The following is a 72,089-nucleotide window of genomic DNA, read 5'->3' as shown; positions in this document are numbered from 1 at the left end:
TGAGAATAATCTATATAATATTAGGTATTATTTCATATTTTAGTGAGATCATACTTTAGTTGCACCATAGCAAACACAAATCTTCCTTGACTCGGCCCTAAATCTTGTGAGATTGTGTGTGTGTATATATATATATTTGTGTGTATACATATACACATATATATATATTTAATGTCTGAGATCATCTTGACTTGTAAAATACTCATAGTGGCAAAGATAGAAAGAAAAAAGAGGAGAGTTGGATGTAAAATGAAAGTGGAAAAGATAAAGCCTAAAAATCCAAAAGCTGAGTTTTCTCTCAAATTTCTCAATGAAATTGTTTTCTCTTGCACAGGCCACTTTCAGTTTCCCTCCTACAAGTGTGAGGAATATGAGAAAAATAATGTCAGTTACTTCAAATTCATGTACCTGGATTTCATGACAAAAGGGTGTTTGATTCCACCAGTAATTCAGACATACACCTTTCAAGCCCTAGAGAATCCTTGGATCACAATGAAACAAGCATTTTATCAAGTGTCTAAGAGCCCCTAATAATAGGTCATTTCCTTCTCTTTCAAACATAATGATTTTCAAATATAAGCTCTACATGTTTTGCAATCCATAAAAGGACATGTAGTGGTATGATTTATGGATACATCATAAATATTTGAGAAGTTAATTTCACATATCATCTTTGATCTAATTCTAAATTCTTATTAATTTTAAGATACTCTTAGCACCTGTCAAAGAGAATAAGAGACAACACACTCAACCACTATCTCTTACTACTGTTAAAATTGGCATTGATCAATTAAGCCTTCTAAACAGATTCTTTCTTTGGAGTAAACTGGGCTATAAGGTAATCCTAAATATACAGTATTGAAACAGAGACAGCCAGTGTACCTAATGTCTTCATATCCCTTTAACATCCTTTTTAGCTTATACACAGGGCTGAATTTCTCTCCCTCCTAATCCTCACTCCTGCCATTTCCTAGGATATGACACATACAAAATTACAATAACTAAAAGCATTTGACAATGTGACTCAAGGCATGTTAATTTTTTTAAATTAATTTTTATTGGAGTATATTTGCTTTACAGTGTTGTGTTAGTTTCTGCTGTACAGAAGGCATGTTCAATTTGAAACCATGGATTAAAGTGGTCTCTCCTTTTCATGAATAAACTAAAACCTAAAATGTAACTTTAACAAGCTCTAGACCTAAGGAGAATACAGACATATCATATCCTCCCTACTAAGAATAGCACAAAACAACCAGCTGACTTTGCAATTGACAGAATTTGCAGTATTTCTATTTTCCCCATAGTACAGAAGCCCCCACTTCTGGTAATATTATTAGGCTCCACATGTGAGGATCAAGAAGCCAGGTGAAGACAATGATGAACAGAGTTGAGACAGGGAGAAATAAACTCAGAGAAGGAGAGAGACAATGAATTTATAAACAAAAATTCTAAAACACGTGAAGGAATCAAATACCAAATACAGCTACAACCAAATCAAGAATTGGCACATTCCCTTCAAACTAATGGGATAATCCACTAAAGTTTTTAAATATCTACATTTAAGATACTCAAAGTGATAAATGGAGGAATAACTTTTATTTTTTAAATGGGAAGGAATTTTTTTTTATTGAAGTATACTTGATTTACAATATTGTGTTAGTTTCAGGTGTATGGAATTATTTTTTTAAAGAAGAAAAAAAATGGCTAGGTATGAAAAAGAACAAATTCTATATATTTAAATAAAAGTCATGGTTATTGAAATGAAAAATAATTCTATATTAGACAAAGTAGAAGAGAGAACTAGTAAATTGGAAAGGTAATTCAAGAAATTAAGAATGAAGGACAGAGAACAAGGAGGGAAAAATATAAAATAGAAACTCAAAATAACATGGTAAAAATAAGTCCAAATGTATTAGCTTATCGAAATACCATGAATGGCTCAAACTCCTCTATTAAAGGACAGACTATAGGTTGAATTTTTTTAAATATAGCTATAAGTTTCTGACAAGAGATATGATAAAGTTATGAGGAAAGCTATGTTATGTCAATATTAATCATAAGAAAACTAGTGCAGCAATATTAATATCTGATGGCATATAATTTAAGGTGAGTATTAATAAGAATATCATGTACAGTAATAAAGGACAAATTCACTAAGAAATGGTAACAATGAGCTTATTTGCAACTAAGAATTAAGAATCTTAAATATTTAAAGCAAAACTTGACACAATTACAAGAAGAAATGGATACTTTCATAATATTAGGAGATTTCAAGTAATGGTAGTCAAAGCACACTAAATATTAGTTAGAATACAGGTTTTTTATTAATTAATTTTTATTGGAGTATAGTTGATTTACAGTGTTGTGTTAGTTTCTGCTGAACAGCAAAGTGAATCTGTTATACATATACATATATCCACTCTTTTTTAGATTCTATTCCCATTTAGATCATTACAGAGTATTGAGTAGAATTCCCTGTGCTATAAAGTAGGCTCTTATTAGTTATCTATTTTATATATATAGTAGTGTGTATATGTCAATCCCAATCTCCCAATTTATCCCTCCCCACCTTTTCCCCCTTGGTAACCATAAGTTTGTTTTCTACATCTGTGACTCGATTTCTGTTTTGTAAATAGGTTAAATGAACGTATTTTTATAGATTCCACAGGTAAGCAATATCATATGATATTTGTCTCTCTCTGTCTAACTTACTTCACTCAGTATGACCATTTCTAGGTTCATCCATGTCACTGCAAATGGAATTATTTCGTTCTTTTTATGGCTGAGTAATATTCCATCATATATATGTACCACATCTTCTTTATCCATTCCTCTGTCAATGGACATTTAGTTTGCTTCCACGTCCTGGCTATTGTAAATAATGCTACAATGAACATTGGGGTACATGTATCTTTTCAAATTATGGTTTTCTCTGGATATATGCCCAGGAGTGGGATTGTTGGATCATATGGTAGCTCTATTTTTAGGTTTTTGTAGAAACTCCATACTGTTCTCCATAGTGGCTGTACCAATTTACATTCCCACTAACAGTGCAGGAGGGTTCCCTTTCTCCACACCCTCTCCAGCATTTATTGTTTGTAGATATTTTGATGATGGCCATTCTGACTGATGTGAGGTGATACCTCATTGTAGTTTTGATTTGCATTTCTTTAATAATTAGTGATGTTGAGTAGCTTTTCATGTGCCTGTTGTCCATCTATATGTCCTTTTTGGAGAAATGTCTATTTAGGTCTTCCGCCCATTTTTGGATTGGGTTGTTTGTGTTTTTGATATTGAGCTGCATGAGCTGTTTGTATATTTTGGAGATTAATCCCTTGTCGGTTGCTTCTTTTGCAAATATTTTCTCCCATTCTGTGGGTTGTCTTTTCATTCTGTTTATGGTTTCCTTTGCTGTGCAAAAGCTTTTACTTTTTGTTAGGTCCCATTTGTTTATTTCTGTTTTTATTTCCATTTCTCTAGGAGGTGGGTCAAAAAGGATCTTGCTGTGATTTATGTCAAAGAGTGTTCTTCCTTCGTTTTCCTCTAAGAGTTTTACAGTGTCCAGTCTTATATTTAGGTCTTTAATCCATTTTGAGTTTATTTTTGTGTATGGTGTTAGGGAGTGTTCTAATTTCATTCTTTTACATGTAGCTGTCTAGTTTTCCCAGCACCACTTATTGAAGAGACTGTCTTTCCTCCATTGTATATTCTTGCCTCCTTTGCCATAGAGTAGGTGACCACAGGTGCGTGGGATTATCTCTGGACTTAGAATATAGTTTTGAACAACAGACTTATGAAGCATGACCTAATAAATATATAAAGAACTCTGTACCCCCCAAAAGAATGAATACATAGAATAATAATTACATTGACAGTGCAGTAGATCACAAAGGAAGTATTATCACATTTCAAATAATTGGCCGTCAGCCACATTCTATGACAATAGTCTAATGTAATTTGTACCAATTATTAAAGATCATAAAAAATTAAATGTCCTGTTAAATAACTCGTGTTAAATTACAGTGGGAATTATAGAGGGAAACAGGAAATAAAAGGGAATAAAAATGTTTAAAATGTTATATATATGTATTCACACATATATTTTTGAGTTACAGGTAATTATCTCAAAATCAGTTCAATGCAGTTAAAAATATTTGGTTTATTTTATAGTATTATATGAACTTTTTTAAGGGAAAGGATTAAAAATAAATAAGACATACATTTACCTCAAGAAGACAAGAAAAAGAAAATAGAAGCAAGTGAATTAAAAATAATACCAACTAGTTGTATTAATGATAGAATTTGGCAAGATGCATAAAAGAACATACAAAAATCAATACTGTTCTTATACATTATTGGCATAATGACCAAAATATCAAACTAATAACTAGTAGGACTAATGAGAAACTTTGGCAAAATAGTTGAATAAGTGACAAATAAAAATCAAGTGTTATGAAATATCAATAATTTCCCTAAAGAAAATATAATAGGAAAAAGTGATTCATTCAAAATAGTAACAAAATCCTTGAGGTACTTAGGAGTATATCTGATAGTAAATATGCAATGTATTCATGGAGAATATTATAGATCATAATTGAAGGAACAAAAAATGAATAAGAAATATACTATTCTCATGGGTGGAAAGACTCAATATTTTTAAATGTCAATTCTCCTCAAATTAATGTACACATTCAGTAAAATTCCATTAAAAATCAAGTTTTTCATGAAACTTGGTAAGCTGATCCTACAATTCATATGGAACAGCAAGGGGCCAAGAGTTACAGAGTTTTAAAGAAAAATGTATAGGAACTTGCCTCACCTAATATCAAGATCTACTCTAAATCTACAGAAATTTGGGCCATGTAGATCTACAAAAGGATAAAGAGAAGCATAAATATATGACAATTGGCACGTTAGAGATACACATTACAAATTCCATATTCCCACCTACCCTTCGAGAACCTACAAACATTTCCGTTACAGTGAGTCCCTCTATCACCCTGTGCCTCCAGTTACGGGGAAACAATGGATTGCATGTAGAACGAACAACTGAATAAATTTCTGTCTTCTAGGAGTTTAGAACTGAGATCCAGGTATCTCTAAGCAGTTAACCTTTGGACATATATAATCAGGATGCAAGATTGCCATTGGAAAATTCTACTTTAGGGACCATGCATCTTGAAGAGTAAGTTGAAAGAGAAAATCCACTGGCAAAAAACAGAAAAATAAAGTAGACTCAGAAAAGGGAAAAAAAGATGGGAAAACAGGAAAGTCGGGAGAGATTCCATTTCTGATGGCTTTTCATGACCCGGCTTCTGTCCCTACTGATGCCTGTTTTCACATCTAGCCCTGGTGTAGTGGTCTTGTTTCCTTAAGATATGTTTTTTTCTGTGTGTTTTGTTTTGTTTTGCTTAAACTACTTTGAAAGGTTTTGGTTATTTCCAACCAAAGGGCTTTGAGTAATGCACATTGACTATTATCAAAATTCCCTTGTCTCTAACAATTAAAAATGATAATATGCAACTTCATAAAATATCATGAGCTCTACACCTTCAGTGATAGGACAGCTTTATAGGTACATAAAAGTGACCCCAGTGACATTTTTTAAATGAACAAAGAGTACATAAAGAAAGACCACTATTTAAAAACTGTTCTTCTACACCCTGTAAGTGTAAGGCTGGATTGAAGTCACCAGAGGCACAACACTTTTAGGGCAACAATGCTAGCCTTTTGCCATTCATTCAGTATGAACATATTTTGTGGTCTTAAATTATGGTAGTAGTTCTTTGGATAAGGTTCCAGTGCACATATCCCTTAAGCAGAAGTGAAAGGAATGCTGATCCATTGTCATTCACAGTGTCAGCACAGCACACCTGTGTGAAGTGAGGCCAAAAGTAATGGTTATTGCAAAGGCCAAAACTAGATGGAGTGACACTGGTTCTGCCTTAAAATGTCCTTGTCTCTTATTGAAATCTTGGGTCATTTGTTTATATTTTAATTTATTTTTGCTACTGAAATACTATTAGCTTGTCTCATGATTGTAAAATGCCAGTAATATGTAGCTTAATTTCCAAAAATATTTGTTTCTCTTACAAATGATGAGCAGCATGTACACTCATAATACAGCTTCCAGAAACATAACGCCATTATAATTTTGAGTAACACACAGTGGCTTCCACAACTTTTGCTAAAGTTTCTTCCATCTTGTTCCACTTTGACTATCCTGGATGGTGGAAGTATCATGTCCTGTGCCCTCTGAATAGGCTATAGGCTATAGTATCAGGTTCCACAAAGTTACGGTTATCCAGTGTCAGTAATGTAAATGACTTCTTTCTAATGGATTTTGACCAGCACATTCTTTACAAAATGTCCCTACTTTTTTAAAAAAATCATTGCCCTCTGCAATACTGAATCTGCAAAAATGTTGCTCTTCTTTACTTAGGCTGACCAGGGACTGGTACATCTGAGCTATATTCTACAACCCTGAGGACAAGAATTCTGCCGGTAGGTTATAGATGGATTCATATTGGAAGTTTCCCCTTTTATTCTTGTGACACAGAGTGATATACACCTGCTGGCTAAGATATTTTCTTGGACTTTTAGGCTGACCTTAGCATTTTTCATCCAAATCATTTTACTTTTGAAAGTGAAAGGAGTGCTATTAATAATTACACTGGGACATCAGGCATAAATAAATACTATACCAGTCACATCAAGATGTATTCTCATTGTAGTTATTATGTCTGTAAAACACCAGTTGTAATGAGGCATTTGGAGGGTTTTATTCTGATTTCCTTGATACCTAAAATTATTGTGCTAAAAAGATGGCACATTTATGAAATATAAGAAGCAAAGTGTTTACAGGACCAAACATTCCTTTCTTTGTGCCACTTCTGTGCTTAGATCTTACCTCTATTGTTGAACTGGTCACAAGATATTGCAATTACTGGTCTCTAACTCCTTCGCTATACTCAAGCTAGGCAAGATTTGGGACTAGTGCAATGTTTGTTTCCTGGAAGGAAGTCAAAGTGTATTTTTTGAGGTCATTTGAATAAATTGAAAAGAACAGAATACTTTTAGGAGCTTTCTTTTTTTAGGAGCACTAATAAAAATAGGATTATCTGTGCAAGATATAGTGGTATACTCATATCTCATAGTATGTAATGTACTTATATATTAGTATAGCACCATGCAGCATGCTAACATATAACTGCAATTTGTAAGATAACTTAGTATATCTGAACTGAAGGAACAACATGGTACAGAGTTTAAGAGGATCAGCTCTGGGGAAAGACTGGTGGAGTCTGAATCTAGACTAGCATGTGACCTTGGGAAAACCAGCCTTTGTGCATCTATCTGTAAAATGGGAAAGTAATAACACTTCTCTCATGAAGTCATAAAACATAAATGAGTTTTTCACATAAAGAGTTTAAAACAGTGCCCAATTATTGTAAACACTCAAAAGTTGGCAATTGTGTTTTTATAACAATAATAATTATTACAACTACTATTATTATTATTAAAGGTTGAACCTCACATGCATAGATCAGTAAAGATACAGATGTAGCTGTTATACTCAAAGATTCAGGCTGCAACTGGTTTCCTTACTTATTCACATAATGAAAAATCAACATGTTGCACTTAAGTATTAATTTAAGCATGGGAGTAAGATCATGTAGGCCAAAGAATTTATATGGGAGAAGACAACTGACTTAAATTGAAGTCTATATGCCTGATCCCAAATATTAAAGACTATGAAATAAATATGAAGGACATTTATAATCTCTTATGTCATTTTCCTTTCCAACTTTCAAAGTGTAGAAATGTATTTAAAATATACCCACTCATATCTGTGAAGGTAGGAAATAAATTATCCTTTCTTTAACCTTTATTCTCTTTCTTAGGCAGGACTGAGAAGTGAGAAACACAGGGAAAGTTTATGTGCATAATAAAAAATGACAATTGAATTTTCCCAAAGATTTATGGATTAACTGGGAAGAGTCACTTAATGTGTAGTAACAAAATATCAATATCGTTTGTAGAATGTATGTGTAAAAATGATTTACATGTGTGATATATTCATAAATACCCCACACTAAAAAATTTTATAAACTGTACATTAAAACCTACATAGAATTAATTATTAAAAGTAGGTTATGGGTTATTTAAGTGTTTACAAAGAGAATCTCTAACCTCGTATAGTGATTTTTAAACTCTCTCTCTGCTATTATGTTTTATAGAGTGTGTCTTTAGGAAATTTTAAATGTTTCCACTCAGAACCAACTCAACCGATGCACGATACTGATGAATTCTACAATAGACTAGACGTGTATCTGGCTTTTCTTTAAGTCTTAAGAGACTAATTGCTAATGGTCTTAAGCTGTTATATGGCATGCTACTACATCTCTAGGCCATATACTGCTTTTGTTTAGACTCTGCCCCCCAAACAGGCATATCTTTGTGTTATCATTTTAATTTCATATCTAAATATGATAGAATGAATCTCTTCAAAGAAAGGATAGACCCTTTATATATTACATTATATATATTCACTATGCATAGTATTAGTAGACTGTTTACTGCCATATTGTCATTTATCAGATCTTGGAATACATGTATGTATGTGTGTGCCTTTGTGTGTATGTGTGCATGTATATGTGTGTGTGTTTCAGTATATATAGGCTAATCAGGCAAATGTTTCCTTTTTAAAAATCCACTTACTATTTTTGCTAGTTGTTCTGTTTGCTTATCCTAAAAGTTGACATGCAGAACAGGTGTGAAATTCAGAGATCAGCCATTTTCAAAGGGCATGGCAGCAGTTGGGAAGATTGAGTTTCTTACACTTTATATCTTGTGATGTTTGTTGGTTTTTAATCTACTAAGCTTCTTTATCTGAAGACATGCCTTGTTCTCTTAATTTTCACATTAGCCAGCAAATTAAGTTATGCGTTATTATTCTTTTAATATATAATCTGTATAGTATTTCCCATGAAATAGAATGAAGGGAATGTTGCCTGTGCTAGGAAGAATTAATATATATAGAAAGCTAATTTAATTGTTAAGAAGAATGGAGAGGAAGGATTTTTTTCTTTCTTTCCCACATCCCAGATCCACTGCACCACTCTGTCTTGTAGCTACATTCTCTTTGCCTTTTTCTACATTGTCTTTGGTAGTTTATGAAAACATTCCAGCTTTGCTTTGATTAAGTTTATTCATTTTAAAATCAGACCTCAAAGTATCCTGTCCACGTTTCAGGGACAGCATAGGAAGGAGACATCGCTGCAATTCAATTCTATCCACAAGTATTGACTGAGGATTCCTATAAACTAGACCTTGTGAGGTGATTGGAGGGAAGAAGCCACATTCCTGTCTTGAAGAAGCAGATGGTCCAGTTAGTATAATCAGTCAAATACCTAGCACATGCAAGATGGTTAGTGTCATAAGAGACCTGAAAACGAAGAGATCCCACCAACAAATATTAGGAGACTTCAAAAGGATGGGGACTAAAACAGTACATAGAAAAATGTACAGAGTTGGGTAGGAAGAGAGGAGGAAAGATAACTGAAAGTGATTTCTAGACAGAGGGGCATACACGAGCAGTCACAGAGGAATGGATGAGCATGGCATGTTCTAAGGACAGCGTGACTTGCTTGACTGACAGAGGACTTGAAACAAAGAGCAGTGGGAATTAGGGCTGCGTGGTTCAGATGGGGTGATAAGAAGGACGATGCACTGATTCCAACCAAGACCAGTAACTTAATTAGGCATTGAAATATGCTGCAAAATCAGATCTTTGCATCGTCTCAGACAAATAAAAGTGATTTCTTGGTGATCCACTGTTGATTTACCCATGATACTCTTTACTTTACTATTATGAATACAAAGAGCTGAATATATTAAGAAAAGACTTAGAGAATTTTTCCTTAAATTTTCACATACTACATTGCTTCATTATTTGATGAATGAAGGTAGTATGCATGCATCTAACAAATATAGAAATGACACAAAATAAAAATGCTGAACTTTTTAAAGAGTTGTTTGTTTAATAAGGTTTTAACACACTGTAATAATATTTCTTATAAAACATGTTCAAACTAGGCTGAAGTTCTAGTGAAAATTTGATTAGCTATTTAAAGAGGTTTGGGTAAAATTATGGAACTGTATTAATGACTGAATCTATTTTTAAAAGATGAAAAGTAACTTATGTTGCCATGAGTTTTATTATGAATTATTTCTGAAAGTAGAAAAAAATTAAGTAGAAAAAAATTAAGCAAATTAATTTAATCCAATAAGTAAAAGTAACTTTTTTAGTTGTTCTCTTTATGTAGGAGTACAACTGTGGAGATGCTGGAGGAGCATGGCCTGTCATAGTCCTTTCATACCTTGTTTCAGAATCAGAGTCAGTCCTATTCCTCAGTTCCACGGAATTGGCTAAGACAGGACTTAAATTAACAAACCACGATCTTTATTGCATCGTTCAACTTCTGTATTCACTCAGTGAAATTTTAAAAAGTTAGAGATCATGACATCAGAAATCAGTAGATGTACTGGCTCTGGGGATGACAGCTTTCCTGCCTGCATCTTTACTAGTTTTCCTGCTAGTTTTTTGTTTTGCTTTTTTGCAAAAATTTATATGTAGAAATTGAGACTAATAAAGAAGACAACAGGTCTAGTGAGATAAAATAATATTCATGACTGAAAACATTATTAAGAAAGTATCATGAATGCTATTTGGGAAAAATACTTATTTCCCCAAATTTGGTCTGGATATTTTTAAGTTTTCCATTTAACCAGAAGACTGGTTTACGATGACAAAAGATGATCCTGTTTCTCTCACAAAATGGTGCAGAATATATATATATTCTTTGAAAAAATTCACTATCAAAATATTGGAACTCAGCAGGGAAACACAATTGCATTAAGCCAATGTTCTTGAATATTGAGAGGTGAATGTCATCTCATTGACCTATTTACTCTTACATTGAAAAATCTGTTGAGATATTGGTGGCTTATACAGGTGTGATTTTTTGAGATAGTTGATTTTACTACCTACACTTGCTTGACTCATCAATTAATTTTTAGAACTTTGTTTCTAATAGTCAGAAGCCCAGCAAGATAAAAAGGTGATGGTTATTACATCACATTTCTTACCCACTATAGAAGCGGATGTACAATACACTTCTTTTTGTTGATTCTTATGCCACACCCTTTTGGCCCTTAACCAATACTTGAGGGGACACGACGAAGGCAGCTTTGCTTATAAAGTTGACCCTTGTCATGATGATTCACAGTCAAATCTTTATTAACCAGGGGCTGCCAGTTCTTCCTGAGATCCACTTTTCTTGTCCAACATAGTGATGTGACCAAAACAGGTTGCAAAAATCTACCTCTCCACCTGGCAATAGTTTCATAGCTCTTATGACTCTATTTCTAATTCTTCATAAGTAATGTTTGGAAAGTCAGTTAAATCACCAATTATTTCTTCTTTGCCTGCAGAAAAGTACGCAATGGAGTATTTTAAATCCTTTGAAACTTCTATTGTCACATTACAAATATGCATGAGAAGGTATAGTAAGTTAATGTTACCAAAAGTCAAATAAAAGAGATAAAAAAAAGTTACATTCTTTTATGTATAAGGGAACAGTTACAGTTTGGGCACCTGTGTTCATAAAGTAATATAGTGTTCTTTGCATTAATAAGATATGGCATATTGACTGAAACTCTTAAAGGTAGAATGCAAAAACCAAGCCATTAGGAACTGAAGAAATGCTAACCCTAACTTCGTTGTAATCTAGACCTGTCAACAAAATTATCAAGATAGCAATTTTAGAGATAATATTCTAGGTACAGCCTACAGTATCCCACTTGTATTTAATGAAAATATGCTCTCTCAAACAATCAAATATTTGCCCTAAGTTCTACTTCAGGATGTTTGTATTTGTTCAACTAAAAAGTTAAAGTCAAGCATTCAGTTTCAATGGGACTTAAGACAAGCATGCAATTAGGGGATTTGGAAATAGTTGTGTACCTAATGAAAATTAAGGAAATCATTTACTACCACATGAAAGTCAGTTTAAATGCTTCATTCTCATGTTGTCTTCCCATGTATGCATGTTTCTTAGGAGTGTAGGATAATATATACAAGTGTTAGTCATTGAATTTACCTTTACAGGTTAATAAATAGATTACTTTTTCTCTCTGAAGATCAATGTTATATTCTCCATAAAAGAAGTTCCTGTTAAAAAGAAATCACCCAAGTGGGCTCCCTCAATGTGACTTTCTCCCATATTTCTGGCCAAGTCAAAAGCATCAAAATACATATCGATGCCTCCTCCCTGAGGACTAGCCATTCAGGGTATCAAAGGAAGTGCTCTGCCATAGAACAGAGCACAAGGTTTTGCATATATTAGTCATTCAATAAATAGTTGTTGAAATCAATTGTGTAAGATTATTTGCATTACCACTATGTGGCTAAAATGATTAGTTCCATTATTTCATATACTTAGCCATAGATAATAACAGTAACTGAAGTCACTGCTATACTGGATATTCATTTCTCTCTCAGTAGATCTCCATGTCTACCTATTTGTCTCCTTAAAAATTTGAGTTATCATTTAACAACCTGATAACTATATAATAAATATCACCAATGATTAGTTGTTTGTTCTCTAAATGCACCTTGGGGAATAATTTATTGTTTTATAATGAGAAAAGTTAAAAATTTGTTTGAAGACAAAAAATACTACCAAGTAAAATAGTTCATTAGGAAATCTTTTTTTAATTATTGTTATCATTTAATGCTTTATGCTTTATAGGTACAAATTCATTCTGAAGCAATGCTTCTGGAACTTTTAATTTAAATTTCCAACTGAATAATAGTTGGCATCAAAATTGTTCAGCTGTGTTATACAGTCTCCCTGTAAAGGAGAAAAATATTGCTTAAAGACAGGCCATCCCCCAAATTTTGTAGAACTGAAAGATCATCTCTTGATTGTTTCAGTCTTTGTCAAATTTGGGTTACGAATGCCCTGACTTTGTAGGTATGCAGGATATAAAACATGTGTATGTGTATTAAGTGTTATTCCAGTACACAATGTGTTTCTTCAGGTTAAATCTACACATTTCAATATGCATGGGTGTTGTTCTTAAAAATATGTAATCAAAGTTGAAAGGTTCGATTTATCAAAATGTGCTGATAAATGATACAGTGGTAAATGCAAATTTCATGGTCAGTATTAAAAGACAAAAAAAAAGTCCTCTGCCATTGTCCATGTTTTATCTATTTTTAGAAACAGTAGAGGGAAAAATACACTCAGGAAAAAAAAAAATGAAGCTTTACTGCAGAAGAAATGAATGCAAGAAATGGCACTTTAAGTAGTGAAGAGACATGAAGCATTGAAACTTCATAGCCTGCTAAGGAGCAACAGCTGTACCTAATTTCAACTTGACGTGCTTCAGATCTCATATTCATATAGGTATTTAATGATCCAAACATAATGGTCCTATATAGAATAATTACTTATATGAAGGAGCAAACTTCATACGCATTCCTTTCTAAATGATCCTTCAAGAGAAAAACTGCGCTGGCTCTTTGAACAACGAATAGTCTCTTCACCAATCCAAATGTTTGGGGCTAAATAGCTTATCTTTTAAGAGAGAATAATAATAGTGCTGAGGTTACTTCTTTTTGACAGACTCTTTCTGTCTTCCCCCTTCCCAGCACAGCCAGTACAATGAAAAAACGTAGAATGCCAAGCCGGTCATTAAGTCATACTGATAGATGGTTACAAGAAATATCAGAAACAAAAGGAAATAAGGTATTTTAGAGTTGGTGTATTTCGAAAGCAGAGATTCCCTTTGAGCTTGACTTTCCTGGGCAGGGAGATTGTCAGAATCAGGGCTCTCAGATTCCTTGTCTCCTGAAGAGCACAGTGATTGTCCAGAGTTTATTAATCCTTCTTTTTCATTCCTTGCCTCGTCCATGTTCTCAAAAGCTTCACTGATTAAAATTGTTGGCCCTAGAGATTTCTCCACACTGCATTCTCCTTGTTGGACAATCTGGCCTATACATCTTTCCCTCCTACTACCTGATGTCACTATTCTTGAACTTTTGGAAACTTCTTCAGGTGTAGACGCAGGACGATGGTGATTCTCAGCACCCTGGATTTCACTTGTTGGATTACAATTATATTTTGATTTAGAAGAAATAGATTGGAGAGTCATGGTAGTAATTGCATTCTCTATAGCAGTGGCCTGTTCATGAGATGGCAGTGAGGTTTTAACATGGTGATTAGAAATGTGAGAGCCATTCTGAGAAGCTCTATTAGTGTCCGAGTTTAAAGCAGAATGAATAACGGCATCTATATTCGTTTTCTTCGATAATTCTTGGATCTGCCCATGATCTCTATTTTCTGGAAATAATTTTTTGTCTGTTGGTAACATTCCCAAATGTAAATCTAGTTTTGAGGCTGCCTTTTGATAGTCTGTAATGACCTGTGAGGATTCTTCTACAGATGCTGTATTTCCAATGACACATTTCTTCCTGTCATGTGTCTCCCCAGGATTGTAAATAGATATGGTTTCTTCCTTCTCCATTTCATCTACATGTACATTACAAATACCTAAACATGATTCGTTTTCAAAATCATTGTCATAGATTACACCTACTGTATCTCGTTGACAAAGGGTATCATGTGAATCATCATTTCTCCCTTCATGTGGATCAAACGCTGTTTCCTTTACCTCGATGGGCCTGTCACTTCGTGCTGTCTCTTGAGGTAGCTTAGTAATTATTGCTTTTTCTCTAGCAGACATGCTTTCTAGAGTACTTTCTGATGTTGTCTTAATTATATAAGCTGTACCTGCTTCTGCTTTCTCAGTAATACCATGATCAGCTAGAGAAGACAGTTCACAGCTCGCTGTTTCTTGGCAGGTAAACAATTCTTCTGTAGGATTAGCTTTCAAATTCCTTGTATTATCTCTTTTTTCCCACATGTCTCCACAATCTGCTTGTTCTTTGGTCTGCTCTGTTACATTTGTCTTACTCTCTCTTGCTCTTCCCTGACTTTCCAGAACATTCCAACTTTGTTTATGCTGGGTGTTCTTATTTTGATCTTCGGGATTAATCCAAGCTGATTTTTCTTCTTCAACTTGGAAAAGATACTCATTCCTCAAAACATTTCTATTTCTTGGTAAACAAGCTTGACCAGGCATCCCTCCTAAAATAGTGCCTTCACTAGTTGAGAGATCAAGGTCTGAGGTTGTTAACACAGCTTCCTCCCAGCTTAGATTTGTCCTCGGTGAATGAAATATATCTGCTCTGATTGACTGGTCATGAATTGGGGTATCCTTACTCGGCAGAGCAGTTAGGTCTCTGTTACTGGCTCCCATCCCTTCCACACTTATTTCAGAGTGGCTTATCTTCCTTTCTTGGTCATGTAAGATTGACTGTAAATCTTTGCTGTGTTTTTCATTAACACCTAAACATATTCTTTGCCCCTCCTCATTCTTACCATTGCCATAAGCTTTCTTGGAAGATCCTTTTTCTATAGACTCTTCTGAATGGAAATCCAAACGGAAATCACTTCTTAAACATTCCCAATCTTTTACTTCAGTTTGTTTAGCTTCTCCTTCAAGTTTTCGATTAAGGCTGTCTGCCATTAGTTGATCTGCAGAGGGACAAGATATTTGCACTCTGCCTCTCCCTTGGGCTGGATTAGCATTATTATCCAGTACTTCTTTGCTACCAATATGTACTTGCACTAATTCATCACTACTAGTATTTCCCAATGATGGCTTGACTTCTCCCATATCTGAAGTAATTTCCTCTGAAGGTTGATAACTACACTTATTTCCTGAGGAATATTTTTCATTGTGGTAAAACTCTCCCTTTAAGGATCTTTCTGCTGATGAACTTGAAGACAAAGGCCTTTTAAACAAGTCAGTGTATACTTCATCATGGATTTGCTTCTTCTGTAACCCCTCAGCTTTATTTGGAAAATTGACTGTATTCTTTTCATCTCTGGAAGCAGTACTTCTTATTAAATGTTGATTTATCTTAAGGGATAAAAACACAAAAAATAATGATCAAATGATTTTAAATATACAAAGCAAATTAGATAGGTTTCATTAACTTGGCTAGTAATTATCTGGTATATATCCTTGATTCATTTCATTTGTGGATTTTGCACAAATTGTGGAAGCTGGATGTTTTGGGGGGATCCATGTAGGCTATGACTTGGGAATGAGATTAATCAGAAAAGGGGCCAAAATTAATCACTCTCTTTCCTAGCTTCCAAATATCACATTGTATTATTCAACTATTCTTGCTTGTCATTGCACTTTCTCCTCACTTAGGATATACACATTGATAGCTCCATGCTAATCAATTAGAGAGCAGCTTCCTAGATGCCCCTTTCTGCATTTACACTTGCTGTAGGTGCCCCTATTACAGTTTCTCTTATTAATATGTTTTCTGCAAAGCCTCTGCAAACTATTAATAGCAAAACGTCACTCAAAGAAAAGTGAGGGAGTTAATGTCTCTGCAAATTCTGTTTTAATGACCCTCTGCCAACTGGTGCTCAAATGTATTTGAGCTCTTCAGTGATGCCAACTGTCAGGATTTAACAGTGAGATGCCTGTGTTTTTTTTTTTTCCTCATAACTGACATTTGCATGATCTCAATAATTATATGCAAATCTTACGTTTTCCCCTTCTTCTCACATAAGGCTCATGTTACTTGTCAACTGCACAGCTGTCTTGTAAGCCAATGCCTGTGGGTTCCACAGATTTGGTTGTATTTCCATCTATTATAGAGCTTCATTGTTTTATGCATTAACATCAGCATGGAGCAAATTAGCATCTAAATTACAGCTCCCTATTCATTTATTGGATGTACAATCTCAGTAACTTCTAAACAAACTTTTATATTTGAGCCTGCTGATTGTAATGAGGTATATTGGTGAAGTATGTGATTTTTCAGGGCCCTTTCATTATATTCTGTGGTTTGAAAAAGATGGCGATGTTAACTTTCAGCTGGTGAGAATTCTCACAATGGATGACAACTTTGTAGTTTCTTAAAGTTGGAGCAAAGTAAATTGCATACTTTAGTGATGCAGCTTCCATATCACTATAGAAAGGGTGGAATGTGTGGGGAAAGAGGTGAGCTCCATTTCTTTTCTGTTTCAGCACTGACACTTGAAGAGGCAAGTGTCATTTTAATCTTAGATGATTATGAATCCATGTATCCTAATGATATGAGCTCCAACCAAATACAGTAAAGGATAAATTGCATTATGTGACTCATTTACTCCTATTTCTTCCTTTGTGATAAAAATGCTATCTAAACCATCCCCCTAAAAATCCCAAATAGATTGAATGTTCACCAAGTGTGAAATTTATGATAACAAATTTAATACTAAATTGTACAGTTCTGAATTTGTTTCCTGTTTGAAAAATACGGCACAGGCTATTTTATCCTCATTTGGTAATTTAATACTTTCCAATGATATAGAGCTTAGAGATTCTCACAGATGTAAGTAAGTAAAAAAAAACAAAAAAATGCTGCTAAATGCAAGAATCAGACTTGTAGAGCTGTACAGAACCCTAACAATCATCTAGTCCAGCCCTCTCATTTTATAGACGAGTTTATGATAAGTGTACACTTGTCACAAAGATTAGAAATGCACATCAGGATAGTACTACCTCTTCTGTAATTCCTACAAACTATTACTCAGAGCCACTGGTAAATAGGTAAGAAATGAATGTCATTAATTTACCATTGCAGAGACCGGAAGCAACATACTGAAATCAAAGTGCCTTGTTGATCAAGCTAGAGATGCAAGGACAGAATAGGCTGCACTTTCACATTTGCAAATTATTTATTAGTTGAAGCTATTGAAAGGCAGGCATTGCAGCATCTTTGAAGCATAAATGGATTCATCTTCTCTAATACCGAGGCAAACAGAACACTTACCATCAAATCTAATTCTTTTTCATTATGTTCATCATGTTCCGTGTTTACATCTTTTACATTCTGATTACTGGTTTCCAAGTCTTGCTTGTCCTCATGAGAAAAAACAATTGTTGGGATATAGGTGTCTGAAAAGTTAAGATAATTGCACCTATGTAAGATTGTTATAATTGTAGGCTTTAACAAAATAAATATATTCTGTTTAAAAATTAAAGAAATATTACCTGTAATCTTTGAATTCTCAGAGTTATTCTCATCTGATGTTACCAATGATTCTTCTTTACTGTTAAGTTTAAAACAAAATGTTATACTTTTTTCTGGGACTATATTTCTAAGTATTTTTATAGAGGAGGAAATTCAAACCAATTACAAGCCAAACAAATATATAACCTTTCACATTTTCTTACATTACTTTGTATATTTTTAAATTAAATTGATCTCTTAGAATGATGTAATAATATATATTAGTTGTAGAAAAATGTAAAAATTATTTACACAATTCCATAATTCTAAATAAAATTATTTTACTCATATTAAAACACATAACCAAAGGAAAAATATATGTAAGTGTAGATTATTCCATCATTCATGAATTTAATCTTTGCAAGTGAAAAAATTTTTCTCTTCTTTTAAATTATGAAGTTTTATGAACTGACAGTCCATTTGTGGTCATTGAAATTACTTTCTAACGTTCCAGTTATTTTTTTGTGTTCCATTTTACTCAAAATTCTTCCAGTTGAACTGACATATTATTAACTCTCTCTCTCTAGAAAAGGAGAAAAAAAACAAACTTACTAGAAACTGAAAGGCAGCTAAATTTATATCCAGTTTAAAGACTTCATGTATCGCCAAAGGCCAATTTTACAACCAAGGCTTTAGATCATTCATATGGAAGCATACATTTTCTTTCTTTAAAATAATTCAGGTTATACTAGCTTTTCTCTCATATTCTGCATGCTTATTGAGAAAGATAAATACTTTTTCCTTTCAAATGTAATCTGTTTGTAGGTGTATTTGTGGAATTATAAGAATTTAGATTTGTCCATGACACTCAGCAAGAAAAGAGTTAGTGAAGAGCTCACTTTGTGTATAGTTATGTCACAAGTCAGTCTATCAGAAATGATTGGCCCAGTCTCCCCATTTTCTTGTACTGTCTCAGCTGAATTTTCTCCTAGTGACTTTTCTCAATGACTTTTTTCTGCAATAAAAGAAATACAGAGAGTTCACAATGGCTGATAAATTTGTGTAATAGAGCCTAGTTTTCGTTGCATGGACAATGTTGATTCAAATCCCCGGAAGGCTAATCTTGTTTCAGCAAATCACAAGAAATTTGCAAATTCTTCCATCTTGACCATGTAAGAAGTAATTCAGCTTTGTGTACATTTTATGATGCTTAATTTTAGCTTTACTAAGGTACTATTTGATACCTTGAAGTGGGCCCAGAAATGAAAATAATGTTTTTACCTAAGTATAATTTTATTAGAAAAATATTGTACTTCCAATAAGTGATACTGCTTTAATCTATAAATCTATATTGTTTATGAGGCCTATAATTATGCAAAGATTCAATTTTTGTGGAATCCAACTGCAAGCTGACACATTTTTCTTTCATAGAGTACATAGAAAATCTGTGTACTCTTAAAAATATATAAACCATTAAACAGCATTTAATTATCCCTTCTTTATCTTTAGTCCCATAGCAATGCTGAAAATCTCATTTGTAGAGGGAAAGATCATAACCATTTAAAGCTTTTTGTTTTTGCCTAAGCAAAATGCTATTAATCATTTTTCTTATTAAATTCTCTAAAATGCTTTAATTTTTAAAGTGATTGCATCAAAAGGAAAGAAACCTGCTTTTAGCTCACTTTGGGGATAAATAATTAGGTATCAAACCATGTATTATTATATTGACTTCTTACAAAAACATATAAATACAGAAATATAGGAAGGAAATCTTAGCTTCAGGGGTAAATACAAGAAAGAGAACCTGAAATAGATGATATTTAAATGTTATATCAAATATATATTAAAAAATGAATAGAAAATGTGTAAGACTTCTACAGGGAAAAGAATAAAATTGTATCAATAAATATTAAAGACCTAGAAATTATTGAGAGATATACCATGTTCATAGATAGGAAGAAGATTGTGAAGATATTATCTCCCAATTTGATCTACAGATTCAATTCAATTCTAATCAAAATTTCAAAACATGTTTTCACAAAATTTGAAAATATGATTCTAAAGAGAAGAATAAAGGACTGAAAATAGCTAGACTACTGAGAAATAGAAGGGTAGAGGAAACTGCTCTACCTAGTTTCAATAGTTCTTATGAGGATATAGTTATTAGGACAGTTGTATTGGTACAGAGACAGGCAAGTATTGAGAGCTTAGTAACAGATCCCTACTTATATAGAACTTTGGTATATGACAAATATAGCATGTCACCAAGCAGGGAAATAAGGGACTTTTCAGTAAATGGAGATGGGGAAAGTGGCTACCCTCATGGAAAAAATGTGAAATAGGTAAAACATATATTTGATAATCAATTCCACATGAATTAAGATCTTAAATGTCAAAAACCTTGAAATTCTTAGTAGAATATGTAAATATCTTTCAGACCTCAGAGTAGAAAATGTTTTCTTAAAAAAGAAAAAAAAAGTGACTATAAAAAAGATTGTCAGTTTAGCTCTATTAAAATTAAAATTTTTGTTCATTGAAAGACATCTTTATAATAGAAAAATATAAATAAACTGGGAGAAGATGCTTATGTTATACAAAATCAACACAAAGTAAATATCAAGAATATATAAAGAACTTCTACAAATCAGTAAGAAAGCACAAACATTTCAATAGAATCAGGGGAGAGGAGCAGACATTTCACAGAAGAGAAAATACATATGGCCCATAAGCACATAAAGGATGGTCAGCATTATTAGAAAACAGAGAAATGCAAATCAAGATCACAAGGAGGTGCTATCTTATACTTATTTAATTGGTAAAAATTGCTGTCAACTGCATAAATTGAACCAATCCAAATGCCTATCAACAGAAGAGTAGATACAAAACTTGGAATACCACAAAAGAAATATTATAAAGCACTAAAAATTAATAAACTACAGAAACATACAACAATATGGATAAATCTTAGCAACATAATATTGAATGAACAGTGCTAAAACATTACATCAGAGGAGGTTCTTTTTTATTGAGCTAAAACCTACTAAAATAATTTAAATATATTTATCAAGGAATACATATAATATAATATATAGAATATAACAAGAAAGGTTGATTTTCAAGATTATGGTTACATCAAGTGGGGTGAGTCAGAGGAAAGGAATGAGCAAAGGAAATGGTGAGAAATCGATTGTTTTGAGTGGTAGTTTTGCAGGTGTTTATTATTTAAAATATCTAAATGGTTAAATTCTAGTTTTAGATAATTTATTAAGACAGATGGGTTGCTGTCAGGCCAAAATTACATAATGTTTATAGATAAAATCCCACTCCAAAATCCAAAGTGTCTGTTATATGACCAATTACATTTAAAGGGTTTAATTAAAACCACTTCAGAAAATTTGAGGAAAAAGGCAAAGAACTTGATGGTTGATGAAGATAGGACCCACAACTATATACAATTGTGGTATAAGTGAAATATGTTATTGAATATTTCTAGTCTCCCCTTTATATTCCCTGAATCCTTTTGGAGTAGGGGAGTTTCTCATTGATCTGTATTCCCAGTGGCTAATACATTACCTGACACATAATAGTGGCATAATAAATGCTGCTGAATAAATGCACAGTGTCCTTTCTACTCTTCCCTTCTGTCCACCTCTTGTCAAAATTATCATAACAGGGCTTCCCTGGTGGCGCAGTGGTTGAGAGTCCGCCTGCCGATGCAGGGGACGTGGGTTTGTGCCCCGGTCTGGGAAGATCCCAAGTGCCGCGGAGCGGCTGGGCCCGTGAGCCATGGCCGCTGAGCCTGCGCGTCCAGAGCCTGCGCTCCACAATGGGAGAGGCCACAACAGTGAGAGGCCCGCGTACCGCAAAAAAAAAAAAAATTATCATAACATTCTTCTTCTTTTCTTTCCTCATTAAAATTTATTTTCATAAAAGATTCTAATAAATTAAAACATGCATGTTTTTGTGTGTCTTATGTTTACCTCCCACTCTAAAGCTAAAAACAGTGCTTTTAATTATGGGTTTAATAGCTAAACAAAAATTTTAAAATCTTCTAATATAAAGTTAGAAATTAAAAAGTCAAAAAGGTATGTAGTTTGTGGAGGATAGTTCATTTCTAGTGCACCTTAAATCATATAATATAGTCACTAGTATTATTTAATCACAAGAGGGGTCATTCATTCTTCTAATAGATATTTTGAATATCCACTATATGCCATAAGTTCTAATAAACACTGGGAAATCAAAGATGAATAATATATATATGTAGCCTCTTACCTCAAGGAAGCTATAATGTAACGATGGAAATAGACACATCAACAGGCAATTATTATAATGTGATAAATATTATAATAAATAATGGGATATGATATTCTCTAGAGAAAAAATAACAAATGAGGAGAGCACTCAGTTGGAAGAATCAGGGAATTTTTCACAAAGGAAGTAACATTCTAATTAGGTTTTAGGGGAAATAGGAGTTCCTCAAATAGAGAAAAATGGTAAGGTCATTTCAGGCAGAGAGAATAAGAAGTGCTCAAAGAAGTACAGGTAAGAAAGCACAAAAAGAAGAGAACCATCCAGGAACAATGAGATGTTCAGAGGGTTTGTGTTTTGAGGAAAGAATGCCAAAGAATAGAACTGGGGTTGGTTTGAGCCAGGTTTAAACGGCTTAGCATGCCAGGAAATGTGGGACTGAATTCTTTCTGTACTTTTAAACCAGTGCTCCCGTTGTGGGGGAGGGGAGTGGAGGAGTTAAATGGGAGAGAGACACCATCAGATTTACATTTAGGGACCAACCTCTGGAAGTACATTTAAGGATCTATTTTAGGAGAGCCTGGATGGGATGAGCCATAGTGAAGCAGGAAGACAAGTCAGGAGGCTCCTTCAATATTTCAGGCACAAATAATGACTGTTAAAGGTGATGGCAATGAGGAAAGAGAAAAGGAATCAAATTTGAGTTAAACTTTTGATGTAGCATCAATGCGATTTGTTGATCAATTCCCTGAATGTAGATTTTAAAAATGCCTTCTTTCTGCCTGACCTTGGCTGTGTTCATGAGATTTAGAAATCAAGTATTGCCCTTTCCAAGACCTAAGCAAGAGAGAGTTAAGTCTGATGGTTAACCGCGGCTCCTTCACTGTTAAGTCGGTAAGGTCTTGAATTAGTCTGCTGGCTGGTTTCTGATGTCTTGCACACTGGGTAATCTGCTTCTCAGGTGCCCATGTAGACACCTTTCAGCCTTTTTCTCTAATCTCTGGTACGTGTGCCTGGACAGTGCATCAGCAAGTTATACCTAGTTTCCTGGCTTTTATTCTAGTCAATTCATAGCGAAAAAGAGCAGAAAGACCTGGATTCAAATAACAGTCTTTCCTGTTATTTACCTTACTAAGTCACTTACTAGCCATGCAACCTCCAACAAGATACTTAACCTCTCTGTATCTCATTTTTCTCCAAAATATTGCCTAGTCCTTACACAGGGCAATTATTTATCATAATTCTCAATATGCAGAAGTGTTTAATAAATGTATTATCACTACTGTTATTACCATTATTATTAGTGACATGTAGTAAATACCACACTGATCATTAGTTCTATACTGCCACAGTACCCGATTCCCGTGCTTCTCCTTTTACTTGGAATTATGTATATTTTTTAAAGTTTACTCCATTCTCTCATATCTTTAATTCACAAATTACTTATTTTTCCACAAGTTACTTTCAGGAGTGAAATTTGCAGCCCATGATGACATACAAGCTTATTAGTCTTTCTAAAGTATACTCTTATTATCAGGACCACCCTCCAAAGAAAGATCACTAGATCATCAGTGAAAGTAACTTTTTATTTAAAATACAAATACAGTGTGCATTTGAATGCAAATTCACACTTTCTGCTATTACCCAATTGATTTATTCACTGTCAGAATTTCGGCACCCTGTTAATATTCTTGCAGTTTCTGGGTATGTGGCACTTATGCTTTTGGAGTTATGGTTAATTTTAACACTGTCAAAATATAGTAGTTTTAGTATAAGTAATAATATCATTTTTCCTGGGTTTCTGTAATGCCATTGTGCTAAAAGCCCCTATGTCTCTTAAAATATGAGTAAAACCTGTTCCACCCAGTCTAAGTCTGAAGTGATGGAATTACCCAACTAGTCAGGGTAAATGTGAGGATTAGGTTGTAGGTGGCAGAAATGTAACTCTGTTCCAAGAGGAATCAAAAAGTTGGCATAAAAAAAGGATCATTTCCAAAATGAGTCATGAATATTGCATTTGTGTCTCTTTAACACTCTGCTTGAAAGTACTCAGCATTGCCTAAAGAAAACCAACTTGGAATTCTTAGGCATCACCTCTCACTCTGATAAACAGCTAAGAAGTCAATATTTAACTCTTCAAGAAGACGTTAAGTGTGCCTTCTTACTTCGAAACTTGTGCTCTCATTTGATTTCCTCTACCCACTCTCCCTAAATGAATGGAGAGATTTTAAGTTAAAAATATTATGTACCTCACTTGAAATTTTTTTAAAGACACTTAAGAAGAATATATCAGGATTGGCATTGCTAAGTGGATACTTACAGAAATACTGAAAAGGTTTTCCTGGAATAAATAATTACATATTGTGTACTGTTTATTTTCATAATTTTATGGTGATATTTCTCTAAAAATGGACTTTCTAGTATTCTGACATTTCATAGCCATGAATTGGAGGAGGGAGGAAAGCAGAAACTTGTACTTAATGAGAGGTAAAGTTCATAGTACATTAACCAACTACTAGGGCTTAGTATCTATTCCTTTGGTGTTACAGTACTGATAGTCTTCTTTTGATCAGGAATAAAACCAGAACAGAAGAGAAATATTTGATCAAAAGAGAGACAGTTAGAGCAATAAATGTCTAATTGTGAACAGAAGTGTCTAAGGAAAAAGTTTAAAGGCATAATGCAAGAAGGAATCTAGGATGAAAAGATGAATTAAAATTCAGCTCCTTGATAATAATTCCACAGAGGAAAACAAAATGAAGACAGTTCTGCATTAATAACGGAGATTGAAAGAAGCAAGAAATAATCTCAAAGAAAAAACATCAAATATTTTAAATGGCTTCTATTTCCTTTAGATGCTGAATCTGGAGACTAATAACTAATATGGTAAAGAACATGGTTTTTGTGGGATTCCTCATCTTCAAAGTGAAAGCTCTGGATTAGATTAAGGATATCAAATACAATACTCTCATGCTGGCCTCTTTCTCTCACACCCATGGCAAGCACTGATAAGAGATCAAGGGACTTCCTAGCTGAGACCAGATTGAACACTGTGATCCTTCTCTATACAACCAGGCAGCCACTACCCCTTTATTTCTCAACCCCTTTATTGCTCAAAATGGAAACAATTTGCCTTTCTCAATTTTGACATTAAATAACATGCTTTCCAGTTTTAGGAGTTCCATATTTATGTAACTAATAATATTCCATAAATATAATTTTGAAATGTAATTTGGAAGTTTCTTAAATTTGTTTTCAAAAGATATAAATGCTAGTAGGATCAATAGAAATAACCATTAACTTTGCAATACAAAGATAAATTCTCAATTAAATGTTATGGTCAGCATTTCAAATTTAATACCTACAGAAATCCTACCCACACAGTTTGTGAGCTAGACTTACATTATTTATAATGCAGATTATACAATGATTTATTCCCAAATTATTTTACTATGTCCAGGTAAAACCTTTCAAATAGTGGAACATTATCAATATCTACAAATGATTGGGATAAATGAATATATTGGATAATACATATGATATAAGTTAATTTATTACTTTTAAAATGTAAGCATAAACCACGGCAAACCACAAGCCCCTTGAGTAAAGTCTAGTGAACTGCTCAAGTATTCCAGTAACTAAGAACATATCACCACATTAGTGACCAGATGGTTTTATTGAGTCACTTTCCTGTTTTCCACAAACCTGAATTGCTATGTTCCTAAAAATCTTCTCTATTTCTTTTACTAAATTAGAACATTCCCTATTGCCTCAGTGCTTGATCTTGAAAATATATTGAAAACGATGGCATGATGCCTTCTTGATGCAGGAAATTTCAATAGCAGAGAAAGAAGCAACTAAAAAGCATAACCTGGGCTTCCCTGGTGGCGCAGCGGTTGAGAGTCCGCCTGCCGATGCAGGGGACACGGGTTCATGCCCCGGTCCGGGAAGATCCCACATGCCGCAGAGCGGCTGGGCCCGTGAGCCATGGCCGCTGAGCCTGTGCGTCCGGAGCCTGTGCTCCGCAACGGGAGAGGCCACGACAGTGAGAGACCCGCGTACCACAAAAAAAAAAAAAAAAAAAAAAAAAGCATAACCTTGTTGAAGAATTCTTTGGTAAGTTTCTTTTCCAAAGTTGCTTCATTTCCTAACTCTTTGTCTTCTGCCAAGGATTGCTGTTTTCAAATCTGCTTTGTCATGTCAAAGCAGTGGGTGCTATTTTTTCTTGCTTACCCACCCCACAGAAATCAGGGAGAAAACATTATTTGAATTTAATTCTGTGATTGAATCTGGGCATCATGTGCAATTTTGTAGAGATGGGATCTCCTTAGAGTGTCTTCTAAAGGAGTACTAAATTGTGAGAATCTAGTGCTTAATTAAGTCAAACCTTGGAGGTTCACGTATGAACAACAACAAAAATTGTAGGTTGCTTTGGGAGAGACGTAATTACAAGCAGAATCCATGAATTTTCAGTGAAAGAAGAGTTATAGGTAAACCTGGCTCAAAGGACTTCTCTGCCACAATCTGACAATTATATTCTACCAAGAGAGAAATGTAAATGTTTTTAAGTGATGGATACTGGAAAAACTAAAGAATATACATCAGACAGATATCAGAAAAGAATTCTTAACTTTATTGGTCTAAAGTCCTTATTTTACCTGAGTTCTTAATGGAAGTAATTGTTATCCGTGGAGCATGTGGGTGACAGAAAAATTAGTCATTGTCCAGCTGAGACTCTTACTACTTCAGAATTCTGACATTCTGATTCTCCACAATTCCCCTACAAAGTGATTTCTAAGAACTTTATACAGCATCCATCTTTTGAAAATTATCAGAGAATTGTTAATATCTATTTTTTCCTAAGGATACTAATTTTCAGGCATTATTTCCTTCATAAAGATATTGGTTTGTTTGTGTTCGTGTAAAAAGTCATTATCACAAAATCATGACTATGAGCTAACTAACTGCAATTAAGGAAATCCTGATTAAACATGTTTTCTCTGTGAAATCTACATGTAAGTATCACCTAAGATATTTGGTCTGTTAAATACTGAGATTTGACATCCAAGCTCTACAGAATTTGTATTAAATATTGTTTTGAAAACTGTTTTAAGAAAAGGTAATTTAAAATGTAAATTGATATTCCCAGTGTATGTGTGGAAAGGTTGTATTTGGAAGGGCTAGGAGCGGGAAGGAAAACAAAGGAGCATGAGACTTACAAACTGAAATCAAATCATTCGGAAGTGACACTTCTCAAAAGGATCTGTTGCCCAGCTGAGGGTGGCAGCCACTCCCCTGAGCACCTGTGCCCTCTATTGTTCCCCAAGATAGTAAAGTTTACATGGGGTTGTTCGTTTTGTTTTTTCTTTAATGGGGAACAAAGTGCCAAACTTCTCCAACTCTTTCCCCAGCTTTTCTCCTCTTCCTGGCTCTTGACAGAGAATTTCAAGCATGTATCAACACTCTTCCCCTTATCTGGAGAGTAAATCAGATGAAATGATGTATAATTCAGTAAAATATTGGTAAAGCAGTTCTTCAGTATTTCGTATAGGAGATGGTAGGTTTTATGTTCATAAGAAAAATCACCAAGTATCTTAAATATAATGATTAGGGCGAACAAAAGTCAGGGCATGCCAAATCAAGTTAGAAATGTTAAAGTACTGCCTTCCTGTTATTGCTTTTAATTAAATGTTAAAATTAAAAGTTATGAAATCATTTTTTCAAATCCTAGGACCTTTTATTTATGACTGTGCAATTAATAAACGTATTTTCTCTAAATTTAAAATTCTTTTATATTTAAAATTTTTTAATATTATCAGCTACTGCTTTTTAGTTTTAATAAGTGTTTAGTAACCTCTATCATATGAAATCCATTGGAATTCATTTCCATTTTCAAGAAATTCAGTTTCACAAACATTTTTAAACTACCTACTCTACTTATGCTAATCGCAGCATAAATTGATATATCAGGGAAAAGAGAAATATGGTAAATTGGGTTGGATGGTTTGTGTTAAATTCCAAATAAGAACCCTATTATCAAACTGGATTTGTATTTAACTGCATTTGAAAAGTTTTCTAGGCAGACTCAGGAAGTCTTAAAGCATTATTTCTAAATTTAATGCTTTTGTGAACTTACGTCACACATTAAAATCATCTTAATGCACCTTTTTGTCGAATCTTCACAATAGGATTACAAAAGGAAGGGAGGAGAGGATACATTTAAAAAGCAAATGAAAAAGAACTCAATGGAAGCCTATTAGGCTACCTGTTGATGAGCCTGTAAGAGAGTCATTAATATGCGGATCATTGACATGATAGGCCATAATGACTCCTCCAGGGACACTCATTCTATTGTGTCAGAGACTAGTTAGGGATTCATTAACGTGAAGACTCGTGACTTCTTAATATGCAAATTATTAATGCAATGCACTGAGGCATACTCACAAATGTCCACATCTTGTGTTACAGGTTTTCTTTGCCAGCCCTTCACCCACACCTTTTGTGAATTAGTATTTTCTTTCTGTCCTCTTGCGGATTTCTTCACAAAAGATTCTGCACTCCTGTGGAATCTACCACTTCATATTCAAAGACCTCCTCCCCTTCAGCCCACATTTCTTTGATTTAAAGCAGGTTTATATATACAAACCACTTGAACATTTTGACTAAATCAGTCAAAATTCAGCACAAAATCTGATTTGATATTTTTCTGCAATGTCAAATTGCTTTTTGGCTAAAGGCAGAACAATGTGAACGAATCACTTGTTTTTAAAAAATGAGATTCTGAAACATGAATAGTGTAACCAGCAGTTGAATAATTTGCTCTGAAGGTGGGTAGGGAAAGAGTAGTGGAATAGAAAAAAGAAAATGAGAGCAGAGAAAGGCCATGAAAGAGGACACAAGAAAGAAAAGTGCAATTAAACTAAGAAGAGTAAGTGTTCGTACCAATGTAACACATTAAATGAGGAAATGGATTTAAACTGCTCAGTGTCTGGCATACAGCAAGCAATCAATAAACATTACCTATTGTTATTACATCGACACTTTGCAAAAAGATAAAATTAATATCCACATTCCCTGTTGAAACAATAAGAAAAATGTTATGGAGTGAAAGTTGTTCAGTCCTTGAATTAACATACTCTGAAGAAGGGGATCAAACTTATAGTCCTTATTCCTGCAGCAGAATTATCTACAGAATTCATGGAAAGGTACTCAAGTATCTTTCAAAGCTTATACACATACCATGTATGGGAAATATAATTTTTCATCTGGGACTATGTATGCAACCTATATTCATTTTCTTGCCATTTTATTCTAGCCTCATCTAAAATACAAAACAATCTTTTACTACTATTTCTCTACTAAATTTCAGGAGAAATTTCAGACCCTTATTTCTAAACTTATAAACCCTAAATTCTACAGTCCGTCTATAGAAATCTATATCTGTTTATCATAAAATATTAGTATCCCCATACAAAATTAGTAAAATAATTTTTTAAGTTAACAGCTTTACTGAGGTATCATTTACATACCACAAAATCCACCCATTTTAAGTGTTCAATTCAGTGACATTTAGTATATTTAATATAATTACAGAGTTGTTCAATTATCACCAAATCTAATTTTAGAACATTTCCAGCACCCCCAAAAGAATAAGCCTGTTAGAGTCACTCTTTACTCCCATCCCCAGTCCTAGGCAACCACTAATCTTCTTTCTGTTTTGAGATATTTGCCTATTCTAGATATTTCATATTAGGAGAATCATACAATATGCATTCTTTGTGTCTGGCCTCTTTCATGGAGGAAAATGTTTCTGAGGTTCATCAGTGTTGTAGGATGTATCAATATTTCATTTTTATTGATGAATAGTATTCCATTGTATAGATACACTCACTTTACACATTTACCAGTTGATGGGTATTTGAGTTGTTTCCACCTTTTGGCTCTTGTGGACAGTGCTTCTACGAACATTTACATACCAGTATTTGCGTGGACATGTTTTCATTTCCCCTGGGTAGATACCTAGAAGTGAAATTGCTGGGTTTATGATAATCCTATAATTTGTTTCTCCACATCCTCACTGACACTTGTTATTATCTGTCTTATTGACTGTTGTCATTATAGTGGGTGTGACGTGACATCACATTGTGGTTTTGATTAGCATTTTCATAGTAACTAATGATATTGAATACTTTTTCACGTGCTTATTGGTCATTAATATATCTTCTCTGGAGAAATATCTATTTAAATCCTTTGCTCATTTTAAAATTAGGCTGTCTTTTTATTATTGAGTTGTAAGAATTCTTCTGGATAAGTCACTTATTAGATATATTTGTAAATGTTTTCTCCCATTTTCACTGTCTTGACTGTGTCTTTGAGTGCAAGAGTTCTTAATCTGGATGATGTCCAAGTAATAGAATTTTTAAATTAGCTTTAAGTTCTTTGCTAACTTGCAGAGATCCTTCATAGAATCTATTTGATTAAAACTCTTTAAATAAGAGGCAATATTATTTTTAACATAAATAATCTTTATTAATGTAGTTATCACATGCAACCAACTACATTTCATATTCTTGCTCATGTTAATTTCAATACTAAAATGCTAGAAAATGTCCATCAGTTATTAGTCCTAGCCAAATTCTAGACTGGAGAAGATGTAAGCAGATTCAGGGATGATGCAAATGAACCTACAGAGTCAAGAAAAGAAGTCCAACTGATTTAAGAAGCTTACAGTACAAACACCACCTTACTCCTCTGGTTGGTGCCTTTCACTGGAAGAGATGGAATAGGTAGGAGGAGCTCATCACTGCCAAGATGGCTCTCCCAGTTGAAGGCTTTTGGATCCCTGATTAAGTAAAGCAAAATTCATTGCCAGCAAACCTAAGAAGATGAAGTGTGAAGGTCTCACTAAGACAGACTATGGTTAGAGATTAATAGAAGAGCAATACGATGCTTGGGAAGGACAAGTTGAGAACCAGTATGAACTAAAAGGCAAGGAACGAGCGACTGAAGAAGTTGGGCCACAGGCTGGGATTGCTGAAGGAGTCAAATGCAAGGGCTGAATCCTGAAGGGATGCAGTTATGTTGCCATAGATGGGGATCTCTGCCACACTTTTAACAAGGCAGCACAAGACTTTACAGTCAACATTCTGAAGAATACAGCTATCAAGTGGCTTTAAAAGGATTCAGTCCTTCTACTGGACATCATGCTAAGTCAGAATAATGTTGGACAAAATTTAGTATGTATTCATTCAGCAAGTAGTTAATCTGTGCTAGGCATCATGCTAGACGTTAAACTACTAGCACAAGCTGAGATTGAACCAACTCTGACTTCATAGAGCTTACAGTCTAAAAAATGATAAATGAAAACTGGCAGTATAAAATCACAGCTGTACATTTCATGATTGGGGAAGCATGGAGTGCTATAGAAGAAAATACAGTCGACTCTTGAAAAACACAGGTTTGAACTGCATGGGTCCACTTATATGCAGATTTTTTTTTCAATAGTAAATGCTACAGTACTACGTGGCCTGCAGTTGGTTAAATCTGATGATGCAGAACCATGGATACAGAGGAACTGAGTATACGGAGGACCAACTATAAGTTATACTCAGATTTTCAACTACAAAGAGGGTCAGCACCCCTGATATCCCCGTTGTAATAAGATCCATAACAGGGTCCATACAGGATCCATACAGGGTCAATTGTAATAAAATCCATAAGTCAAACTCAGGGAAGGCAGTAGCAACTGTGTATATACATGGGCTTGTAAAGAGAGAAGACTGAAGGAAGATCATATCCTTTAATATGATTACAAATCATATTTAAAAGTTTGACTTTTCTGAACTGTAAAGTATATACTTTTCAAAAAGAAAAGTAAATACTTTCTGAAAGTTTACTTCATTCTAAATGGAAATTAACTTTACCATGCTATTTAAAGTGTCTTTTTCGCCTTCCCCAAGTCATCACAAATGATGGGGCAAAATTTCTTTAATAGATGCCCTATTTAAAAAGCTCATCTTTTGTATCGTAATTCCCACAGTACTTAATGTTGCTATTAATGCTTAAAAATCCCTCAGGCCATATTTGCAAAAGCATTATTTTATTTGCTGATTTTTCTTTGTTTAATAGCATTATTCTTTTGGTGGATACTGAGACTAATTGATTTTCAAATTTAAAAACAAGTTACAACTCAAAACACATGTGTTTAGTCTTTTGTTTAGATCATTCTCAACCCTGGTGCATATCAGAATCAGCTGGGGAGCTTTTTAAAAATACCAGTGCCTGCAACCTGCCCCCAACCAATGAAATTGGGGTCTTATAGGAGGATCTAGGTGTGGGTACCTTATTTTTCCCCTTCCTATGTGCACCCAAGTTTAAGAAACACTGCTTTACACTACTATTCTACCCTGGCTTTTACTATATCAAAGTATGGTTAGTGGGAAAATAAATCCTTCAGTGAAAATACTCTGCTCTTAAGATTTTCTATGGGGTGGGAGGAGAGGGTATACATAATCAAGCAGGTTAGCAATAATGTAAATTCTTTAGGGATTTTACTTCTGCTACTGTTAGGTCTATTAAACAATTAATTTTTTTTTTTTTCTTTTTGCCGTACGCGGGCCTCTCACTGTTGTAGCCCCTCCCGTTGTGGAGCACAGGCTCCGGACGCGCAGGCTCAGTGGCCATGGCTCAGGGGCCTAGCCGCTCCGTGGCATGTGGAATCTTCCCGGACCGGGGCACGAACCTGTGTCCCCTGCATCGGCAGGCGGACTCTCAACCACTGTGCCACCAGGGAAGCCCACAATTAATTTTTATTCATCATGGGAATTACCAATCCATACAACAGTGAATTTAAATTTACTGATTTTTTTTAACTGAAATGAAATCTAGATGCTGTTTAGGGTAAGAGACATTAATCTTTTCTACCCTAACACTGATCATGTTTGTTAAGATTTAGACCTGGGATGGTAAAATGTTTTCCAGTTGTACTATGGCAAATTGCCCAAACAATTATTGTAAATGCAAGCACCGTAAAGTGTATTGCCAAGGACACTAGTTGGTTAGATCCCATAAAAGAGACAATTAGTCTTGAGATGAAAATGGTAGCGATGAGGTGACAGTTATTAAAAAAGCAGAACACGCAATGTAGTGGCTTAAATGTAAGTTGTGGATAATGCTGATAGTTTAATGTGTTTGGAGTTTATAATACGTAAAATAATGTTTCATATAAAAAGATCAAAACTGCTTATATTCCGGTCTTCTTTTTTCCTCATTTGCTACATAAGTAAAGGCACTTGCAAGATTACACTTGCTCTTTCCAAATCATCATTTTACAATGGTTTGCTTGATTTATTATACATATACAGTGTTAATTTATGAAAAATGTTTTCTTCTTACAGGTATCAATTTACATAAACTTATCCAGTATCTACAATACTTATAGTTTATTGTCAGGATAATCGAAAAAATTTGAAATAAAATAATAATAGATAGAATTTTTCAGTGCTTTTTAAGATAACTCAAATGTGGAATTTCTTCTTTGATTAGATTACCTGTAACACAACTGCACCTTCACCAAGACAAAATTGCAACTCAGTCCTTCAGTTGCAAAGATGAATCTAAAAGATTGGATATAGGGATTTGGGCAGCCAGAGAAAGCAGAAAGGGACCCTAAAAGACTTTAGAGTCAAAGACAAACTGCTGCTGACATATTTTCATCTGTACCTTTGCTACCCTGCCCCTTTCTCTCAGAGACCCTGTGGGTAGTGATGGGTCCTTTGCGAAATAAGCCCAAGAATGTACAGGCGACCTAAAGAGCATGAGAACCTAATGTAAACAGAAGGGGAGATCCATCACTTGAACTTGCTTAGAATATTTGCACTGGTTGCTTTGCTCTGCATGGGACTCGCTTCCCCCAGATTTCTTCATGACTGACTTTCTTCAAGTCTCTGATCAATTGTCATCTTCTCAATGAAGTAGTCTTTATTCCTTATTCTTTTTATGCTGCTCTGTTTTTTATATTCTCAATTGCATATGTCATCTTCTAAAATAACTTACTTATTCTTTATGTTTATTACTTATTAGTTTTCCTTCCATTAGAATGTAAGCTACATGAGGACAGGGATTGTCATTTCTTTCATGATGTATCTCTAGTACTGAGAACAGTACCTGACACATAGTATGTGTTCAACAAAGATTTGTTGAATGTATGAAGATCCTGTATTCATTTCTTCTAGTCATCGATCTTTTTTTTTACTCTCTTTTAATACACAAGCTGAAAAGCATAGTTAGAACTTTGATACTAATATTTTGATTATTTTTTTTTCATGTGAACCAAGATTCATACCCTCTTAATCTTGAGGTCATTGGTACTATAGAAAAAAATATACTGGTGTAATTTCCATGTATCCATCCAAGAAGATAAAGACTGAGATGCCTGGGCTAATCTTTTTCACTAAATTAAAACGTAAACCTTAGATTTTGAAGGAAGAATTTGGGTGAGAAACAATTATAGAAATAAATTTCCCCTAAGTGTCACCAGAGTAGTAAAATAAATCACCCATGAAATAGTATAGAAATACCTAAAAATTAGTGCCATAATATATATATGTGTGTTTATTTACGTTAAAGATGACCTACAGCAGAATTCAGTTAATACTGATAATGAGAAAAGGATAAAACCTATATTTTAAACATTCTAACATACAGAAACAGTAAGTAAAAAACAGTTATGAACATAGAAAATCAATATCCCTTCTTATGGACAGTGACCTAGTTCATACTTTTCACTCTATTCTGCATATGCTTTCTGGATTGATATAACTAAAATAATACTTTATCCTTGAGCATAGGAACTAAAGTTCAAAATCCTTGGTCTAGCAAGACTGTGCAATTCTTTTTCAACCTTTTTCTTCAAGTTTGACTCTCACAATTCTTTCCATTCCAGGCAGTCAAATTGACAACAAAATCTCCGACTTATCTTTTTTGCTGCCGTGTCCACAAGTATTTTTTATTCTATGTAAACAGTCTCCTAACTCTTCTCCACCTACCCAAGTTTTACCATTTCCAGATCAAGTTCAATTCCTCTGTGATGCTGTTTCTGATCAGGTCCGCCTGCAGTAAATCATTTCTCTAAAGCCTGTTGCCCTGCATCTCCTATGCTCTCCTCTAAGTCTGTGTCATTCCATTTATGTTGATAACTAACTTCTCATGTGCATAAATGTTATCCATTTATCAAATTAATGCTTGAAAATAGAAGCTAACTAGAAGAATCCTACATAAATTAAGGACTCTGTAATTTCTTTATGGTTAATTGGCTGATTGGGGCACTATGGTTCAAAGCCACAGGGAATTAGAGATCTTAAATCACAAAAAGAGCTTTTCCTCTTATATATTTCCTGGTCTTGATCAAATAAATCCCTTTTGCCTAAATTTCTTCTTATGTAAATAGGACTGGCCTGTTGACTACAATGTATAAAAGTGATCTAGTAGGAGGTAATTTTATATCACTTAAGAAATAATGATAGAGACATTTAAAGTATGTATTCCTTAAGTTTATATAATTAGAAATTTCTAAACCAAAGAACAAGCTAACTTGTTAAAGCAGTAAAATATCATAAATTTAAAGTTGTCAATGGACTACAATCCATGCACAAGATGAGAGTCCCACCTGGTTTTGTAGACAAGTTCTAATAAATGTTACAGATGCTCAGATAAAAATTAAAAGAATGAAAGCAAACTGGTCCAAAATTACCATAAGTGGTCAAGGAATTCCCCAGGAATTGAAGAATAACACAGAAAAAAAAGACTCTTATAATCACACCAACATAATTTTGAGGGTTTTCAAAAAAAATAATTGCCTCAATTAGTCACAGACAGGAGTATTCTGTTGTACTAATAAGAATACCCCTCCAGGATGCTCAGTCAATAGCTAAGCTTTCCCCAGAAATTGTTTAACTCAGTCTCAAAAATGCCATTTTCAGTAGGAACCCATCCATATTTGTATACTAAAAGTTAATTGGACAACAACAAACGTAAATGATAAAACTCTAATTTTCAGCAAGTTTCATTAAAACACATCTTCTGAGAAAGTGAAACATAACTATTTACAAATGCTATGCATTACCTACCTCAATAATACATTTATACTTTGGGTGGAAACTTCAGGTTTTATACAATAAAGCTCTTTAGGATATTAGGAAAATTATAGTAAAACTCTTAATGAAAACTATGAGATGGTAGTTGAGGGTAGTGATGTAAGAGTTAATTGATGTGTCATTATAGATGGGGTATATTATTATTTTGCCATATAAAATATGTAATTATTTATGCTAATTTCCTAAAACATATATTTGTTTCCCAATTCTTATATCATAAAAAGAAAAATATAATTTTAAAATTTAAAGCATTATAATATAATAACAGTACTATTTCCACCTGAGTTTGTTAATATTTTCACAAAACATTTTAATTGTAGTTTATATTCTGCAAAAATCAGCAGTTAGCTACAAACTAGAAAGTCACCATTGCTTATGGTTTTCAAAGGTAAAAGCTTTTGCCTATAAGAATCAATGTAACTGGACTCCTCTTATATAGTTTTAAAACATTTATATACAAGAATATGGGAAGTCTTCATATTATTCCTATAATTTTTTTTAAATCTAAAATTATATTAAAGTAATTTTGTAAAAAAGTACTCAATAGGGAGTTCCCTGCAGTGGCTAGGACTCTGCGCTCCCAATGCAGGGGGCCCAGGTTCAATCCCTGGTCAGGGAACTAGATCCCACATGCCACAACTAAGACCCAGCACAGCTAAATAAAGAAATATTTTTTTTAAAAAGTACTCAACAGAATGTAGCAGATTCATCATACTACCTTCTTGTAGGTTTTAAGGTTAAACATTTACATGCACTGCATTTTTTCTCTTTAATTGTTTTTGTTTGTACGGTTTCATATAAGCAAAGGTGAAGAATCTGCAATCTCAAGACAGAGAGGACGTGGTTTAGGTGTTTAGGTTTAGGTACAGGGGAGGAATCTGGTAGAGGCAAAAGGCCCAGTCAAAGGAAGTCATTAAGGTAAAGAAAAGCAGACAGAACAACAGCCAGACCCAGAATCCACAGGTGTCAGAATCAGTGAGTGCCACAAGCAGCGGCAGCAGAACTAACATGAGTACTGGCCCTGGTCCTGGCCCTGGCAAAGAGAAAGAATGAATGACTTAGTTCTGATCAGTGGACATTCAATATCTGCCTTTGGTCTTTTATTATTCAGCCTGTTGGATTTTTCTCTTGTCCCACTGGTCTGGATTGTGATATGAAGGAAGCCAAAAGCTGACCAACGAGTATTTCTTTTATTTGGGATGTTAAGATTACTTGACATTACAGAATAGTAACATTGTACTGACTCAATGAATCAGCTCTTTAGAAGACAGGAAAGAAGAAAAGACTAAATAAAGTGTCCTATAGTAGACTATATTAACTTATTTCTCAATTTGATCTTTCTTTGATACCCTGGTAACTGCAAGTAAATTTAGACTACTACAAGATGTTAATATGGTTAATATGTTCAATTCTATATTTAATTTTGAGTCAATTTAGACAACAAATATGTGGTTATTGAAGAAATAAATTTCCCTCTTAGCTGTTGTTTTTATAATGTGTAAGTATGTTTTTTGTATACTCTGTTCTTTATTTTTAAAATAATGTGTTTTTTAAAATAAATTTTTTTATTTAACTTATTTATTTTTGGCTACGTTGGGTCTTCCTTGCTACGTGCGGGCTTTCTCTAGTTGCAGCGAGCGGGGGCTACTCTTTGTTGCGGTGCATGGACTTCTCATTGTGGTGGCTTCTCTTGTTGCAGGACATGGGCTCTAGGCACGCGGGCTTCAGTAGTTGTGGCATGCGGGCTCAGTAGTTGTGGCTCGAGGGCTCTGGAACGCAGGCTCAGTAGTTGTGGCACAAGGGCTCAGTTGCTCTGTGGCATGTGGGATCTTCCTGGACCAGGGCTCGAACCCATGTCCCCTGCATTGGCAGGTGGATTCTTAACCACTGCGCCAGCAGGGAAGCCCCAGAAACAATGTTTATTTTTATTCAAATGAACAGTCATTACTTATGTGGCAATGGAATCGAATATGAGTGTAGAATTAATAGGAGTTGGCAAAAGAGAAATAAGTTCTTATGTTGACGTTTCTTATTTGCATGACTGGAATGATGATTATGACTTTAAACAAAGTACAGGATAGAGGAAGAAGGATTAGGATTGAAAGGGAAATGTAACTTTGGTTTGGGACGTAAGGGAATTAATTTGCCACATGGATATCCAGATGGAGATGACCAGTAGGACCCTGATTTTTAAAGATTGTGAAAACAATAAAAGCACTCATCATTAAAATTATAAAAAGTATAATTCATTCTTTAAGTATTCAGAATGGATACTTTAGGATTTTACCAGGCTCTACGATTATCAGGTTTAATCAATATTTTTTCAGAGCTTTTCCACACAAAACCCTTTGTTAGTCACAGTGGGGAGTAATGCTTAAACTAATATACCACGGCTGACCTCAAGGATCTTGCAATCCATTTGAGAAGATGGCACACACATAAAAGTTTTTAAAAGTGCAGGAAAAGGCCACCATTTGAAAGGCCACCATTGGAAGAATTCTGGCTAAACAGATATAGAGGGATGTATGACAAAAGTCCTCTTCTTCCAAATAAAAAGATCTGATAAACAGTAAGTTTCACTGAACGTTAATTTCTTTGCCTATAAACTGCATCAGATGCAAACATGGCAAACAGCAACCCTTTCATTTAAGGAAAGTTGTTTTATTTTGCATCATAGGAGTAGCTACTCCATGGGAAAATATTGCTGGAAACTGGTAATTTTAAGGCAGTATAGTGAAGCTATGAAAGGGCAAAAGCAAGTTCCATAACATGGATAAATCGACAGTAGGAGTAGCCGTGGTGAACTACACGAGTTTTATGAGATTTGTAAACAAATGCCTTGAATGTTCACATAACTGCCATTGTCTAAAGCTTAACTTGGTTTGCCAAAGGTAACTTTGAATGAGGTATTACTAATACAAACAATATAAAATACTAGAAAATTATGAACTATCTTTGTGAAAAGCGAAAAGCTTATATATACATATGCGTATGTGCTTTCCGCACAAAAAAGCAATGCATCAAGGATAACTTGAATGGAGGTGGGCAATATTACTTATACTGCTCCCTATGTTCAATTTACTAAATAAATTATCAGCTCGATTGACTGTACCGGTCCTCTGTACATATTCATTGCTTCAAACAATGCCTTTTAGTTAAAATTGTACACACACATAGACACATACACACAGAATCAATAATTTTAACATATATTCAAATGACTTCTGCTTGTGAACACAGTATTAACCTTTCTACAAAAAGGTACACTTACAACAGTTTAAATTTCAGCTGGTCAGTGTTACATTTGGTTTTTACAAATCTATTCAAAATTTCTTTTCAATGTACTTATAAAATTATATTATTGAATGAAATTGTATTAAAAATGAGATTTCTAGAAAAGGGTGTAGCCATTATTCAAAATTATTCATTATTTGTCTAAGAGAGTTTCAACAATTCTAATGCAGCTATCTTTTTAGGTAGGATTGAGAAATAAATGACATGATCTTCTGAAGTACTTTTAATTTTGTGATTTAGTAAAATAAAGCCTCTTTCCCTTCTCTGACTCCCACAGGAGTCCAATACTCAGGACTCAGAGCTAAGGAGGGCAGGATTGGGAAAGCTTCTTAGCTAGCCTATTAACCTATCCAGCTGCCCTGATACCTTGGTTCCGGCAGTGCACGGTCCTTGTAACAGTGCTTCATTCACTGGTTGGTGATGATTTTTTTCTTCTCTGACTTTTGCATTGAAATACTACAAACTAGTTTATTGGTTTGATCATTAGGAACTCAGGGGGGAAATCTAATGTTGTTGAGCTTATTTGACATGGAAAATAGAAATTAAATACTTTAATTTTAAAGTATAAGTATAGGAACTCCAACATTTAATTCAGTTGAGAATCGGAGTAAACAAATGACAAGATTAAAGGTATATAACAACATGAATGGCTACATGAAAAACATAGACTTTCCTGATCGAATACTTTACTAAAGAACACAGTCTTCCCAGGAGATGTTTAAAAAGAGAATATTATAAGCATTTGGCTTGGGTAGTTTTCAGAATAATTCTGCCTGAAAGCAAAGGATAAAATTAGATGGTCTCTCCTACAATACAATTCAAGGAAGACTGTTCAGAAATCAAGTGCTGTATTAGCATTGGAAAAAAATGATTATAACTTTATTTACACTAAGCACAGTAGTCTTATACACTTACTCAAGATTATATGGGAAGATCATATTTTCTTCTGCTTGTACCTGAATGTGATTTTAAAATTCGGTGAGATTTTTCCATTGGCAAATACTCAAGAGATTTAAGTTGTAACAATATATTATTATAAAATTATTTATAAACATTAATCCTCAGAAGGAGATATTAGTAAAATGTGAAAATACTCAGCTTTATATCATATGTGGCTTATGAAGCTGAAAGTTACCTGAGCAGTTCTATGTAATTTGTAATTGTGTGAATACATCCACAGTAATTTTTAAGAATGAAAATCAGCTTAGGGTTTTTATCACAGCTTTAGAGTCAATAGGTTAGCTTTGTATCATGGTTTAATTCTGTAAAACAAGCAGAGTACCATCAGTGTTAAATGGGTATAAAGTCTGTTTCACATAATTAGGAAAAGCATCTACAATTTGGCTTGCTTTACAGATTTCAATTTGGGGGATATTTTGATCTTTTTTACTGCTGCAAACTTCAAAAGGGGTGAATGAAATTCAAATCTACAACCGCACCCAGGACAATCATTGTCTTATGATATTAGAATCCCATTTGTAGTTGTGACTTGAATAACACTGATGTACAGCACAGACAGACCATTTTCAGAATAACTAGAGGGGGAGGGAACAGTAAAATTTCCTAGAACAGGTTTGTTTAATGTACAATTGGTCTCTGTCACTAAACAATGTTGTATAACAGTCCAATTTGGCAATCTATTTCTATTTGTCATAAAATCTCTAAACAGCAGGATAGTATGACTGAGGTTATAAACTGAGGTTAAAAACCAGTTATTATTTATATAATAGATAATAACACTACCATGCCAGTTACCCAAGTAAAGCTATTAGGGAAGCAGAATAAAAACCAGAAAAGATTTGAGAGTTATGCCCTGAGGAGCTTTTTCTTTTTATAGTGGTGGGGTACAGAAAATGCTTCAAAAGCAGAGAAATGACCAAAATTCAATGGTGTATAATAGATCTTCTTAGAGGAAATAATTATATCGAATTCAGTTTCATTAACTGAGTTATTTGTAATGAGGTAGATGGACCTAGAGTCTGTCATACAGAGTGAAGTAAGTCAGAAAGAGAAAAACAAATACCATATGCTAACACACATATATGGAATCTAAACAATCAGTACTGATGAACCTAGGGGCAGGGCAGGAATAAAGACACAGATGTAGAGAACGGACTTGAGGACACAGAAGGGGAAGGGGAAGCTGAGACGAAGTAAGAGTGTAGCATTGACATATATGCACTACCAAATGTAAAATGGATGGCTAGTGGGAAGCAGCTGCATAGCACAGGGAGATCAGCTCGGTGCTTTGTGACGACCTAGAGGGGTGGGGTATGGAGGGTGGGAGGGAGGCTCAAGACGGAGGGGATATGGGCATATATGTATACGTATAGCTGATTTACTTTGTTATACAGCAGAAACTAACACAACATTGTACAGCAGTTATACTCCAATAGAGATATAATAAAAAAATTCAATTTCTATTCATATGTATACAGGGATGATAAGGTGAAACTGTATAGCCAACTCAGTTTTTTACTCCAAAAGAACCATCTTAAGAAGAACTACCTTAAGAAAAAACATGTTGTACTTCATTAAAAAAATACCTAAAAAATCCAGTCGATGTTCCAAAATTTTTTTATAACCCAGAAGTTGCTGGAATTTAGGAATCATTTTTCCCCATAGTAGCAATGCCATAAAATATTAGCTTCCCTGGTTAGTGCCCAAAAGCTTATTGGACCCATAATTTTGAAACTATGTATTTGTACTAACGTGGATCCAGGCAGCAGGAATGATACTGAGGGGAAAAATCATCTCTCCATTAATCTTGGGCATAGGACTAGCCATGTACAAGATTTTAAAATATGGAATTTATCACCAGTGCCATTTTGAGTATCTACTAAGTGTCAGCAACTGGGATAGATGTTTATATATGTTAGCTAATGTATTTGTCATAGCAACTCTTCCAAGTGGAGATTATTATCTCTATTTTATACCTGAATAAAATGGATACAAAGCGTAATTTATCCAAGTTCATACAGCTACTAATTAGTTAGAATGAAAGCCCAAATCTGCCCTACTTTAAAGCCCATGCTGTTTCCAATATGCCTTATTGTTTTTGGAATCCTCCTTCCCTCCCAAATACACACACACACTCCAGACCCCCAGGGTCCTCCTGCTTTTGTGGATCTCCTACCAAAACTCTGTATTCAAATCTGCCTTGTACCCCATAGTGCTCCCAGCTCTAAAATTATCCATTTCCACTGTCTCAATCCAAACTCAAAGCCCATTTGTGCAGCTGACCTTAATTGGATGTAAGATAGAGATAGTCCCTGCCAGCCTAGAGGTCTGCATTTAAGGAAAGGAATTTTTATGTGTGTGTGTATTATATAAATATGTGCTTACACATATAAACACACACACACACACACACACTTATATATGTATGATCTTTTAAGTCTGACAATGCAGTAGACAATCAGGCCCACTTCAGGTGACTGCCCCTGAGGTTACTTCTCTTATACTGTTCCTGTTGGGGTGCTGGGGTAAAACCTTGGAACAAGGACAAGAGTCACAGTGAGCAGAATTGGAAGAAGGTGAAAAACTTAAGTGTCCCACTTCACAGTCATCTTTTGCCTGGAGCATTATTGGCTCAGAGTTCTTGGGCCCTGCTCCATTTTTACAGGCTGCACATGGGCTTCAGGTGGGAAGTTAGGCTTGTAGAGATCCCAGAGGATCCATGTGAGGCCTGGCATCCATAGTGATTCCCTTCAGCTAGGGCTTGAGAGAAACCCTGAGTGGTGAGACCCTCTTCTTCCTCTGCTCTCAGAAAAGATTCAAAACTACTCTAGGGAAAGTCTAGGCTTATAGGGGTATGGATTTCCCACAAGACCAGGAAGCCACAAAGCCCTGGTAGATCTCCAAGGAAACTCTAAACTAGTTGGTTCCTTGCTGTCAACCATCTGGCAGCTTCCAAACAGTCCTCCTGATGGGTCCTGTGCAGCTGTGTTCTGGGTTTCCATATGGCCCTGCCAGAGGTCCCTCCCTTAAACAGACCCGGCTTCCACAATTAGCGTGCACTCAAAACAGGTTAGTTATGGAATACATTAAGTCCTAAAGGCCTCATGGGGCTATTGACACTTCTTTGCACTACTTCCAGGACCCCAGGTTATACTGTAAGTGAAAATTGAGGAAGTCTCACAATCCTAAAGCTCTGACTGGAACATGCAACAGGACCATGTCTTAGGCACTATTTTCCAGTGCTTTTCTTGGCTTCATTTTAATGATTTTCCCACCCTGAAAGATAAACTCTCTCTAATCTTAAAGTCGTGCTTTAGAAAGTATCTCTCTCTTTCCCATTCTTGAATGTACCTGGTTCTGTTCCTCAAGAACAAAAATTGAAGACTGATCAATTTTTTTCCTTTGGCATTGAAATCTTTCGGGCATTTATTTGCATTCACTTGGCCAAGTTATAAATACCATCCAACACCTATATCATGCCATTTCATTACTTAAAATAATAAATTGGTTTCACTTAACAAAATACAAAACCATATGAAGTCAGTCTGTGTACCCAATGGTTAGGAACATTTAGCAGCTGTTGGGAGGAAAAAAGAGATGCTGAAAAAGTCAGTCCGCTGTCCAGAACACAAGATCAGTTATAGATCACAGATCCGAGAACACCTGAAATGTAATGTAAGTAGTTCTTTTTCATCCATGGCTTCCCTGGTATACCCAAAGAATCTGAGCTTTGTTTTGGTGTTCTTTCCCCCCCACCCCAACTGCTCTCAGCCCCTGTGAGGCCTGTTCCCTTGGGGCCTCTGGTCTTCACGGGGTCATGTTTCCAGCCATATGCCTAACAACACAGTACCTGACACACAGGCCCTTAATAAACACCTGTGGAATGAATTTTGAAACCTGAACAAGGAAGACTATGATGTCAGGAGAAAAAACACAAGTCCAAGAACCAAGAAATTAGTTAGCTGAACACAATTTGATAATAATGACGGCAATTATATTTGGGTTTTAATGACTACTTTATATGTGCCCAACACTTTACTAGAAGTTTTTAAAATATAATCTCATTTTATTTTAGCTTAATCATCACAACATTAGGCAGGCACTATTACCCCTATTTACAGATGAATAAACTGAGGCTTTGAGATGTAAAGTAATATGTTCATGGCCACATAGTTAAATGTATATTACCTGGGATTAATATGTGTGTCTGTTCAATGCCATAATCAAAACCCTTTTGATCTGGTCCTCCATTTTTTCATCTATTAAACATGGAAATTTTAATAGTCATTAAGATCTCTTCCAACTTTAAGATGTTCTAGATATCAGGTGACTACCTCTCAAGAGAATTTAGAATTCAATGAGTTTCCCTTGTTGATTAAAATCCTGCAAAAGACAAAGAAATGGCTCTCTAAAGGTAAAAATTTAGAACCCGTGAGAGGAAAGAGAAAAGGAACTTTTGGGCAGTTTGGGCTTTTCTAGGGTTTTTCAGATCCACCTAAAGCTAGAGTTAGCCTTGTCTTTTTGCAGGAGTTATTATTTACTGATAACTTACTATGTTCCAGACACTATGCCAAAACTTTATATGTATTATTTTATGGAAATCTCTAACAATGTCTATGAGATAGTACTATTGTTATTAACAGAAGGGGTACCAAGTTTAACTTGCATAAAGTCACACAGCTAGCATGTGGTGCATCTTGGACTCAAACCCAGACATGTTTAATTCTGAAGCCCCAAATTTTAACTTTGAAGTTATACTACTTATGCATGCTATTTTTAGTTTATTTATCTATGTACATTTAATATTATTTATATCAATGTCATTTAATTCTTTTGGTCTTTTTTTTTTTTTCGGTACGCAGCCCTCTCACTGCTGTGGCCTCTCCCGTCGCGGAGCACAGGCTCCAGACGCGCAGGCTCAGCGGCCATGGCTCACGGGCCCAGCCGCTCCGCTGCATGTGGGATCCCCCGGACTGGGGCATGAACGCGTGTCCCCTGCATCGGCAGGCGGACTCCCAACCACCGCGCCACTAGGGAAGCCCCTGGTCGTTTATTTTGAAATAATGGCCCTGAGATGTAGATCAGAAATCTGCTTAGTTTGTTTGCTAACACATACACCAGTGCCACATATGTGGTGACACTTACCAAGTATTTCATGATGCATGCCTTTCAGTGCAGTTAAATACCTTTGGGTCACTCTCAGTCATATGCCTATGCGTTACAAACTGTTTCCCTCTCCCTCTAGATATTTCTTTCTGTCCAAAGTGGATAGATGAATAAGAATCAAAGAAAACAGACAACCACATCGATGTGGAGGTTTGCAAACTCTGACCTGAAAAAAATCTCCATAGAGAAAACATAACAGAAATCCTGCCTCACTCAGTGTGTTCCCACAGTTCATTCTGTACTTATTAGAAGGGATTATTGACACTTCTAGAAGATACAATCTCTGAGACCCTGATAGCAAATTAACTTTGGTATCAAGAGGAATTCAACTTAGTTGTTACTCTCTACATTAAGACAGACTTATTTTCAGTTTAACTCTGACTTTTGTTACACACTATTAATCTACTTGCATGTATGAAGTAAAAATTCACATACATTTCTCTTCTGCATTTACCTTCTCAAGGAAGTGACCTCCAAATTAAGTTACATAGGAAGTGTGGAAATGCTCAAAACAGACCCATTTAGATTCTGTAACTTTTGATGGGAGGAAGATATTTTAGAAGCTATAACTTTTTTGATCAAATAAGTATTAGTCCATTTTTGCTTTAGCCAAGTACACATTTTGTAAAAGAACACTAATAAGGTGTGCTGTTTTTCCCTAACCAAATTCTTCACAATGAAATCCAACTGCAATATTCATTTAGAAATTTGATAATGCTCTCTTGTGTGAGTTTTAGGAATATTTGAAACCCCATTGCATATAAATTATATCATGGAAAAGCTGTATAAATATTCTATTATGGCACATGCTGTTCTAAGGATCTGTCAGGATTTCCTTTATACACTCCATTTTGAGTGGTATATAAATCAGATGTAAAAATTCACGTTGGACTGAAATTCAGCACAAAAGGCCTCCTCCAGAGGCAAATGCTTGTTTTCAAAATGTGGTTTGAATTATGTTGGTCATTTTTAAGTTATAGAAGTGCAGAAAATGTATTTGTGGTTTTGAAGGAGAGAGATTTTTTCCATTTTTATAACTCATTAGGAAACTTTACAGGCCTTTAGACCATTTTGTGGTTTAGCTCTTCTCAAGTTTTTCCCCCAAAGCAATATTAAAACTTGAATGGTGTCCGCTATGAATCCAATGGTTACTGTTCTGAATACAAATGTGGGTATTGATATATATCCAGTTATACATATCTTAGACTAGGAGAAGTTTCAATAATATCATGACTGGGATAGATTAGGCCTAGCAGTTATCCTTTTTTGTTCTTGCTATCAAGTCAAGTTTGCTCTATCAAAGGAACCCTCTATCTTTACCATAGTTCAGCATGTAATGCTTGTAATTTTAAAGCTGCATTTCTTAACTTGCAGAAAAATCCAGAGTTAAACGCTGCTTCTTTTATGAGGTCTTTGACAATAAGGCTACGCCTTTTTTAAGTTTCACTTTTCTCTAATATATAGGGCAACTTGCAGCATGTATATTAGATATTCACAGATGATGATCTTATTTGTAAAGTATTTAATATGTGTATGTTTATGTATATAAATAGTTTATTAAATAGTGTTGAACTTATTTTATCTATATAGCTAACATGTTGCTGAATAATTTCATAAACTGATAAACTATTACTTTAGCACATAGAGATTATGATTATATTATCTCTCAATAGCATCAGTTAAAACCTGAGAAACTTTTGTTTGGACTAAGAAATGTAGCATATCTCACAAAGTCAGATAAACCAATCTTTCAAATGACTTTAAAGGATAATGAAAACAGAAATATTTTATATGATTGAATTGCTTCACCTACATTATATTTAGTTCATTAATGCATTAGAATAACACATTTAGTAGTTATTATTTATTGCTGTATAAGAGATCAAGGCATTAAAGCATAAGAGGTTAGAACCTTCCCAGTGTAATTCTTTATGTTTTTATTTAATTCCACTTAGAATCTGGGTGTCTTGATTCTTAATACAGTTCCCTTTTCATCATCTTACACTATTTCTGGTGCAGTTACTAGAATCCTTGGGTCCAGTGACAGTTATGGTGGACCATCCAGAGGATAATCAAACATTTGCCTGTGGCTGGTAGAGCATGTGGATTCGGAGGAACAGGAGACATCTGTCTCCTCTTGGATGTTTTATCTACTCGCCTACTGTCATGGAAATTAGCCAACTCTACAAGAGATAGAATTGAAGACTCAGTTTTCTTTATTTTTTACATTAACAAGAGAGCAAGGTTACTAATGAGGGGTCATATCCCAAATCTCTAATCTATAAAGCTAATATCCTTATTTCTATTTGGGTCATTTTTTTATTCTGCTCCATTTACTTTTACTAAATTATACTACTTTGTGTTCTATAATGTTACATTTGGTTATAATTATAAACTTTTATGTGTAATTCATCCATCACTCATATACTTCTGTCTTTCTCTTAGCTTATCATTAAAGTCATAGCTCTTCCGAATTAACTTAATATGTATCACTCCAAACATCCCTGTATGACTCAATCAGTCGTTAAAAAGTTCATTACAGCTTTGGGGGGAAGTCTGTGAATTTCTGAGCACTAGATACATACTGAAATACAGTTTTATGTTAATCAGAAATGTTTTGAAGTACGGCAAAAGTATTTAAAAACCACTGAAAATAAATATACATTAAATGACTAAATAGTTTTATATGTTAAGAATCTAGATTCTGTGGTTTGAATTTAAGCAATTTATAACTCGCTAGGTAGGCAACATACACATTGCAGTCCCCCTGCCATCTGTTACATTATACCCATATTTTCCTTACATTTGGAGGATAGATAACACAGTGCTTTTATTTGAATAGCACTGACCTTATTAAAGCCTAGCACCATTGTTTTATACATAAGAAAAATATATTTTTAAACAGAATGGCTATTTCTTACAACCAGTGAAATAAAGAATGACCTTAAATAACCTTAAGATTATAAAAAAGTAAGGAATGTAAGATATATCCTCACCTTGATTTTACCTTTAAGCAGCCTTTTATTTGTCTGTTAGGAACTTCTTCCTGTAGTTTTCCAGGCTCCAGCTCTTGTTCTTTCTTTTGACAAACCAGTATATAATTTGTGCCATTATTATTTGACCAAAATGTACCAACAGAAGTTTCATAACGTATACAAAACTCAACTTTACTGCCATCTTTTTGATAAGGAGGAACCAATAAAATTTTAAAGGAGAATTGGTCAGTTTCACCATCACATGAATTTGGGACATATTCTGCTAATATGTCATAATATGTCTGCCAGTCATCTAAGGACATTCTCACATATACTAACTTCTCAAAAGAAATATTCAAAACTCGAATAATGCCCTTCATACTTGTAGATCCATGAAGATACTCAGTTGATTCCAGTATTGCTTTCTGTACTTGAAGTTGTTGCATAAGGTCTTCTTTTGAAGAAGGCAAGTCAAATAGTGGAGATAAAACATATTCTTCTGTGTGGAAAATGTCCTTCATTAAGTCAAAATCAGTTGAACCACTCGGAAATTCCCAGGAATCAAATTCTTTAACAGACACAAGATTGAACCCAAAGTTGTCAGCAAATGAAACTCTCCTTGCACCTGAAGGTGGATTGTCCAGGTAAATGTCTTCAGATGAATCAGAACCTCGTCTGCTAGGTTGAGGGGAGAAACCAGGCCTGAAGGTAGCTTTAACTTCTTCATCTTCAGAAAGAGAATCAGATAAATTAGGAACTTCTAAAAAGTTATCTTTGCTAATCTGACTAGGTTCTTCAGAAGGCTCCATTGGGCTCTCTGATATCAAATAAGAGAGAACTGTACAACTAGTAGAGGCTGATACTTGAGACCCTGAGGCTTAAAATAAGTATAAGGTGACAGTTGACATTGCAGAAAGGAGTCAGCTCTATAAATAGGTCTGATGGCGTGTAAACTATGCTCGCTTGCCTCCAAAGGCCTTTAATATGATAGCATCCATGTTACTCTCACCAGCATGTTTCAGGTTTAACTCTCAGTTTTTAAAGTTGCATATGTTTATGAGTTCCAAAGAGACATGTTAAATCATTTTCTGCTGTGTTCAACAATCTGAAACTTTAGAATAAAAATATTATTTTAACCAGTTGATATTAAAAATGAAAACTTGAACCATTTATTTTAAAAGACAATAAAATTAGTATCACAATACTAAATGTGTAGTTTGAGCTAAATCCATCCATTGGAGCAGGCAAGGGAAGACAGGAGAGAATGAGAACATTTATAGAACTGGAAAGATCCAGTGTCTAATAATAATGATAGCTACCATTTATCATGGACTTATATATAATGTGAACTCTAAAGGGTTAAATAGAGGTGCTGGGAGTTCTGAGGAAATAAACATGATTTAGGTGGAGAAGGTATCATTTGAAATAAACCATGAAGGGTAGGTAGAATATATACATCCAGGGTTGGAATGAGGTGGATTTTCCAGGTGGAAGAAATAGCCTAAGCCAAGGCCTAGAACAAATAATTAGTCAAATCTGTTATTTTAAACATTATTGTTTCTTTCAATTAAGCCATGGAAAAATACAAACAAGTAATGTTTAATTAACTTGAAAATATAAGTGGGCAATGGTAAACCTGGCCCAGGAGTAAAATATTTATGTAGAATAAAATGTTCTTCTTTGGCAAATTGCCATTTTATGCCCACAGAGCAGAAGTTAATACCATGACATGTTGGGGTTCTATGTGAGTTTTAAAGTGTGAGCAGCCTGTTTAGACTCTCATATTTTTTTGTATTAATGTAAAACCTACTTTGGAATTGGCAATTGGGAAAAACCTTAAAAGATTTAAACATACATATGCTTTGACCCAGAAAATGCTCCAGCTATGAATTTGCCCTATCAGTAGGGATAAGTATGCAAAGATAAATGTAGATATATGTTCATAATAGGATTGGATTATTTTTAAAATTCTAGAAACTATCTAAATTATCCATCAACAGGGAAATGAACAAATAATGTTACACCCATTCAGTAGAATGTTTTATAGTCATTACAAAGGATAAAGTACCACTTTATGTGTTGATATGGAAAGGCAACCAAAATAAATGGCTAAGTGAAGAAAGGAAAGTGTGAACAAATATGTGCATAGAAAATTTCTGGAAAGACACAAAAGAAACTATTAGCAGTGGTTATCTCTAACCACAGAGGTTGAAGGTTCTAAGGGAAAAGGACTCATTCATTTCAGTTTATGGGCTCTGTACTGTTTGAAATATTAGCCATGAGAAAGGTTTTCTTTCAATATATCTTCAACTCAAATTAATAAGTGTGAGATGATTATTTTTTTTAAAAAAGAGAACTCAATAGCATAATTTCTTTAAAATTACAGCTTTATAAATACATTATAACTTACTGAATAGTTTGAATTGCATACAGTAGTGGATCAAGAAATTATTTTTGAAATTAAAAATAAGTAGTGTCTAGGATGAGGGAGTAAAATTATTTAGGCTTTACCACATAGCTAGAATGGGTGATGACCACATGGATTGTTCAAGAATGGAAAATGGCTGTGGAAATGACTGTCCCTTGCAAATGTAATGACCATGAGCCATGAGTAGCCATATTCCAAGGTACCTAAAATATGTCATTAGCTAGTCAAGGAAATTCATAACAAAGTGCTCCATAGAATTTGTAAATAATCCATACAGTCATATAAACAATAGAATAATAAAAATTTGCAGATACAATAATGTACTAAAGTAGTACCTCCAGGGATTATAAGCAGAGACATGGAGATAAAGACCCCTGGGTTTGTACACTGGCTGTGACACTTACTAGCTGGGTGACCTTCAAATGTTGCTCAAATTTTCTTACCCTAAGTTTCCCTGATTGCTAAAATGCAATGCTAACAATTAAATGAGATGCTTGCTAAAATGTTTAGCACAAAACTTATAGTAATAGAAGCAATCATTATTTTTATTTCTATGTATGTTTGTGAAAGGTTGATTTTAAGATACACTGGTAGATCAGATAGATAGATAGATAGATAGATAGACGGACAGACATAGAGAATCTACCTATACAATATTAAGTAATGGTTTATAATTTGCATCATTTTTGTCTTTTTTTAAAGGCTATAGTATATAACATTTAGCTTTACAAGACATAAAATAGCTCTACATTAGAAAATGGTCCTGTATTTGAGCTTAACTTTCCTGTTCTTAATTTCTCTTCCCACAGAGCAATACTCCCTTGATTTGTAATAATCACTGCCTATCTTTTGGAGTGTATAACCTTTGCGTAATTGTAGACGGTTGACATGTTCCCCCTCAGTCACCACTTAGCTAAAGCAGAGTGATTTCATCTTTTCAGTCTCTTCTCACATGTCAGTCCTTTGGCACTTCTTATCGTTTTGTTACTCCTCTGTGAACTCCTTCCAGCTTGCCTATATTATTCTGTTAATGAGCTGCCCCCAGATGAATGCAGTAGCACAGATCGAGTGTCTCTGGGGCATGTAAAGAAACTCTGCCAATTTCAGCCTTGTGACTTGGTGTTTGTATCAGTTAAAATTCACATCTCCTTGCTTTTTTTCCATATCATAGATCAAGCCAACATCTCATTTTCTCATACTCACTACTACCTCAGTTTTAACGTGACTTTTACCACACTCTTCCTCAATACCTTAGGTATACCGGTTTTATCAGAGTTATGACTTTTTAAAAAATTTATTTATTTTTCATTTACCAAATGGCAGCTCAAGTTTCCACACATTCCACTTCCTTTGTATTAATCAAACATTCTCAACGTTACCTTTAACATAAAAGGCTCTTTCAATAAGGATCCCTGTAAACAGGAAGTAGATGTCATGCTCAAAATAAGATAATTCCAGGAGGGCTTATTTACAAGGGTCTATTTATAACGTGTAAATGCAGAAAAGCCACAAGGGTTAGTGCAGTAAACTGGGGCCAATCTCATCAGAGCTGTTACATTCCTCAAGGGAAGAGGAAAGGGGACAATCATCAAAACTTGAAAGCACAGTGTGCCATAAACTATATACCGGCCTGAAGGGGATCAGTGATCTTTGGTCAAGGGACACAGCCAGCTGAAGATGACCTTGCCAGGAGTGATCCATGGGCAAAAATACACTGAATTCACTCTTCTTTCCTACACTATCCTGCCTGGGCTACCCATTGGCCAGAGGCTATGGGTTCTATTACAGTTCATTCAGGTCAGTCTCCCAGAGCAGAGAGCAGGGTGGAAAAGGGTGAAAAAAGTGGTGAGTGGGTTTGGAAGAGCAAACAAAAGATATTGGAGATTAAGATTTTGTATTTACTTATCTTTATCTGCTTATACGTTATATTTAAGCATATGTATGTGTTGCTCTTTCTTCATACATATTCCATCTCAATGCCAACTGAGTTTCTATTACCTGATCTTTTATTATCCTAGCAAAAAAAGTTCAAATATCTAAGATCTTTAAGCTCTGATCCAGTGGAAGCCACATAAGAAGTATTGAGCTTATCCATGGATGACTAAGAAAGAAATTGTCTTTTTGAGATTAATTATAACGTTGCATTTGTTTCCCTTGTTAGCATGTCTTTGTCTGCAACCTAAACTCAAGAAAATTTTGTCAAAAGAGAACCTGGAACAGTGATTCTTAACAAGAGTTACATAGTAAAAATCACTGAGTGAGATGTTCAGACTCCACAGGCTCAGGTGCACTATCAGGTCTACTGAATGTGAGCTTCCAGGTTGATGATGCCCCACAAGTGATTCTGGTATACAGACTGGTTACAAGGCATGATCCCCATAGGGTCCAGGACTTAGGTTCTAGTTAGAAAGAGATGTAGCTATCATACCTCAAGTACCACATGCTTTTTTTTTTACAGAGGCTATAAAATACTTTTACAAAAAAATGACATAAAAATTTAGTTGAGTTTCAGAGTATCAGAACTTTAAGGCAGTTAGCAATCATCTAGTCTAGTCCCTTCATTTTCACATAAGGAAACTGAAATCCAGAGCAATGAAGGACCCCATCATTTGATAACAGAGCTGGGACTTGAACTCAGCTCTCTCTTGCTTTCAGTCCTGTATTCTCCACATTATACCATCCATACACCAATTCATAATTAACAAATTAATCATTCTTTGAAAAACAGTCATTAAAATTTGTTTTGTTCTAGATCTAGTTTATTTTTTTAATCAATTAACTTTTGTGAACTTTCTTTTTTCCATTTGTTGAAATATCTCCAGAGGTGTCCAGATAGTTTTTATTTGTGGCAGAGTCTCTCAACCTTTTTTAACCTATGCTCCTTTGGTAAATATAATATCTTACACTGTTTTCTCTTGCTACCTCAGAGACTTTGCTGTACTCCTATTTGGTAATTACTGGTCTCAGTTATAAAAATGAATTATATGATCCCTTTAGAACTAATATTGATATTTATTATTTTAAAGGACTGTTAAAGGGCCCTACTTCAAACATAGCTTGAGACGCAGATTTGTTCATCAGATCCCAGTCACTGGAAAAAAAATCCTTTGAAAATGTACACATCTACCAATAAAGCATACCCAGGTAAGTCAGCAGAAAATGAAAACTTTGCCATATGAAGGTAAATGTTTAAAGGGATGTGTCATTTATTCCGTGGAGAGGTGAATAATTCAGTATACATAATTGATCATGTTACAACAGAAGGGTTTGCCACCAAAGGCAGCATCTAGATTCTTTAGCTTAATTTATAAAAGAAAAACTAGTAACATACTCAAGCACCAAGTGCTTATTTTATATGTATTGTATAATATGCTTTAATCTCCTTTGATCAAAATAAAGGCATGTAAGTATAGAGTAGTTATAGAAATCTAGAGTTTTAAGGACAGTTAGCAAGCAAGCATCAGGGCTACCCCCTTCATTTTACATACAAGAAAATTGAAATCTAAGTGGTCAACTGGATTCTTACCTTGGGTTGTGGGTGATTTCAGCATTAACCTTAGAAGGAAATCATATTGTAAACTTCTGAAAGACAGATACCATCTGATAATATCTTAGTAAATTGCTGATTGACCCATAAAAAGCATGCTCATAGTGTATGTGTTTTGATATTAAAAAGTACAGCTAGGCACACTGCACTAGGAGTAAGTAGGCCTGAATTCTGGAGTCACGTTTATCACTAGGAAATTGTATAACATTGGAAATTATTTACCTGCTTTGTATAAATACCCAGATATTTATTTAAGATCTCCTCAAAACTTGGGAATCTGCAAACCCTTGAGCCTTTTATTTTGCAAGTTGCCATTTGTATGTGAAACAAACATACACTGACTTCCTTCTCTGTGCCACATACTGTGCTAGAACCTAAGGCTACAAAGTTAAATATAAAATATGCAATCTTTTCTCAATAGCCTAGCATCTGGTGGAGAGATAGGCAACAATAGATACCCTTCATCATAATATAGCTCACTTTCTTGCCCTAACATCCTTAGTCATTGATTGGAAAATTTGGGGAACTTGGCTTACAATATTCTTCTCTTTATTGTGTTAGAAGTATATTGTGTTAGAATTGGACTCTTGTCTCGTAGACAGGTTTTTAAATTCTTTCATCTGCAGCCAGGACCGATCTATCCCTTTTTTAAAAGAAGTTCAGACTCCACATCCTACAAAATACTGATTCTTGTGGCTGCTATTTACTTTGTTAATTTTATTGACTATTTTTTCAGAGACTCTAGTGTTAGAATGTTAACCAAACCTGCTCTGCTCAATTTTCACCCCACATTTTTCCTGTAGGTGAGGGAATCAGCTAAGAAATACTTAGGAGTCCGCCTGAGAGCGCAATATCCCTTGGTATGATATAGATAGCCCTAGCCTAGAATTGCTGCTTTACACAATTAAGAAAAGCAAATTCAAGGGTTTTTTCCCCCTAATTATATTAATATGAATTATCAAAAAATTATTTTAAATATGAACCTAATACTTAAAATTATAAATTCTAGTAGTTAAATTTTAGATAATGTTTATCTAGATTCACTCTGACACGTTTGTCGTATTTTTCAGACACAAATGTTTATTTCATTAAACATATTTAGTGGTGGAAGTTTAATAAAGTGGTTAAGAGTAAGTTTTGGAGTCAAACAAACCTGGTTCAAATGCCCGCTGTTTTTCTTATAAGCTTTTTGCTTTGGGGCAGGATGTTTAACGACTCTGTGCCTCATTTTTCATTCTATGAATGGAGCACAATAACGCTTAAGTCATTGGGTTGTTGTAAAGATTAAACTAGAACTTGTGTCTAAGCAGTTGTCAACAGTGACAAGTCTATAAAACAATAAAAATTGTGTATATCATTATTGTTATTCTTGCTGATGCTAATATTGCAATATTGTTGATCATATTAACGTACCTCCATTCTTGAGAGATAATACAACTGTGGGATTTGAGAACACAGTGTATGGAGATGCACTGCATATGTTCAAATCCTGCTTCTATTTATTAGCTGAGTGACTTTAGGTAATTATTTACCTTTCTGTGCTTTTATTTCTGCATCTGTGCAATAAGTAATACTAATAGTTCCTACCTCCAAGAGTTGTTACAAGGATCAAATAGTTAATGAATGGAAAGCTTATGAAGCAATAAAAAATATACAATTATGGTGGTTAAAATTTACAAGGAAAAAGATCACTTGAAATCTCATCATCTAAATTATGCGACATGATATAAGTGTTAGCTAACGCTATGGTGGTAATCATATTGCAAAATTTATCAAATCAACATGTACACCTTAAACTTGAACAATGTTGTATGTCAATTATATCTCACTAAATTTTTAAAAATCCAATCATCTAGTATAGTCATTGTGTATTTTTCTTACATTTTTATTCATGACAGTTTCATGAGAAAAATTATCCATTTTGTGTACCACTGTATTTCCATATATCCCATATTATGTAAAATGGATGAGTGGGTGTATGCATGGATGGACAGAAAGATAGATGGATAGCTGGATGGATGGGTGGATGAGTGGTAGGCAGAATGAATGACTTCAACATAAGCCATCATCTTCCTGGAATTCAAGTATACCTTTTATTACTATTTCTGTACTTCTGCAATATAGTAAAAATCAATATTTATAATGTAACATCCTGAAGTAACTTCTAAATTATTAAAAATAATTATTCATATGTGGAATATGTGGCAGTTCTCCATCTGCCAAAATAATTTGTTAAGCAGAGTACTCTGTTCTTTGTTCAGGCTGGATACTTCCCATAGTAAACAGAATGTAAATACCAATGCATGCGGTTGGTGACGTTTTATTATGTGCACATCCAGATAAAAGCAGAAGAAAGAATTGCATTAGTTGTTTCAGATTCATTTTCTACTACATTATTTTAGAGGTATATATTTTCTTTCCACTGAGCCACCATAGGTTCAAACCACTAGAAGACTTTTGCCTTCTTCTCCACTTCATACTAGTCCTTCCTTGTAGTCATTGAATTCAATAAATTGTTTAAGATAGAATGAAACAACATATGGCATGGAAGGAAATTAAGAGTTTCTGGGATTTTACTATGGGAGCCTACAGAAGTAAGCATGTAGGTAACTACATTTTTTTCCAATCTACTTACAGGGTAGTATTGTAATATATGTGACTTACATTTTTATGTCTTATGTCATTTGAGTTGGTTAATATAGGCAAAAATTCAGCATTAACTGTGGATTTCTCTGAAAATTTCAAAGACAGGTAAATGCTTTATTCAATGCCTGGCGCAATTTTGGGTGATGATAAATACTTAATGCTTCCACAACAACTTAAAGAATCTCAAACTGAATTTACCATGCAGGGTAGGATGCCTAATAGTGTTTAATATTATAACAAAGCCAGCAACATTGTCAGTGTTTGTGCCAACTATACATTATTTTAGTTAACCAGGCCAGGACCTGTGATATATGTGTACAGGACACTGCCAGATATGTGGGTAGAAAACAAAGGGTGAAAAGTCTCTAAAATTATATTTTAAATTTATTCATGTCTACATTTTACTGTGTTGACGATACACAATTTTTATTCCAGGTCCTGAACCAAAAAATTTAAGAATTATTGATATCTGCAAATAATTATTTGACAACCAGGAGGAGTTGGTCCTATGAATTAAAAGTAGAATATGTGCCAGTCTCTGCCTTTCATGCACCTAAAGTTCAGCCCAAACTGAATCAGTATCCATTATAAATATCTCTTTGCTATGTAGTGTGAAAAATATACAATGGTGTTTATATCAACACATACACACATTATGCATATCTGATCTGACTATTTAGGTGAGCAATAAATAGAACTTGCTTAATTTTTCATAAGGCAGTCCTGGCACAGTGAATAGATATAGTTAGCAACATTCTAAATTTTCCCATGGCAAAACATCTTTGACCAATAGAGCAGTCAACTGTCACTAGATTATTTTAGGTTTTTGTTAAGAATATTAAAAAAATCTAGGCATAATTTAATGTATTGCTTAACTCAGTAGTTTAATGTATATATTTTAAATTATGTAACTAAAAGTTGTCAAACATATAAGGAAGTGAGAAATATATTTTCTTTTAAGTGGAATCAGCTTGATAGTTTAAATGATTTGCTCACTGATGAACAGTGTTTGGCAAATTGTTTGGTATGACCCACTTGGGAGGTTGTGTTTGTTCATTGTAAGGTTGACATTATTTTGTCTTAGAGTTGAAAAGCTCCTTGGAAATCATTTTATCCAAAGCCCACCCTTTAAAGACTCCCTTTTAAGATTATTTAATAGGAATGCTTCTATCTTTACCTTGTATAAATCCAGTGATAACAAACTCCCTGCTTCATGAGGCATCACATTCTACTTTAAAAAATTAATAAAAGTTCTATTATATTGTGCTACGGTTTAATTTATATTAGTTTTTGTGTTTTATTTTTATTTTTGTCTCAGAAGCAGGATTTGATATCTTCATAAGAACTTACTGCCTTAACCAAAGTCTTCATAAAAATTTGTGTCAACTGAAGCAAAACTTTTAAAAGTACTACATTTATTCTAAAACTTCACAAATCATTAGTGTGCAGCCCACTGAATTTTTCCTAAAGTGATCTTGGCCATTTAACCAACTAGTTTGAAAAATAGATTACCAACTCCAGCAAGAAATCCATCTCATACTTACTCCCAATAGCTACCTCTAAAGGTAACCACTATCTTGACTTCCAGTCACCACTGATGAGTTTTTCTTGTTTTTAAGATCAATTTTTCTGGAACCAAACTCTTTGGTCTACTGTCTTTTGCTTAATATTATATGTTTGAGAGTCATCCATTCTCTCTGTTGTATACTCTTCTATTTTATGAATAGATCATAACTTATTATTCATTCTACCGTTGAAAGACATGGGTTTGTTTATAGATGAACCACTAAAGACAGTTACCCTGTAAACATTCTTGTATATGTCATTTGGTGCACAGGTGTATGCATCCCTGTTAGGTAGATACCCAGGAGTGCATTTGCTGGATCTTAAGGTATGTGTACATTTACCTTTAATAGCTACTACCAAGCAGTTTATCAAAGCGGTGGGACAAATATACACTCCCAACAGCAATGTATGAGGGTTTGAGTTACTTGAAGTCCTTGCAAGCCCTTGGTATTGTCAACAGTTTTCTTTGTCACCCTGGTAGTTATAAAATGGTATCTTACTGTTGTTCCCTGATGACTAATGAAGTAAAGCATCTTTTCATTTTTTGAACATTTGAATGTCTTCTTTGTGAAGTGACTGTTCAAGTCAGATAAATAGATCGTCGATCGATAGATAGATATTAATGTTTTTTTGTCATAAATACATGTGTGCATGTCTATATGTGTATTATTTCTCCTGTTATGTGACCTATCTTTTCACTCTTAATGGTGTCTTTTTTTGTTGTTGTTGTTTTTTGTTTTTGTTTTTTTGCGGTACGTGGGCCTTTCACTGTTGTGGCCTCTCCCACTGCGGAGCACAGGCTCCGGACACGCAGGCTCAGCGGCCATGGCTCACGGGCCCAGCCGCTCTGCGGCATGTGGGATCTTCCCGGACCGGGGCACGAACCCGTGTCCCCTGCATCGGCAGGCGGACTCTCAACCACTGCGCCACCAGGGAAGCCCCAGTGGTGTCTTTTGATACATGGAATTTATTTTAAGTAGAATTCATTTGCCAGTCCTTGAGGTGAATTCTTTATGATTTACCTTTCACATTTAAATCTACAGTCCATCTGGAATTGATTTATGGATACAATATGAGGTAGGAGAATCAAGATTTATTTTTGTTGCATAAAAATATCCAGTGTGTGCAGCATAACTTATTGAAAAGATTGTTCTTTCTCCCTACACCATGGTGTCACTTTTCTAATAAAATTAGTGACCATATGTGTGAGAGTCTGTTTCTGTACTCTCTAATCTAGAAAATTGTTCTAGGGACTTCCCTGGTGGTCCAGTGGTAAGGAATCCACCTTCCAATGCAGGGGACGCGGGTTCCATCCCTGGTCAGAGAACTAAGATCCCATATGCCGTGGGGCAACTAAGCCCGTGCACCACAACTACTGAGCTCGCGTGCCTCAACTAGAGCCCGTGTGTCACAAGCTACAGAGCTCACTGCCTCTGGACCCCGCACGCTACAGCTACAGAGCCCATGTGCCCTGGAGCCTGTGCACCACAACTAGAAAGAGAAAACCCACACGCCACAACTAGAGAGAAGCCCGCACGCCTCAGAGATGAGCCCGTATACCTCAACGAAGATCCTGAGTGCCTCAGCTAAGACCTGATGCAGCCAAAAATGAATAATAAATAAATCTTTAAAAAAAAGAAAACTGTTCTATCTTACTATTTTTGTGCTGATATCACATTTTAATTATTGTAGCTTCATAATGTCTTCATATTCTCTAAAGTGAATCCAAACTTGTTCTTTTTCAAAATTTTCTTGACCCTTTGTAACTCCATTTAAACCTTAAAATCAGTTTGTTAATTTCTACAAAAAATTCTGTCTGCTAGGATTTTATTTGGAATGCATTGAGCCTATAGGTTACTTGAAGAGAATTTGAAGAGAAATGACACTTTTACAATACTGAGTTTTCCAAACTGTAAACATTGTATGGCCTATGTTTTTAGCTCTTTTAAAATTTCTCTTAATAATACTTGATAGTTTTCAGTGAGGAGTCCTTTCACATATATCATTAGATTCATTTCTTGGTATTTAATTTGCTGTGCTAGTGTATATAATGTCATTCTAAGTATTTTTTAATTTTCTATTTTTCCATTTCTATTTTCTATTTTCCCTTTTGTTGGTATATAGAAATGCAATTGACTTTGGTAAGCTGACCTTGTAGCTAGTGACCTCACTAAATTCATTTATTAATTGTAGTAGTATATTTAGTTTATTTTGTGTTTTATGTGTACAATGTCACATCATCTGTGAATACTGGAAGTTTATTTCTTAGTTTCTTATATTTTTATCTGTTGCTTTACTTTCTTGATTTATTGCACTAGGAAAAAAGAAAAATCTAGTACAATGTTCAATAGTAGTGGCTGTAACTAGCATCCTTGTGTAAGTCTCATCTATATGGTAAAGATTACAATATTTCACCATCAAGTATGAAATTTAACCTTGGTTAAAGTAGATATCCACATGCAGAAGAATTAAGTTGGACCCCACCTCCCAATAAACAAAAATTAATTCAAAAAGACTTACATTTTAAGAGCTTAGACTAGAAAACTTTTACACAAAAGCATAGGCATAAATATTTATGAGCTTGGATTAGACAATAGTTTCTTAGACATGATACCAAAAGCACAAATGATAAAAGACAAAAATAAACTGGACTTCATCAAAATTAAAGACTTTTGTGTCCAAAAGACACTATCAAGAAAATGCAAAGACTACCTACAGAATGAGAGAAAAATATTTGCAAATAATATATGATAAAGATCTCATATGTAAAATATATAAAGGGCCCTTACAATTCAACAATAAAAAGACAAATAACCCCATTCAAAAATGGGCAAAGGATTTGAATAGGCATTTATCCAAAGAAGATTTATGAATGGCCAATACGCACATGAAAATATGCTTAAGCTCCTTAGTAATTAAGGAAATATGGATCAAAACCACGATGTGATTCCACTCCATACCCACAAGCATGGCTATAATCAGAAAGCAGACAATAACAAGTGTTGTTGAGGATTTGGAGAAATACGAAGTCTCATGCATTTCTCGTGGGAATGTAAAATGCTATAGCCATTTTGGAAAACAGCTTGGCAGTTTCTCACATGGTTAAATATGAGTTGCCATATGAATCAGCAATTTCACTCCTAGGTATATGCCCAAGAGAAATGAAAACATCTATGTACACAAAAACTTATAAATGATAGCCCAAAAGTGATAAAAAAAACCCCAAATATTCATCAGCAGATGAATGGATAAACAAACTGCAGTGTATCAGTGAAATGTGGTATATACAATGAAATGTGGTATATACAATGAAATGTGGTATATACAATGAAATGTGGTATATACAATGAAACTGTGGTATATACAATGAAATGTGGTATATACAATGAAACTGTGGTATATACAATGAAATGTGGTATATACAATGAAATGCCATTCGGCAATAGAAAATAATGAAGTTCATGTTACAACATGGATGAACCTTGAAAACATTATGCTAAGTGAAAGAAGGCAGACAGAAAAGGCCACATATTGTGTAATTCCATTTACACGAAATGTCCAGAATAGGCAAATCCGTTGAGAGAGAAAGTAGATTAGTGGTTGTCAGAGGCTGAGGGTAAGGGGAATGGGAAGTAACCGTTCATGGGCACTGGGTTTCTTTTTGCAGTGATGAAAATATTATATAATACTGATGTTGCACATATTTGTGAAAATACTAAAAACTCGCTAACCTGTATACTTTAAAGAGTGAATTTGAAGATATGTGAATTATGTCTCAATTTTTAAAGATACAATTCTCTCGTGAAATTCTCCATCTTGCCCTATTTTCTCACACTATGTTCACAGCGATTTTAAAATCCATGTCTGATAACCATTTTTCTTTCTTTCTCATTGGTCTTGGCAGGATAATTAGTCTGCCACAAGATATATGGCATCGTAACAGAAAGGGAAATTAATTTTTCTGTCTTTTAAATATACCAATTCTCCCTCAATGTGTATTAGTGTAATTGATTTTATGAACCTAAATGTAAGATAATATTATTCTTGTCAGCTTCTTTCATCTGCTATAGCATCCAGCTTTCGTATTAGTTGTAGCATTCAGCTTTGTTACAACAAGCATTCCTAGGTAGGATATAATTTTCTAACATCTATATTTTCTATAGATTTATAGGTGCAATATTTCCAAACTTCCTCACCCATACAAGTACAAACTTCCAGTAAACTAGTAATGATGATCTATGAGATTGTTCTGACAAAAAGAAAAAACTTAAAAGCTATTTCCATTTTTTTTAGATGGTCGCCAGCAAGAAAGCCTTTGAAAAAAATTAAATAGAACATATTTCTAGAGCAATAAAGAACTTTAGCTAAAACCCTTCTTTTTTAGAGATGTAGATATTAAAGGGCAGGTACACGGCATATCTTGACCCCATCACAGCTAGTTAGTAAAAGGATGGCATTAGTCCCAGAGCTAGTACTTTTTATCTGCTCACCGCTTTACAATAAATTCAATTCAGCTGAAATCCACTGGGGAGAGAGCAGCATATTATGAAAAGAGCATTAGAGTCTGGAAAGTTCTGTTCAAACTATGGTTCATATATTACCAGTCATGTGAACTTGGGCAAGTATTTAACTTTTCTAAAGATTCTCATTTTCTTTACATATGTAAAACAAAGATGATAACTATACTGTTACGAATGTTAAATGAGGTGTTTTTTTTAAAGGTCAAGCGCAGTGCCTAGCACATAGCAGGTGTTCAGTTAGCAATAATGTATAGGAAATTAAAAATAAGGCAATTTTGGGCTTCCCTGGTGGCGCAGTGGTTGAGAGTCCGCCTGCCGATGCAGGGGACGCGGGTTCGAGCCCCAGTCCGGGAAGATCCCACATGCTGCGGAGCGGCTGGGCCTGTGAGCCATGGCCGCTGAGCCTGCGCATCGGAGCCTGTGCTCTGCAACGGGAGAGGCCACACAGTGAGAGGCCCGTGCAAAAAAATAAATAAAAATAAAAATAAGGTAGTCCATTGCCTTAAACTCGTGTAAAAATATTACATTTTTTAAAGCACAATACTCATTACATATTATCACTTTTACAACATTTTATTCTGTTTCTGTCTGTGTAGCTTTCGTTTAAAGACAGTAACTTGTAGTGCTTAGTTTGCACTTGAACAACCATAGAAGAAGAGTCCTAATTATTGTATCTTGTTTCATTGAAGATGTTAAGTCCCAATCTTCCTATCTCCACTCCCAAATCCCATCAGCCCATCTGAAAAACACCCACCTATGCTCTCAAACCACACCAAAATAGCCTAACAGAGCACAAGAACTTCCTACAGGCCTAAAGTGTAAAGAGGTGGGGATAGGAAGGCTCCATGATACTACCCTTTTTACGCTTCTGGAATTTAAACTTATTTCAATTTGATAATTCCCTCAGAAAGGATAAATATAAATTCTTTCTCATCCCCAGCTCCCACAGAAAGAGAATGTGATTCCTCATCATGTTCTCTCATTAAAACAAAATTTCACTATCATAAAACAATTAGTTGATCTCCAAGGTCCTTTTTAATTTTCTGATTCTGACTCTATGCCCCATGAAATTTATTGCAATGTGCTTAAACCTGTATATTGAATTTTGCCAATTTGTTGATTGTGTGTGTACATGTATGTGCCGGGACAGGCACTATTCATTGACCCCCAGAACTTCCATTTTATAAGATTCACTTCAGTAAATATTTATTGATACTCTAACCTCGTGAAAGGGTGAATAAGAACATGCCCTTGCCTTCAAGGGCACCACAATTTATCACAGAAAATGTAACTTAAATAACTTCTCCATTGTGAATTAGACAAATATTTTTGTATGCAATCATTAGAGTTCATGCTTTTACTTCCTTAAAAGTTTATCAGCCTGTGACTTTCTTTTAATTTTTAAAATGTTAGTGCATAGCTTTCCACACGTTATTTAGGTAAGTTGCCTACATCAAATATGCATCAGGTTGAAGCACACTGGATTGCTGTGGTGAATGGTGTTTTATTCTTATTAGGAGATCTGCATATCCAAGAAACAGACCATGAAGATAGTATCATAGTTGTCACTAGGTTCAGATCAGACAACATTATGAGCTCTTTTCCATTACTTGCATAGTATTATAGGATTGGCTCAAAATTTCAGTTCATCTCCATCATTTTCACATATGATGAAGTGAGAGCTAGCTATTGAAGGGCTGGAAAAGCATTTGTATGATATCATGTCTCCCACAGCTCCAAGTACACAGCCTTACTAGAAGATGTTTGTGTACTAGAACATGTTTAAACTGGAAGGGATTCTAGAGAGCATTTTGATCCTCTGCTTCATTTTATTGTGGAAAGAAGCAGGTCTATAGGAGAGAAGGGAATTTCCCCCCTCCTGTTATGAGTGCACTAGCAGCATAGGCAAAGCCAGCACTTCATCAGCTGGCTCACAGTTCAATGGTCTTTCCCTCAAACTCATTAAGCAGATCTTGTTTAATAATTAAGAGGACTGCTTGAAATGTGTCCCTGTGCCTTTCCTGAAGGAGTCCTCCAGATCAGTAGTAGCTGAACCCTTCTTTTCTAGATATTTTTATTGTATCCATACTTGAGACAGGGATGGTCTATAAAATGGAACTCTGAGAATCAATCAAGTCCCCTTAATGGAAGTGGTATCTATCCTCTTAATCGAAGTAAACCACACTGGGATAATTATCAAATTCCATTGCAGTGAGAAAGTACAAAGATGATTCCTCAATTGATAAAGGATTCCTACAACACTGATATGTCATCATTTTTCTGCTTATCCTCACTTGGAGGCGATTTCTCCACTGCCTATCTGGAGTCTAAAGGAGAGTGCTTTTTATCTTTCTGAAGAAATCCTTTTAAAAGAACAATAAGCATGTGTTAATGTAATATGATGCTATTTACCATACTCATTTATATAAGAAGCCCTATGGGATAAATTTGCATCATGTAGTATATAGACTTCGCAAAAGATAAAAGAAACTTTAAAGAATAGAGTAGAAAACAGAGTTACGAATACATGGACAAGCAGACTAACATTAGATCATTTTCAAGTATAGTTTTAAATAATATATAAAGATGTGAGGGAAATGATCCATTAAAAAGTGATATTAAGGAATTAGAATCGTTAGAGAAGATGTGATAAATACATACTGTCACTACTTCCACCTGATTGTAAAAGTTTTAAATTTAGGTCTGGCCATTTCCTTTCCCCAGGAGACTAATCAAAACTTAAATTGGAGGTGGGAAGGTTTACAAGGTTTCTGATCCAGAACTTTCCCAGACATGAAGGGTAAAAAAAAAAGTCCTAGCTTACTTGGAAGGCAATATTTTTTCCATCCTTAAACACCAGAAATTATAATTACTGCAGCAAAGAATAAGGATTAACCACCTTATATAATTATAGGTTAAGTCTTCTGAGCATAGGTGAAGTGAAAATAGAATAGGAATAAAGTTCATTTGCCCAGTCTAAAATTCAGAAGTGGCATAGCAATCTCGGTTTCCAGGATTCAAGTTACTACAATCAGCATACATGGTCTGTGGCCTAACACTGCAAATACCAAAAAGGAAGTAAAAATCTAGAGTCTTTTTAGTCTCCTCTATGTGTCCAGGTGTCACTCACTCACCCTCTACTGAAAGTTGAGGAGTTTGGAGGCCAGGCAGGTGAATTTACTTTCTACACCATCCCTATGAGCTTTTGTCTAAATTATCTAGCGACACAAAAGATCAGCTTGAAACTTATTGCTCACCTCTTATCTGTTCAATGGTTTGATGGAACAGCAAGGAATATCGTTAAAGACAATGAGGCATCAACTCCTTTAATTATTCTCTCTTAAGAATCTGCCATTTCAGACCATCTATTTCAGATTTGGAATCGTGACATTTTAACCTCTTCTTGATTAAAGGTTTCTATCTCCATCTCAAAGAATGCTTACGTATATGTGGTTTCTCACAAATGGCTTAACCTTTCTGCATCTCAGTTTCATCCATTATAAAACAGAGATAATTACAGTGGGTTCTATTTGCCCAGCATGTGGCAGTCATGATCCATGCCTGGACTCCCTGTAAGGTCTTCATATGGAGTTCAAAATATGTCCTAAGAGCAAAGAAAGAACTGAAAACAGATTTGGGACTAAAAACAAGGCAGGGCTCAAGGCAGAGGAGAGTTGAATGTTGATGTTCTAGAGTCCTTTGGTATCTTTCTGTCTTTCATAAACTTAATTCATTTACCTAAAAAAGAAATATAAAAATATCATCCACAACTTTACAGCTGGTATAGATTAAAATTTTCATCAAGCTTCCAAGTAATATAGCACTTTTCCTTTTTAACAGTAATAAAAACACAAAGTTGAGAATGGATGTGATTTTAGTTTTCAAAGTTATTTTTCTAAAGGAGATAAAAGTTGTGGTATACTGATACTTTAATGAAGAAGTGAATTACTATCCCATGATTTCTCCATTAAGAATGAAAACAGCCTCCACATGCAGAAGGGTTTGTATTACTTTGTCAGTAATTTTAAATTTGAATGGCATTTATACTTCCATTTATTAATTATAGACTTTTTGTATTGTCACTGAAAAGTGCTTTTAGGCAATCTGCTCCATCAGTCATTAGTGATTAATGGTTTTAGTCTATATTGGTAAGTATTTGGGAAGTGTTTCTCACACGATATAGATAATACCTATCAATAAATTCCAATAACTATGAACATGTCTTTGAAGCAATTTGTTCTTTCCCTGTATTAGAAGAACTATGTACAGCTGTTACTAGTAACATACTATCAAAATGTGATCCATAATCAGATATTAATCCAATGCCATTGATAAACACTGAGAACTTCAGGAATTTTGACAACAGTATTCACTATTAGCAAAATGTTGGCATCATTAAAGTGTCCCTTTTATAACTTTCTTTAGTTGACTAGAAAGGCTTACCAATTAAAAAATGCATGTACTTAAACCAAAATATTTTCACAAGGTAATATCTCCTTGCTTTAGGTAAAATAGCAAGTCCAAGGCAAACAGGAGACATTGATTCTATGTCAATAGATTATGATTTTATTCCTCTTTCAATAAGTGGTCAAATGGAATGTTCTTATTCATTTTATGTGAAGAATGTTGAAGTGGAAAGAAGTTGTCCACTAAATTATTATTGATTTACCTATTATTTTTAATAGCCTTAGAAAATCAGATCCTAATAGAATTTTGACAGGAAGAAACTATTTGCCATTAAATAAATCCTAGCATATGAGGTAAATTTATTCTTTAGTTTGACTGATGAGACAAAATTCTAATATCTTTAAATTTCCTTCTAAATATAGTAGTCTTTTGTGATATTAGACATGTAAAGTTTGTATGGTTATGTGTTTTGTAATATATTTTCTAAGAAAAATGGATAAAACTTTCTATATATCTCAGCTCTTTGAAGAAATAGTACTATTTTCACATTGACAATCAGTCTTATATTATTCCCTGAACACTTGAAGAGCATGCAGGTTTACAATGTTAATTCAAATTTTAAAATCAAAATTTGGCAAGTGAATATAGTTCAGTGTAATTGAAACTTGCCCAAATTTATATTTATTTGATAACAATTCTGTGACATTCTAGATTTGATTTTTTTTTTTGTTTTTTATTCCTCAAACAGCCTATATATAGCATGTTTACTTCCTCCTCCAAAGTGTTAGATTTCCAGCAGACAACTAAGGGTTAAGTATTTAATTGATATTTTGAATTGGTCAAGAACCACACTCACTTGGACTCCCGAGCCTCTTGGTCCTATTTTGAGAGTGGCCTGCCCCATATAAGCCATAATACAGTTTGTAAATTGTCCAACTTAGCTGTTCAGCTGCCGTAGCCCAAAGTTTAAAAATATGTAAGTGGGTCAGTTCTAAAATTAATGCAGCCTAACTTTGCCTGAAAACACTAAGAATATTACCCATCACAAGAGCTGAAGTATCGCCCCCAAGCAGACAGAAACAATCCCTGGAGAATGACTGCCCAGGATGATGGCTCTGTGACATGCTCACTCTACTCTCCTGTCTGCAGCCCTTGATTACAACCTAGGGTGCTCTGATCCTGCTTTTCAGACAGGAACGATGTTGGTTTTAGCTGACATGCAAATGAAAATAGGCTGATCAAATGAAGCACAGTTAAATGATAACAATCACAACTAACATTTATTGAGCATTTGTAATTTACCAGACACACTCCTTTAATCTTCTAACAATTAAAAAAGAGAGGCATTATATATGCCTATTTTACAGATTTAAAAACTGGGTTCTTATAAGAGGTATAGCTGGAACTTGAAGAAAAGCCTCAGAAGTCTGTGTCCTTAATCACCACATTATACTGCATTTTGCATGTATTACTTTCCTTTGTGTCTATTCATTATTTATTAAGCACTTAAAATGTGTCAGCTAGGGATTAGGGATATAATGATAAGGTTCCTGTCTTCAGATAAGTAATATAGTAATGGAGACTGCTATGGACTGAATGTGTTCCCCCCACCCCCTGCCAAATTCCTATACTGAAGCCCTATTCTTCAGTGTGATTGTATTGGAGATAGGGTCTTTAAGGAGGTAATTAAGGTTAAATGAGATCATAAGGGCGGGGCCCTCATCCAAAACAACTGGTGTCCTTATTAGAAAAGGAAGAGACACCAGGAGGGTCCATGCATGGAGAAAAGGTCATCTGAGAATACAGTGAGAAGCAACCAAGGAGAGAGGTCTCACCAGAAACCAATTCTGCTAACACCTTGATTTTGGATTTACAGGCTCCAGAACCGTGCAAAAGTAAATTTCTGTTGTTGAAGGCACCCAGTCTGTGGTATTCTTTAGGGCAGCTTTGAAGACTAGTACAAAGACAGATACATATATCATTTTCTATAAAAGAATATGAAAAGAATAGATGTATAAATCAAATATCTGAAAGAATAAATTTAATTTTTTTCTAATAAAAATATGAAGATGGGTTACAAAATTTAATCCCTAGAGAGCATGCAGTTTTTTACTTTTGTCTATAGCTGATATGGTCTTCTTCAAGAGGCCCCCCCCCCTCTGGTTTATTGAGAGAAGCATTAACTAATTGTCTAATCCAGTCTAAAACTTAATCCAACAATTGAAGTAATATAGTGGGGTACTATTCAGGAACTCCAAGAAACTGTTATCAGTCTCTCAAACTTATTACTCTTTGTTCTGCCTCTCAGGTTCATCTCCAACAGGGCATCTGGGTGTGGCATAAGGGTGGCAGGGGTGGGAAGTTCTTTTGGTGAAGTAGTCAGGCTCTTCCAGCCTCCTGGTGGTGTTCCTTGAGTGCTCAGTTTCTGGATGCTCTATGGGCCTCCAGTGTTAAAATGTGAGCAAGATAATTGTGAACCATTCTTTTGGCGTCTACAATGTACAGATTGCTCCCTTAGTGGGTTCAACCTCAGTTTTGCCCATATTGCTGATATAAACAGTAAGCTGAATGTTGCATTCAATACAAGCCTAGGTGGTCCACTCACAGAAGTACACTTCTCTTAGCCACCCAAAGGCCTGTGCTACACAGGAAAGAGTAAAAGTGAATTGGAAAAATAAAATATCAAGTTGTGCCTTTAAAATAATTCTGTTATGGCTGAGTCCCCGACAGGATGGTACAAAGAAAAGTATGAGGGGGCCCTCCACCCAAAGTTCCAATTGGGGATGGGGGCGAGGCCTCACTCTGCTCCCAGTGATATTCATTCATAGAAAGGATAGATCTGTTCATCATATTCTCCCACATCTCTCTTTTCTTGACACATTTCTCCAAGATTTGAAAGGGACAGGCTTCTTTTCCATCCTCTTCCTGTCTAGAATGCTTATGTATATATCTGGACTAAGTTCCTAAGTCTATACTAATAATAAATAATGAAATTTGGACAGTCCAGTTCTCAATCACTGAGCTCCAGACTATGGCCTTGCTACAAATTCTATTCTTGAACCTTTATTACTACCTCAAACTGTATCTTTTCATTCCTTTTGGAAGAAACCTTAACCAAATCAAAGCAGAAGGATCTCTTTGGTGGAATATAGTTCAGAAAGGCAAAAGAGTAAGCCACGTAAATAATGTTCGACATATGGATCCTATTATACTCTTGCTGAGTAGCTAGAGGTGAATGATTGCTTCTGACTTAAAAATGCTTCCCAGAAGAGATAACCTTTGTGCCGAATCTAGAAGGAAGAAAGGAATATTTGTTAAAATATTTTTAGGACCGGCTCAGTTTAAAACTGCACAACCATGGGTTTTGTCTAAACTGGGCACATTTTTATATCACCAGAGAATAGGCAGCAACAGCAACAAGAACACTTGACAATTATGGATCAAACTCAATAAATCTGAAAAAAAAAAAAAAACTCTTCCATTAGTTGACAGGCACTATAAGGCACCTATTACATGCTATGAATTGTGCCAGGTGTTACCAAAAATGGAAAAGACACACTCCCTATTATCAGGCAACATACAAGCATACTATTGAAAATGCTTAGCTTGCAGTGCAGCACACACATTTTAGAAGGGAAGAAGAGTTGTAATCACTGAGTAGGGTTAAAAAATAATTTTCCAAATGATGAAAGTCAAGTATTTCATAGTAAAATCAGGACTAATCCTTTTATCAGAGTCCCATCTATCCAGTTGTTCAGAGAGTCACAGATGGCACCTCCCTTGCATTCCATGAGAAGAAACATGCTGAAAGATTATGACCAGTATAGGAAAGTTTATTGAAAGATTATAGGTAGAATAGGGTATATTTTGGCACACATGTTTATTATTGAAATTCTATTTACAATAATCACTAAGACTTTTAATCACCTGTCCAATAGGTATTTTTAAGTTTATAAGTTTACACTCATTATTCTTTAATTTCATAACATTGTAAGAAAAGTTCACAAAATACAATTCTGAAG

At 34.7% G+C, this 72,089-nt stretch overlaps 1 protein-coding gene across 1 annotated transcript; it reads right to left on the bottom strand.

The window, feature by feature from the left end:
* Positions 1-13,011: 13,011 nt before the first annotated feature.
* PPP1R3A (protein phosphatase 1 regulatory subunit 3A) lies at positions 13,012-50,069 on the bottom strand. Its single transcript, XM_089917496.1, is given in 6 exon segments — positions 13,012-16,056; positions 17,975-18,099; positions 18,196-18,254; positions 31,145-31,164; positions 31,166-31,247; positions 48,975-50,069. Coding segments are annotated over 6 exon segments (3,453 nt in total). The 5' UTR covers positions 49,763-50,069; the 3' UTR covers positions 13,012-13,677.
* Between the last annotated feature and the right edge of the window lie 22,020 nt (positions 50,070-72,089).

This window comes from Delphinapterus leucas, chromosome 9 (genome assembly GCF_059928025.1).
Source record: "Delphinapterus leucas isolate spDelLeu-1000000601 "Yukka" chromosome 9, BTC_Dleu_Yukka2, whole genome shotgun sequence".
Classification (NCBI taxonomy): Eukaryota; Metazoa; Chordata; class Mammalia; order Artiodactyla; family Monodontidae; genus Delphinapterus; species Delphinapterus leucas.
This window is presented reverse-complemented; position numbering and strand designations above follow the sequence as displayed.